Source organism: Adiantum capillus-veneris, chromosome 3, assembly GCF_014529385.1.
Source record: "Adiantum capillus-veneris isolate H3 chromosome 3, ASM1452938v2, whole genome shotgun sequence".
Taxonomy (NCBI): Eukaryota; Viridiplantae; Streptophyta; class Polypodiopsida; order Polypodiales; family Pteridaceae; genus Adiantum; species Adiantum capillus-veneris.
In genome coordinates this window covers 173,314,856-173,386,944 of record NC_140933.1, presented here as the reverse complement: position 1 = coordinate 173,386,944, position 72,089 = coordinate 173,314,856, and the positions used below count along the sequence as shown (strand labels likewise).

General features: G+C 41.7%; 2 protein-coding genes, 1 long non-coding RNA gene and 3 pseudogenes across 3 annotated transcripts; 1 reads left to right on the top strand and 5 right to left on the bottom strand.

The window, feature by feature from the left end:
- Positions 1-26,009: 26,009 nt before the first annotated feature.
- On the top strand, positions 26,010-29,215 carry LOC147462206 (receptor protein kinase-like protein ZAR1). The gene is made up of 2 exons (XM_086509611.1): positions 26,010-28,084; positions 28,291-29,215. The coding sequence occupies exons 1-2, from the start codon at positions 26,599-26,601 to the stop codon at positions 28,950-28,952; spliced, it is 2,148 nt and encodes a 715-aa protein (XP_086365737.1). The 5' UTR covers positions 26,010-26,598; the 3' UTR covers positions 28,953-29,215.
- An 8,842-nt stretch (positions 29,216-38,057) lies between these two features.
- On the bottom strand, positions 38,058-39,361 carry LOC147462205 (uncharacterized). The gene is made up of 2 exons (XR_015187686.1): positions 38,514-39,361; positions 38,058-38,446 (listed from the first exon to the last, which is right to left on the bottom strand). It is a non-coding gene; the product is annotated as an uncharacterized LOC147462205 (long non-coding RNA).
- A 2,514-nt stretch (positions 39,362-41,875) lies between these two features.
- On the bottom strand, positions 41,876-43,250 carry LOC147462204 (uncharacterized). Its single transcript, XM_086502950.1, has 4 exons — positions 42,708-43,250; positions 42,508-42,624; positions 42,353-42,427; positions 41,876-41,995 (listed from the first exon to the last, which is right to left on the bottom strand). The coding sequence occupies exons 1-4, from the start codon at positions 43,248-43,250 to the stop codon at positions 41,876-41,878; spliced, it is 855 nt and encodes a 284-aa protein (XP_086359076.1).
- A 654-nt stretch (positions 43,251-43,904) lies between these two features.
- Positions 43,905-45,045, bottom strand: LOC147462203 (uncharacterized; annotated as a pseudogene).
- Positions 45,046-46,457: 1,412 nt separating this feature from the next.
- Positions 46,458-47,815, bottom strand: LOC147462202 (uncharacterized; annotated as a pseudogene).
- Positions 47,816-52,168: 4,353 nt separating this feature from the next.
- LOC147462201 (uncharacterized) lies at positions 52,169-53,883 on the bottom strand (annotated as a pseudogene).
- Between the last annotated feature and the right edge of the window lie 18,206 nt (positions 53,884-72,089).

The window sequence follows — 72,089 nt, the reverse complement described above, 5'->3', positions numbered from 1 at the left end:
CACACGGGAAAGAACCAAGAAAATAGGGCCCTTCGGAAATTCTTGGGGGCCCTACTCGCTTGGTTCTGACTCAACTAACATCACCTCTTATGACATTAGCGCACTGGACAGAACCAAGCGAAAAGAGACATTGAGGGATACTCGAGGCTCAACATTCGCTTGGTTGTGACACCAAATGGTTTTGGCTTGATTTTTCTTTCAGTCATGGGGATCATAGTCCTAGAGACAGACGTGAGCGAGGATACTTGTGAAGAAAAACTATTCACATTCTTATATAACGCCCGTGCTCATCACCGTGCACCAGAACTATCAGGAATGTTCAATGCATAGTTTTCTATACAAAGGATTATAGATTGCTCATTTGAGTACCTACAAACCCATTTGCAACAATATGAGGCAGTCACTTGTGACAATTCCATGACAGTTGATGGCATGAGATATGTGCACCCAGCCGACCTTGACCTTGACAAGAGTGCTTCAAGGAGACTGAATCGCTGTCTAGAAAAGTGTCCCTCCAATGCACTGCTTGTACAAGACAGGTGTATGAAGCACTTCAAAAAGTGTCGCTTATTGGAATTCTACCATGGGTTTGTATGTTACTTATACTTGCAGATGGATAGTGAGTCAGAGACTTCGCAGTCAAAAACTTTCGGTAGTTGTCCATTAGCGTCGGAGGAAGAGGTAGAGGATGTGGAGTTGCAGTTCGACCCAGAAGAAGAGCGGGTAGAGGCACTAAAGGAAACATTTGATGCAAGCTTAACTCTTGTTTCTCTTGCGGATGCAGCAATAGGGTGCAAGCAAGAAAGTCCAAGTAAGGAAGTGACTTTGCCTCTGAATTGTGCTCCCAGCTTTGCTATGGCGGGCGACACCCACTATGTTCTGCTCACAGATATCATGTATGAGCTCAATATACGGGAGGACTATTGCCTAGTGGAAATTGCAATTTTTTGTGAGACAGGCATGGGGTTTGTGGACGATGATGGAGTGGACCAACATCTTATTGCCGACACAGCTGTCCGCGACTCACAGTTCACTTCAGGGTGGCAACTGATCAAAGATATGTTCAATGAAGCGAAGTCCGGAGAGGCCAATTTGCCAAAAGATGAGCAGTTTGAATCAACAACAAAACAACTCGGCTTGAAAAACATGGGTAGACACGTGGCACCCAAAGATCAGGTAATGAATAGTCAGTCTATTCACTTGTGGGGGAGGTCGATGCTGGAAATGGACGATAATCAGATGGTAACTTTTGTCATGCATTCAGATGGTACTAGAGATGGCCTAGTGATAAAATATCATGATCTTTTTTTTTTTGCTTCCAAGTGCTAGTGTATGATGATAGTTTCCTTAGAAGAGCGGGAGGCTCACGGCAAGGGCTTGTCACTGGAGTCCAAAGCAAGGATGCGGCGTTGTCTCACTACATCGGGGGTTTCAACCACAAAAAGGTTTGTAGAAACAATTCAAGTACTTGGCAATTGCACTCATCACACTTACGGCCCATAAATTCATTGCAATTTTGATGTAGATCATAATATACCACAAGGAATACTCCGATGACAATGCAAATTTCCCACTGTTTGCCATGAAAGTTATTACAAGATTGTGTGGTGGGTACCCCCTCCCACTAAACGCAGAAAGACTAATTCTGATTGAGAAACAGTTTTCTCTACGCGTGTTTGGCATTGGGTATGGGTGCCAAGCACACAGAGCCCCCTATTTCATGTCCTACATAGCTCACGCTCTTGCTGTAGGGGTTGAAGACCCGGAAAGCTTAGATCCATACAACAAGTGGGTGTTTCTGAGGGAAAGAAGACGCCTGATGCCCGTGGGGATGCTGCCATCAACAGAGGAACGAGCTCGTCTACAGAGCTTGCACATCAAAGAGGTACAAAGTGAGGAAGAAGGAGGTACATCGAAGATGATAAAAACGACGGGCTCAGGTCCATATGCGTTGCCACCTCGCATGGCGCTCCGCTGCATTTGAAGCTCCCCAAGCCATCTGTTTCTTCTCTTTGCAGATGTATTGTAAAGACCGTGTAATTTCTAAACTCTTAAGAAGTTCCTTCTGCCTTTCTCTATGAATTAGTAGTCTATAATTCCATTGGTGTAACTCTAATAGGCTATTGGCCTTTTCTTTTCCTCCCCCATGTCGAGTATGCTTAAAATAACCTGTTCTTGCCATGTAGTGGGTTTTTTCCATGCCTTGTGTGGACCATATTGATAGTGAGCCGTATGTCTTGGCAAAATATGGACCATGGTTGAACAGTATGTGTTGCATTGAAATAAAACAAAATGGTCAATAGAGTACAATTTAAAATTTTGTTTTGTATACGTAGAATGACAACCCACCATGTAATGTGTGATATGTTGCCCACCCCACCCTGTAAGGTAAGCCTTTTTCCAATCCAACAAGGCTGCCTTGAAATGATGTGAGATTACTTTGGTCCCAAGAATGCTGCTCAACGTAATGGAAAATTTTATCTAGTGGTTTCCACACGTTTTCCTTGTGATTCTGGATTGCCCCACCACCAACATTGTCTTTAACCACTTTATGTAACTGTTTTCATTTGTTGAATAGGTTTCTCCTTTCTTCTCTATCTGAATCTTTGAGGCTAAACCCAAGAAACCTTCTTGCCTTCACTCCGCCTATCGATGGTTTCATCGGTACCTTGTACCGACTTTGAGACATCTTAGGGTCCTCTTCGATTTTGACATTGCCTCCATGCAAACCAATGTCTGAGAGCACTCCCTCTAATGCTTTGATCACTCTTTTCGACTCACTCTCTGGCTTTAATGTCCATGCAAAACATATGTACAAATGAACCACCTTTTCAATTATTCGACAGAGTGCATGAAGTGTACAGACGTGAACTCTACTCAAAGGAATATCAAGCACTGGTTTAAAAGTTTTATCTTAAAGATGTCTGTTGGGAGCTCTAATCCATTGCACACTCTCAAGTGATTGTGCATCAGCCATGCAATATAAGCATGGATTTGCCACAGCTTCTCCATGTGTTATGTTGTACATACACTTAAGAGTCTTTAAGTCACCTGCCATGTGCCATTCCACTGTGTAGTCACCAAATCCTTCCACTGAAAGTACGGCTCCGTTTCTTTGTTCACTGATGATAGAAGGAATTTGGGTTTGACTAAAAACCCAATCGAGGATTTTAAAAATTTCCTTATCAACCTACAGTGAAAAATGAAAACACAAAATCAACAACCAAATAATCAATATTTTTGTTATCATAGAGTGAACAAAGTATACCTGAAATGATCCTAGAGTTAGAATGTTGTTTTCTGATTGCACGTTGAAGTATCGTGGATCCTCTTTCGTTATTGATGGATCCAGAGCTCTGTTCATGAGGGTAATGGTGACTCTCTCCAACCTCTTGTTCTTCAGGACCTCGTACTCGTCGAGCTTCAAAACAAACTTGAGAACCCCACCGCACTCGTCTCAACTGATATCAAAGAAGTGAACTGCATACCTTTGCAATGCTTCAAGATCAACGAAGAGGTTGTTGTGCTCGTTAAACTGTGCCTCTCTGCCGCCCTTGCCAAAGAACGTCGCTTCAATATGGAATGGTGACCCAAGTTTCTCAAACACCTCATCGTTTACGTGCCGGCGAGCAGCCTTTACATGTGATGGCTTTGGCAGCAATGATCCTCTCTGTAGTTTATTTTGAGACTTTTTAGCTAATGCTTTGAAGAGTGCCCTGTATCCCATTTGCGAGATGCCACTCTCATCAAGTATTGCTTGCACTTCCATTGGTTCCAGCTGATTCTCGTTCATGAAGGAGGTAAGTAGCCTCCCTTTCAACTTACGAAATTTTTTCCGAGTTATCATCTCTTCAACTACTTCTTTTGGAACTAGACGGTTGTAATGCACTCTGACATTAAAGCCTGCACCGTTTGAGTTTGGATGCAGTAAAGACCTGCCAAAAAAGCACAATGCGTTATGATCATGTATAGGAAAGTAAGTGTATCCATTTCTTAATGAAGCACATTGAAGAAACAAACTTCGAGTTAATTTAAAGCTCGTATTCGTTTTTTCAGGCCACCACTACCAACCTTCATGTTCTCAATGTTGCACAGATCTCGTTTTCTTTTTCGACTACCAAGCACCGTGTCTTTCTCTCGCAAACTTGTGATCTTCTTCTCAAGGCCTTGGATTGTCTCTCTGTTTGATGAAATCTTTTGAGAGCATGCTTCATTCAGTTTCTTCAGTTGCATGTTCTCCATCGCTAGGAAGTTTCTTTGCCTTTCCACATTCAATCCTCTCATTTCCAAATGTTCGGTGTATCCCAATAGCCCATCCTTGCCATCGCCTATGAAATGTAAGAGGTTAGTGATATTAGCAAAGGGAGGTGGCGCATTTGTCGTAGGATCCTTTGGATAAATAGACCCATCGGTCCACAAATCCAAATGATGTTCCTTGTTTGTCCTTCTAATTTCTTTCTCTCGTTGAGATAAGAAAGACTCCCTCCTACGTTTCTGCAACGGTGCGTACTCTTGCAATACATCAACATGAAGATGATGTGTGTTCTTTCTTTGGGTAAGTGTTAAAGATGAAGGGGCTGAGGATTGTAAGTTCAAATTAGTATTTTCATCAGGAAAAGATGCGTTCTCCATTCCTAGAGTTGATAGAGAAGAAGACGGAGAAATGTCTCAGGTTTTGGGAGGGAAAGCCATATTCTCAAGTTTAGAGTTGATAGAGTTCGTGTCGCTTATGTTTCTGGAGGGAACGCTTGTAAGTTGGCATTTCAAATCATTAGTCATACGGTTAGTTGGATTCCTGACAAGAGAACGAAGGATAAGAATGATAAAGATGGCGGCTACCTACCAAAGAATGTCATTTTGGCTTTTTGTTGCGTAGAAAAGTATCACATAAAATGCACAATTTAACATTTTCATTTTCTCTCTCTAAGCCAGCGTGGCACTTCTTACAGGGCCCAAAAGTGAGTCCAACTTTCTCATAATGCTTCCTAGGCAAAGGCAACAACCCAAAGAAGGGTTTGTTAATAGACGTATTTGGTGTGATAGTACAGACCATATAAGATGGGATTGTGATGATTTTAGTGATGCTTTGTCAAAAGATGTTGTCTTTTTTAAGGATGGTAAAATACACTTGAGAGAGACAAGTCTACCCTTGAGAACTAACTTTGGGAAGAGGGGAATGCAAACCTTAGTTGAAGATATGGCAACTAACCATGCCACCTCTTCAGTTGAGGCAACTACTTATGGAGTAAAAATTGAGCATCTTAGTGATGAAGAGGTGAGTGACCATCATGGTCAAATTTGGCCAAATGTCATGCAATTAGCTAAAAAGGAAAAGCTTACAAAAGAGATTCTACATGAAGCAGGTGATTGCGTACGTCTAGAAACAGGATGGAATGATCCAGTGGACTCATTATCAGTGCATGCCTACATTACAAAATACCAACAAAATGAGGCTATTGTAGAAGAGAAGCGCATACGTGAGAATGGTGATGAAGGACAATCAAAAAGATCTTCTAGAAGTGGGGGAAGAAGCAACTCAATGCCTTCTCAAACACCCTCGACAAAAGGAGCATCTCCACCTGAAGTACTCATGGAGGAGTCTACAACAGGAAAGAAGAAAGAACCAACAAAAGGTAAGACAAAAGGCCCAGCTTATAAACTACGATCTGATATTGAGGTTGCTACAGATTTAAAGAAAGTCTTGGAGGAAAGGATTTTTAATAGCAAGATTGAGTTCACTCTAGGAGAAGTCCTTGGCATTGCAAAGCGTGAATTCCACGAGGAGATCATTGACATCATCAAGAGAAAGAGGCAAACTCTTGCTGAGGTTGCTCGTCCACAGGTTGACAGAGAAACCTTGAAGACACAAGGGATGAAGTTGCGAAATAAGGAGGATGATGGAGTTGTGGTAGGATGCTACCAATCTAGTGGGAGAGTGAAGCAAGTGCATTTCTCAAATGATGATGAAGAAGTTGAAGCTATTCCTAGGAGCTACTATTCACGAAGTCACTAGGCAAGGGCTACTATAGAAACTTTGGTCAAGGTAGGTGACCTTGAAGAGCCATTTGTTGCCTTGATTGACCATGGTTCAGAAATAAACATAATGTCAAAGAGTCTCTACAACAAGTGCAAATGGCCGATGGACACAGATCATGGCTAGATGGTTAAAGTGGCGAACAATTCATCCGGTGAATTGTATGCAGCATGTCTAGGTGTGAAGGGGACAATAGTGATGTAAAGATTGACCAATACTTCTTTGTACAGGATACATCTTCATATCATCTCATCCTTGGACAACCCTACATTGTGGGAGTTCGAATGGAAACAAAGGTAATGGACAATGGTTCAACATATGCTAGGATACGCAACAAAGATGGTAAACGTGCTGTCCAATTTCTCATAGTTTGTGTGAACCATGAAAGAAATCGTGACAACCTCAGAGAACATCCTCTACCAAAGGTGAGAAAATAGTTTCATGACCAGAGAAAAATGATGGTTTTTGGCCAAGTACCATTGTTAAGCGGGATTGCAGTGGTACAGAAAGAAAAAGGGTCTTGCCTGATCCAAAAATAGGTGAAAATTTCTCAATGGGCTCCTTCCTAACAAGGAATGGATCAGTATGTTTCACAAAACTTGAAGATTTGAAGAGAGGTGAGAGGCAATATGTACATAATGTACAAATAGGCATAAAAAAGAGTGGGTTTCTAGAGCCTACTGAAAATGTTTTGGGTTTGTGTGAGCAAGTTTCTTTTGTAGATACTATGGGTGAGCTTGATGCTATAATGGGGTCTAATTTGCATCTTGAAAATGAAGTTGTGGAAGTTTGCTCTATGGAAATGTATCAAGTAATAGAAGCTTTTAAAGAAAACCAAACAATTGGCCCAAAAGTCCATGTTGAAACTAAATACAAGAGTGTAGCAAAGAAGGTGAAACCAGTAGCTTCACCCTTATCACCCAACAACAGGGAAAAGATTGAGCAAGCTTCTTTGCAACGAAGTTTAAGGAATCCTAAAAAGATCGGGCATACCTTCACAAAGGAGTCTTTTCAAGAGTTGTAGATTGGTTGCGAGGAGTTTCTAACATAGGAGGAGACAAAGTGCTTCAAATAAATGCTTTCAAAGCATGGTAAGGCTTTTGTATTCGAGCCACATGAGATAGAATGTGTTGATCCTTCTATTGTATCTCCTATGGTAATTTTCACAATACATCGTGTGCCTTGGAATCTGCGGCCTATTCCAGTTCCAAAGGCTCATTTGCCAAAGTTAGTTGAGCTACTGAATGAGAAGATCCAAATGGGAATTTTGGAGCCTTCTTGTGCTCCATACTCAAACAGGTGGTTCACAGTCCCAAAGAAGAATGATTCTCTACGCTTCATCCAAGATATGCAACCAGTGAACAAGGTGACAATTAGAAATGTAGGTACAGGTCCAATTGTGGATGAGTTTGCAGAGGCGTTTGCAGGGAGGAAAATCTACTCAATGGAGGATCTCTACTCAGGGTATGATCAATTTCAGCTTGCAATTGAAAGCAGAAACTTGACAACCATGGGGATACCTTTGGGTTTGGTAAGGATGTGTACCTTGCCACAGGGAGCAACCAACTCTGTTGCACATATGATGAATGGAATGAATAAGGTCTTACGTGACTTTATTCCTCAAATCACAATGCCTTTCATTGATGATTTTCCTATCAAAGGATGTGAAGAAAGTGACAAAGATGAAGCTTTGGATCTCAGGGGATGTCGCAGGTTTATGGTAAATCACATAAATGATTGTGATAAAATTTTGTCTAGGTTGAAAGAAGTGAATCTTACATTGTTAGGGAAAAAATCTGTTTGGTATCAATGAATGCTCATTGTGGGGCACATGTGCGGGCCATATGGTAGGAAACCTTGTCCAACAAAGGTAGATTCCATCCAAAGAATGAAAGAAGCATGCACTAGAATCACTGAGGTAGAAGGTTTCTTGGAGCGTGTGTCTTTTATGTTATTTGGATTCCACATTATGCACATATAGCTGATCCTCTTTATCAGTTGCTTAGAAAGAATCAAAAGTTTAAATGGACAGAAGCACATGTAAAAGCCATGAAAAATCTAAAGGAGTTGCTCCAGTTAGCACCAACTTTGAGAAAGGTAGACTATGAGTGTCAAAGGCCAGTAATTGTGACAGTAAACACCAATCCTACAGGGATTGGATGGGCAATAGGGCAAGATGACGAACAAGGACGCAGGTATGTGGTAATATTTGGAGCAAAGGTACTAAGTTCTTGCCAAAGAAACTATCCACAAATAAAGAGAGAGCTATGGGGTATGGTTACAGCCTTGAAAATGGGAAAGAGTACCATTGGTGCATGTGTGGTTGTAGAAATAGATTGTCTACCACTTCTTGGGATGATTACAAGATTCTCAACGCTAGACATTGCTATGTTGCCGTGGATTGCATACATTAAGTCCTTAAATCCTGAGTTTAAGCACATTGCAGGTAAAGACAATACAGTGGCAAATATGCTATCAAGGGGCAAGGTATGAAGATGAGTCACAAATGATTGACGAGGGAGATGATGTAGGCACAAAGTTCTATTCTATCTCTCATTTCAAAGGTAACAATGTCTGCATGAGTAATCCACTTGTATTGTTCTTGAAAGAGCTTTATGAAGGTGATTGGCTTCTTATTGGAGGCTACTTGAGTACTCTAGCAAAACAAGATGACCGGTCTGAACAAGAATTCAGGAGGATACACAGGAAAGCATATGGGTACTTTTTGAGGGATAGCTACTTGTGGAAGCATCCTAAACAAAAGGATGCTACACCACAACGGGTTATATGTAAAAAAGAGACTCAAGAAAAGCTCATGCAAGAGTTTCATAAGAGTATATGGGATGGACATAGGGGTGTGTGGGCAACCTTCTCCAAGTTGAAAGAAAAATATTGGTGGAAGGGTATGTATAAAGATGTATCTCAGTTTGTAGAGTCATGTGTAACTTGTCTAATGTATTCAAATGTTTGACATCGTGATGGATTTCACCCTATATATCCACTAGCCATACACTATAAATGGGTTGTGGATCTAGTCACAATGCCTCTAGGACTCTGGCAGATGATAAACTTGGTTCTTGCACGAGAGGACCTAACTAACCAGGTTGAAGGAAGAGCATTAAGAGCTAAAACCACAGAAGCTGTGTGCAAATTCCTTCTTGATGAGGTGATTTTCCGTTATGGTTGTGTGGGAAAGATCACTACAGACAGAGGTGAGCTGGATGCCGAGGAAGCAAGGGAGTTCTTTTCCAGATTAGGAATCAAGCTTTCTCTTACTACAGCTTACAACCCTGAAGGCAATGGAAAAAGTGAAAGAGGGCATCCTCCTATCATCAAAGCTTTGGTCAAGGCTTGCGAAGGAAGAGTTGGTGAGTGGCCAAAACTGTTACCATATGCTTTATGGGCTGATCATACAACACATAGCTCAATAACTGGCTATATGCCTGCAGATCTAATGTATGGTCAAAAGCCAGTGATGCCGATTGAAGATACAATTGCCATATTGAATGTACTACCTTGGCAAGAGGGGATTAGCAGGGAAGGTCTCCTTGCATTGCGCATAAGGCAACTAGAGAGAAGACCTAGAGAAATTGAGGCTGCAAAAGAACGACTCAAAAATGCAAGGCTTAAAAACAAGGACAACTTTGATAAGCAACATCGGCTTAGGAGCAAATCAATTAACAAAGGTGAATGGGTTTTAGTGTATGATAGTAGCCTTGATAACCAGCACACAGTCATGCATAAGTTCTCAAAAAGATGGTTTGAACCGTATGTTGTAAAACATGTGCATGAAGATGCTACTTACAACTTGTCTGAACTTGATGGTACATAAGTAAAGATTCCCATTGCAGGAAAAGGATCAAAATGTTTAAGAGAAGAGGTGACAATGATGCAGAAGATGGTGACAAGGAGGAAGAGAAAAACACAGGTGAAGATGGTGACAAGGAGGAAGAGAAGAGGTGACAATGATGCAGAAGATGGTGACAAGGAGGAAGAGAAAAACACAGGTGAAGATGAATCTTTGGAACATCCAGTGAAGAAGAAATCAAGGAATATGTACAAGAGGGCTGATCTTACAACAAAGAGAAAATGTGGCACATACCGAAGGATGTGCAGGTTTAGAGGGGGTGGATATCGTGTTGTGACACATACATAGTGGGAACGCATGCTACAAGATCTATTTTGCAACTTTTTAGATACATAATTTTATTTCCTACAATGTACATATGAATATCTAAGTATAATAATAATCTTTCTATCTCATCCTATTATTTATCTCAAGGATAACCTATTCTTACGTTACCGTCAGAAAATACTATGGGAAAAACGTCAATAGCTCCGCCTCTTTAACTTGGGGCAAAAAGCATTGGTTCTTTATTTCTACTATCTCATTATCATCTCACACCCTAGCTAGATCCTATGTCTAGGGTAAATTCCAATATATATATATTCTATGTATTTTTATTATATTTATTTTTAAATAGCTACTAGGAGGGAATCAAATCCTAGTGGGACACTAGGTGGCATGATTTTCAAAAATACACTTATTTTAATACATTATTGCAATCATGATTACAAAACTTTGTCAAGGATCAATGTCATGCTTTCATATTGCATGAGGTGTCCATTGGAATCAAATGAAAGTCTAGGCTAAGGGGACTACAAGAAGACTTTTGCTGCCAAAATTGTACCCTATTCTGATGATTTTTTTACACAAGGTTCCAATCCGAATTGGAAAAAGTATATAAAATGGGATTCATAGCTAATGAGCTTAATTTCCTGCCCATATTTTTACTCTTTAATTTGGAGCCACAGTTGAGGAGATATTATCAAAATACTGGACCTCGGTCTGCCCACATCATGCAGGGACAACTCATTTCCAACTTTTCCAATTTTTGTTCACATTGGCTCTTCTCTTCTTGTGTAAACCCTTGGGAGTTACCTTCACCTACAAAAGGGGACCTCTTCTTCCTTGAAAACCATTCAAGCAATTCATGAGATGATCCATGAGTGAGTGAGAGGATTGTTGCCTAATTGTACTTAGCCATTAACAGAAGCTTAAGCCTACACTTTCTCCTAGAGAAAGACTAGCCATCCTTGTAAGCTATCCTTTGAAGATCAACTCTAATCAAAGAAGGTCTTGGACTTGGTGTATCAATCAAAGTTGAATTCTTCCTTCTTCTTCTCTCTCCATCAAAAATGGTGCCGAAGGGTTTGTCAAGTAAGATGTGTTCTACATTGATGTTTTGTTGATTTCTTCTTGTTTTCTTTTCATCTCTAATCCAACATATATATATCAAATCTCATCTACTTAACCAAACCTATCTCTCTCACTCTTAGAAATTCATTCTCTCTACAAATTCTAGGTTCTCCTTGCTATAGGTACATCTCTCCCCGCAGTATCCTTATTGCCTACGGGCAAGAATAGGGCATGGGAGGGAAACTTTTCATCTCTTCACTTCTCTCATATCTACATTTTGCACATACTAGAGTTATCCTAGATGAATAATCCACATGATGAGAATTTCTATCGCTTCCACTCTGTGCGGTCTATTAGAATTAACGTATGGATTAGCCATAAAATACACTTTCAACAACGTGTAGTGTTTCTCTTTGGCCCAGAAAGGCTCAATGAGATACTTCTTTCACCAGATCCCATCATACTACCTCTTATAGACTATAACTTTTCTTTTCATGTAAGTGTAGTTATCTTGCTATGAACCAATAGGATTTGTACACACAATTAATCACAATCTCTAAACAGAACATATATATTATGGTGAGCACAAAACTACAATTTCAAAGAACAATTCGTAGCCTGTTTGGTCGGCAAAGATTGAACGCAATTAACTCATCTATTAACCCTTTCATATTACCCATGATATGATATGACCATAGCATTGATTTTTTCATCTTTGTGTTGTTTTGATATTCTCTTTTGTGTTCTTTCTTTGTATGTGTGAGTACAAGAGAGAGAAAATGAAGCTTCTTTGATTGCACTTCCTTCCAAACCCTATACTTCATGGCACCTATGGTTTAACTCCTTCATATAGTTTTTGGAGTTCTCTCACAAACTCTCACAGCCAAAAGCCCGGTGCTTTCCTAGCAAGACCGCAAATTTCTCGACAACGCAGCAAAGCAATTTTAGCCTCGTTGTGGCTTGCATAAAGACATGCTAGAATATCCCAAGCGTGTTTTGCAGATTTCGTTGAACAAATGTGAGGAGTAATGGTGTGCTTCACAGACAACGCAATCAACACATGAGCCTGTGCATCCTTTACATCCTAAGAAGCTTGTTCTGTCGTAGGTAAAACAACTCTAATAGAAGCAATCCTTGCAGCAAGGCCTACCACATCCTCAACATTGCCTACATCCTCAGAACCAGGACATACATCAATGCCCTGCACAATATTCCAGACGCCCTTTGACATAAGAACTTGTTGCATCATGTAAGCCCACATAGGGTAATTGTCCCCATCCAATTTGTCCTCAGCAACAAACATCTTGAACACATCTGTGTTGTTGTCAACCATGGAAAATGCTTGCACCTAATGTGAAAACTTCCCGAAATGAGGAGAGACTGAGTGAGACCAACACGTGCTATATAGCACAACCCGCAGTAGACTGTATGGGACCTATTATGCAGTATATGGCATTGAAACAAATTCTGCACAAAATGACAAAATTGCTTACGCAGACCTGCTGTAGTGGAAACGGAAGCCGAAATGAGCCCGAATCAGAAATCTGAGCAGACTAAGCTCTATGAGCTTGCTCAAAATTTTTGTCGACCTACAAATGTCAGGACATCGGCAAGGCCGGACAAGGCGGGCTAGGCGGTGTGGAACAGGGAGTCCAACTAGGGCAAAGGCCCAGGGGCATGCCTATATAAAGGGTGGTTGGGTGGTGGACTCTCTGGCTCTAGTCACCCCTGTCTTACATTGGTATCAGAGCATGGTCTATTTTGGGCAAGAAGGCGTGGAGCCAGTGAGGGCTTTTTGCATGTCATCTCCTTGAGCGCGTGAAGAGCCGCCTACTAAGGGGGAAGCCGAAATCCCGTAGCATGTACAGAGCCGCTTGGCCGGGGAGGGAGAGACTCTCGACCTCCGTCATATGGTGTGTGGCCTAGCTTGGCGGACTCGCGTTGCGAAGGGGAGGAGGTTTCGTCATTGTAGTGACGCCCGACAAGCAACGAGCGAGTATCTCTCTCTCTCCCTCGCTCTCGCGGCACTGTGTTGGTCGCCATAGTCGACGGCAAAGCTTATTTTCACACTCAAAGCGCCCTAAGGCCTTTGGCCTTGGGCAAATTCCTCAAAAAAAAAAAATCAAGCAAGGGTGCATGCCCACCCGGGCACACACCCCGTACACGGAATTGGAGACCGATTGTCGGTAAGGAGCCACGAACTTCTTCGGTAAGCCGTCACCTCTTGGCAAACTGTCAAAAGCTCAGAAATTGCAAAAATTGGTTAAAATTTGACGAAGTTGAAATTTTCGAACAAGTATCTATTGCACCTTCTTCCTTCGGGAGGATTAAGTCGTCTACGACGATTCAAAGTGAACAATTACGTTTCAAGTAGTACAAATTTTTGTCGACATCTTCAAGCAGCACGTTGGCACACAAGGGCAAGGCCCAACTACTGATACATTGCATACTCTCACTGCCAAAGAGGTGGATGACTTGTTAAAGAACTTTAAACCACCAGTCTTTAAGGGAGAAGACCGAGACCGCAATAAGGATACAGTGAATATCTTTCTCAGCAAGTGGGATGGAATTCACGCCTTACGGCATACTCCGGATGCAGTCAGATCTTTGCATACAATCTTAACTCTAGAAGGAAAGGCCTACAAATGGTGGATGTCTCTCAAGGAGAAGAACATCATATCATGGAGTTGTGCAGCCATTGAAGCAATATTCAGCAAGGAATTTTTTCCTACAAACGAGGCCGATCGGAATTGGACGGCTTGGGACACATGTTCCATACGCCAATACCCATCACTCCTTGAATATATCTCTCACTATCGGGACGTTATTCTCAAGTTGGAAGGTTTGGATACCTTTCAACAAGTACAAGGGTTCATACGAGGTCTGATCCCGCGCTTAAGAAGTATGTCAAGACCCAAGACCCTAAAACACTTGAGGAAGCCATAGTGAAAGCACATATTCATGATGACCCTGATGAGAAGAAAACACATAATAGTAACGTGCCTACTAGTATACATAATAATACACACACTCAATACGAGCACAATAAAAGAAAATTTCTAGTTGCTAATTCAGATGCATCTAAAAAACCCAAGGGGTCTAGGGGTCTCTCTCTCCCGAGGATTTTGATAAAGCCAACAAAGAAAAGTTATGTTTTCAATGTTTAGGAAGAGGTCATGGCAAAAAGGATTGTCCCAAGGGGAAATCTGCTGCTCAGGGGAAGGAGAAAGCAGTGCACATGGTGCGACTACTGCCTTTTGAGTCTTCCTCAAAATTCTCCACAATGGAAGTAACACACACAATGCTGTCTCACAGCCTCCATGTGACAACAAACCTTTGGACCACATGAGTTAGTACGTATGCACGGATATCTGCAAGGGCACAAGGTGCGTATCTTGGTAGATGACGATGCTACTCACAATTTCATCAATTACGGATTGGTGAAAAAGCTCAAACTGCCTCAAACTCCGAGTATCCACCGCTACAAGGTAGCAATGATGAATGGACATGATACTGAAATATGGGATACTCAATGTCGAGCTGTTCCATTGGAAGTACAAGGGTACTCTCCTTGTTTGGATTTTCAGGTTACAAAGGCTGCTGAGGTGGAACGTTAGCTTGCTGACTACCTTAGCAGAGGTTTTATACAACCCAGTTCTTCACCATGGGCTTCGCCTATCCTTTTAGTGAATAAAAAGGACAGTAGTATGCACATGTGCGTAGACTACCGGGGCTTAAATGCGGTTACATTTAAGAACAAATACCCATTGCCAAGGGTAGATGAGTTATTTGATAAGCTAACTCATGCTCGCATTTTCACAGAAATCGACTTGCGGTCAGGATATCACCAAGTCCGTATTCGGCTTGCCGATATACCTAAGACTGCATTCCGAACACGGTTTGGACACTACGAGTTTTTGGTGATGCCTTTTGGGTTAACCGATGCATCCGCAACATTCATGACAGCTATGGATAGTGTCTTGAAGCCATATTTGGGCAAAGTTGTCATTGTTTTCATCAATGACATCCTAGTTTATGGTGCTTCTGAAGAAGACACTTACAACATCTCAGGCAGGTGTTTGAGTTGACGTACAAACAAGTTATATGCCAAGGAATCTAAATGTGAATTTCTAAAAGATGAAATTCATTATTTAGGGCATGTTATTTCAGCTCGCAGCCTATACATGGATCAATCCAAAGTGGATACCATCAGGAAATGGACTCCTCCTAAAAATCTCGAAGAATTACATATATTTTTAGGGTGTGCAGGTTTTTACCGAAGGTTCGTTAGAAACTATGCTCAAATTGCTGTTCCTACGACGGATCAACTAAAAGGCAAAGGAAAAGCTTTTCAGTGGGGATCCGCTCAACAACACAGTTTCGATACACTCAAGGATACATTAGCAACAGCTCCTATACTGGCTATTGTAGATCCTTTGAAACCATTCGTTTTGGAAACAGATGCCAGTGATCGTGCTACTGGAGCAGTCCTGTTACAAGACGGACGGCCGATTGCATTTGAAAGTAAGAAGCTTGATGCAGCTCAACAGAACTATTCTGCTTAGGAACGCAAACTCTATGCAATAGTGTCTGCCTTAAAAACATGGCGGCATTATCTATATGGTGCTCAGTTTGAGATTGTGTTTGACCATGAAAGCATCAAATAGTTTACACAACAAACAGTTTTAAAGGGTCGAAAAGCCAGGTGGGCCGAGATCCTTCAGGAATATGACGCCAAGATAAGGTATCGCAAAGGCCGATCACAATGTAGTGGCAGACACTCTAAGTCGAATGCCAAAGATCAATTCGCTCTTCTTCACGGAACTTCGTAGTGACTTTTTAGATTCTCTCAAGGGCAAATAGCATATTCCAAAGTGTGGAGCCATGTTCAAAAGAGGGATCCTTCTCACTCCAATGACGGTAGTGTATAGTTAACCTCCACACCTAGTTCTCCTTTATCAAGTGATGAACTACAACGATGGAAGCATTTTACCATCGACAATGGGTACCTACTTCACAAGGGGAGAGTTTGTGTACCGACAGACACGGACATTTGGTGCCAAATTCTTTATGAATGTCATGATAGTCCAAGTGCAAGGCACCTGGGGATTAGAAAAACTTATGCTTTCGTACGACGACAGTTTTACTAGCCAGGTATACATGGCTTTGTTCAAGCTTATGTCTTGCACTGCCAAAAATGTCAAGTTAACAAGGCAGAACGCCTGAAAGCAGGAGGACTCTTACATCCTTTGGAGATTCCCAATGGAAAATGGGAAAGTATCTCTATGGATTTTATTGTAGGTTTACCGACCACTATATGAGGTCATGACTCAGTATGGGTGGTCGTAGACAGGTTGACTAAACTATGTAAGTTTATTCCAACCAAATCAACGGTTAAGACGCCAGCCCTAGCCAAGTTATTTGTAGACAATCTATACAAATTGTATGGGTTGCCAAGTAACATTGTTAGTGACCGTGATCCCAAGTTTAACAGTTACTTTTGGAGAGTTGTATTTAAATGATTGGGTACACAACTAAACCTCAGTACAGTTGATCATCCAGAAACGGATGGTCAAACGGAACGGATTAACTAGGTGCTAGAGAATATTCTAAGAGCATACGTCAGCAAAAAAAAGTCAGACTGGGAAGAATACTTACCTATTCTCGAGTTTGCCTACAACAGTGCTAAGCATGTCATAACAGGTTTTAGTCCTTTCATGCTCATGTACGGGTTTCAACCTAGGTCACCAGTTACGGTGGGGTTGGCAACCAAAAAACTCCAACAGGTTAAGGATTTTCTCCAAGACCACATGGATATGCTGAAACTTGCTCGTCAGAATGTCCGGCAAGCACAGGATCGGTATAAGAAAGACGCTGATGAGAAACGTCTGCAAGTTACCTTCGAAGAAGGGGAGGAAGTATTTTTCCGTGTGCCAGAACATTCAGAAAGTCTGAAAACTGGACCGAATCCTAAATTATCTCCCCGATATTGTGGGCCTTTAAACATACTCAAGCGAGTAGGTGATCGTGCCTACAAACTATTACTACCTTCACATTTTCGCATTCATCCGATGTTTCATGTAAGCCGTCTACGAAAGCGGTTACATGGGGATGACAATGTCATTGACCAACAGGTGTTGGTTGATTACATTGAACCTCCTACCTTACCGCACGAACCTGAACGTGTTCTTGATTATCATGATTTGCGTACACATCATCATGTACGACAACAAGCCTTAAGCAAGTGGAAGACCAATTTGAAGAAGGTGCCACTTGGGAAAACATTAGTGTTCTTAAGAAGAAGTTTCCCACTTTTGTTTTCGAGGACGAAAACTCTTCTTAAGGGGGGAGTAATGTCAGGACACCGGCAAGGCCGGACTAGACAAGGCAGGGCCGGGCTAGGCGGTGTGGAACGGGGAGTCCAACTAGGGCAAAGGGCCAAGGGCATGCCTATATAAAGGGTGGTGGGTGGTGGACTCTAAAGCTCTAGTCACCCCTGTCTTACAATGAACGCTTTCCAAAGCTCACAAAAATTAAAAAAAAAGTGAGCATGCGTGTGCTAGAGCTGCTGGCGACTAAGCTCGGGAGGATGCAACCTGCTCTAATACCAACTGTTGAAATTAGGGTTGCAGAGAACCACACAGAGCTTGGAGAAGATGAAGGAAGCTCAAGGCACACAATAGAGAGTGTGTTACTTAGTGTGGAAACATAGATGCCCTAGAGTGATGGGCGTACGGGGGAAAAAAACCTCCTAAAGAGGGAAAAAATGCCTCGGTGGTCCTAGTGTGTTCACACACATCACTACCACATGTATATGGTAATAGGCATAGCCTTGAGGCTTAATTTACTCTCCCCTTGGCAATTTTGTGATTTTTGCTATGGAATTTGGGATGACTTCTACGGTGATCTTCTCTCCGTCATCCTTTGTAAGGGTTGTCGTCATCCTTCCTTCATCCACCTTCTGTAGAGTGGTGATCAACTCATGGGCTCTTCTATAATCGGCTCATACAATTGGTTCAAAGAGGAAATCTTAAATTCCTAGCCTTGATATAGCTTTGTCGGCATTTTGAGGTGTGTACGCAATGGTGTTAAAGTCTTTGGGCATCTGTGGTGCCTCCCACTTCTTTTCTTGTTCATCCTTCCATACAAAATGAAAACCCTAAGGCCATGCTGAGTTTGAATGGCCTCGTTGACATAACAAGCTCTGGACCCCATGATGTGGTCCATGTCGACTTGGTAGCTATCCTTTTCTTCGAGCTTGTAGACGCTTCAGTTTTGCATTTTCTTGGGAGTATCTAAACCTGTGGAAAACAAATGACAAAAATCCAATTTTTTTAGTTGGTTAATCATCAAATGTCAGCATTTGTGCAGTTAATGCTCTTGAAAGTTAGTTTGGTCAATATCTTGAGCTCAAAGTGTCCAATTTTGACATGTGAGGTGTCATTAGAATCCCATTGAGATGTACTTCATCATGGTCAACCCCCAATCCCAAATTTTGACCAGTGGCAGATATCGTTGTATATGTCATATGTGCCAAATATGTCATTTCTTCTCATATTTTGTATGTTCACCTTTCCCTGATCCTATCCATGCTATGCATGATCAGTTTGGACACGTAAAACTTCAAATTAGACCCAAAAAGTTTCTGGACCCCTTCTGACTTGGTCCTTCCAGGGTTGAGTTGGAATTTTTGACTTTTTGACATGCTTTATGAGCTCATTTTTGCATTCTACTCTTCAATTGGGTTCTCTAGACTAGCAACATGCTATAGTTTGTCAACATACCTAGCTCAAGTGCAATTTCCTAGTCATCTGGCAGCAATCGTGGTACCTATCGGGAATCTAGTTTGTTAAGCAAGCCCTAGTTATGGTTTGGCAGTTGGGTTCAACCCTTCCATGTAGCCTCCTATGGTCATTTATGTGTTTCTTGAGGGCTTGGTTGATTTATGTTCCTATGGTCATTTATGTGTTTCTTGAGGGCTTGGTTGTAAACTTTGTCCAAAATTTTTATTTAAAAAAACGCATTGAAATTGCACTTTCTGTGATAACTTGAATTTCAGCCAATTTTTTCCCCAATTCCATTTGGTAATTTGTTTTTTATGGTTAGATTGAGCCTATGGTCCAAAAAATCGAGGCTTTTACACAAGTTTGACCTACTTTTGCTTTTTTTTTTTCTTCTCAGACTCTGAAACCTATAATTCTTTGAGTGGGAATTCCTTATTGGTCCAAATTGAGCAAATGAGGTATCATTGGAACCCTCTTGGCCTGTGGAAACTTTTGATGCCAAATTTTGCCTGCTCTGATTTTTGTGGAATAAACCATGATAGCTGTCAATGGGGGCAAAATTGCACAAGTTTGGTATGGCTAGGTTCCCCATGCCAAGGAAGTCTTGTTTTGGCCATGCATCTATAATTTGGTCACGTTCTCTGTGTGATGGCAGTTTCTGAGATCCTGGGAACTTTTCTTGTTTGTTTTAGGTTTTATATATCCAAATAAGGTGATCATGGCCTCACTAGAACCCTCTCATGATGTACAACCTTTGGGTATGAAGTGTTCCTGTTTTAGTGCCAGGTGGCAACTACCACGGTACAAGTACTAAAAAATGGTAAAAGTTCTCAAAATTGAGCTAAATTAACCCAAAATCAATCCAAAAATTACTCAAAATTAGATAAATTTATTTTTGAATTTAAGAAAATAAGCTTCTTGCTATATACAACGTATGTTAAGACATCCTTGGTTTATTTTTGTGCTTTTCTCTCAATTTTGACCAAGGTTGACCAGTTTGTTAGACACAAAGCGCGAAAAACTTTTGTAAGGAGTATATACAACAGTATGGGGTTAATTTGGCCTTTACTGGTCTTGATCCCCCTCCCATCCTCCTTTACTTACTTTTTAGGCATTACTTAGAATCTTCTAGAAAAATTCAGCTACAATAAAGCACAACAAGGTTTAAGCCGATTGTAAAGCGTGGTAATATATGTGAACTTTGTCTATGCTTTGCCATGTCTTTTGACATGTCTCCCCATTCCTATGTCGGTCCTCCTATATGAATTGGAAGTTATGGGTTCAAGGTGGGTGGAGTGATGGTTCTTGTTGTGTGACTCTCCTCATTTGAGAGCACGGAAAAAACTTCAGCTCACAGAACCCTCGTTGACGCCGATCTTCTTTCTCCAAAGCTCACCTGAGCTTGAGCAAAATACTCCTCCAAAGGCTTCTTCTTGGCCTCCGTCTTCTCTCCAAGGAAGCCCCCCTTTTGCCTTGAGAGCTCCTCCTCTTCTTCTCTAGCCCCTTTCCAAAAAAACTCTTCCCCCTCATGCAAAAAATTGGCCCCTTGGGAGTGGGCACAAACCCCTTCTATTTTTGACCATTCTTTGCTTTTTTTTACCACCACTTTGAATGTGAGGGCCCGCCACATTCGTCCTTGCCTTCGACACTAAGATTCCACATGAGCACACCCTTAAGAGCCCAGGGAACACTTGCGGCGCCAATATTGCCCCCTTGGGAACCCCTCAATCAAACGTTTTTGCGCCGTTTTAGGCACTCAAGAACACCCAACATGCGGAGTTCCACATCATCTTATGCAACAGCGAGGGCGCGCCACCCATGGCAGCCAGTGGACGCCAACAAACGCCCCCGCAGTGCCACCTAGAGTGGTTGCCATAGCCCATGGAGCTCCAATAGCTCGCCTCAAGTGATACCCCATGTGGTGCGCCCCTCTTGCCCTTATACCCTCCACCTCTACCATGTGATACCTCATGTGGGTTCACTTGCATGCCACGTGGTGGCTCCTTGTGAGCTTGACACCAAGGCCCCCCATTAACCCTTAGGAAATATTTAAAAGAAAATCGACTTTTCTTCCCTGTTTTAGTGCTCCACCATTTACTGCCTAGTGCTCAAGTTCTCAAGGCGCAAAATCTCCATGAAAGCCTTGCTAGCCGGCCTCAGACTGTTCCGATCCCACCGCATTGTTCAAGCTTCGAAAAACCTATGATGGCACACTTCCCAAAGCGGGTAAACTGGCACAAACCCGGCCCGTGGTAAAACTTCAACTGCTAATATCTTGACATCCGGGACTCAGATCGCCGATCTGAAAAGACCAAAAGGCTCCATAAATCAAGCACTACACGACCATAGCTCCAACCTAGCTTGGACTACTTGGCATCACCTACCCTTCCTATCTTAGATCTGCAAACACCTCTAACTTCAAAGCTCAGTATCTTGGACATTTGGCTCCGTTTGACGAGCCGTTTGGACCAGTTGACTCAGCACTTCAAGCTCTACATATCCAGGCCAAAAACCAGCACCTTGATCCTCCTTCACCAGCCACCCTGTCTAGACCAACATGGAACCCTTTTGGTCTTAAAAACCACATAAAGCATACATCTCCGTTGTCACTTGCTTGCCCATGCTCTTCCCATCTGCTCTAGCCCTCTATTATGCATCTATAGACATACATATCACTGTTTGTGCCCTTTGCTAGGATCGACCCACTTTGGCTGCACCAACATAATTTCATAGGTAGCTGGAAAAAGTCGTCAAGCCCAGCCATGTTGGCGAATTGCTTGGATTGCATTGGTCACCATACTTGTTGTTTCTACAATTTCTTTGGCTGCTTGGTGAGGTGATGTTTGCGTTGTGTTTTTTTCACTGGTATCTAGATCCAAAGCTGATGTTTTTGTGCTTGATATACTTCTTTGTCTCTCTAGACTTGTTTTGTTGACGTGGTTGGTCTTTGATTGTCCAAGCGGTGCTTTGTTGGTTTGTTTGGTCGTATAATGGGATTCAGGTTGTTGCGCTTTGGAATCCAAATAAACTCCCATGATTTTTGAGCTTGAATCAACCTCTTTGGCACCCAAATTCATGTGATTTTATCAGGGGTTTGCCATATGGCTATCTTAGATGTTACTGAAATCTTTGCCGTTTTTTGAGTATTGAAGGATATTTTGCTGTGTACTTCATCTTTTCTAACCTAAATTTGCTTTGTTTTGAGTTGTGACTTTGAACATCCCTCAAAAACATCACAAGAGCCAGTCAAGTCTCTCAGCCTATGAAGGGCAGTGAACCCAACACCTATTGCGCAAAGGTGTTTTGGACTATCAATCTAAGCTAGTCGGCCAAATGCCCTCGCTACTCTTATGTGTGCATCAAATAGTAAGAAAAAATGTGGCCATGCCTTTACCCCCTGGCCTTCTATGCCCAATGACACCTGGCATGCTAGCCATTGTCGGATCGTGCAGTTCTCCAGGGTTGAGCACCAGGCCTCTAGCTGTAGACAGGAGCTTAGCAGGCGCTCAAACTAGGATAACAGAGTGCATATAGATGTAATTCATAGTTTAATACACATAATAATGACAATTCAAGAGATTTTGAGAGAGAAGACTGCAAATAAAAACAATATTTATTGATACGATGAAGAAACAAGGCTTTCAAACTCAAGAGATGCTGACAGCAGATACATTGTAAGATTTCTGATTGCTCTTTTACAATCCTATTGCATACGCCCGCTTGATATGCCTTTCGAATTGCAACCCTCGCCTCAGAATTCTTCTCCAAGCCGTCCCACCACCCAATTTCCTTGTGCTCTGGACGCTCCTCCTCGCCTTTCCCTTGTCTTCTCCAATTGCTCTCAAGCAGAAGAACTCCCCCACCACTCTAGCCAGTTTCCCAAAAACCCTCCCAAGAATGCTCGAAAATTGACTCTCCCCAAAGAAAGGAAACCCCAAAAAGAAACTAAGGAAAAAAAAGGCCCAAAAAATTCACGCTTCATCCTTTTATAGGGGTGGCCTAAGTCCAAAAAAAGAAAAAAATGTGAGTTCTCTTGCTCGTGCAGTTCACCTGAGACCTTTTTTGAAATTTCCTTGCAGTGCTTGCACTTGGCACATTTCATTTTTGGCAACCCTTGCATGATGCACCCCTTTGTCCACCCAACTCAGCCGCCCGGCTTGGTCCTTGCATTATCCTTTGGGAGTGCCCTCTTGGCCTTCTGTGAAGCGCTTCCTCTCTCTCTCTCTCTCTCTCTCTCTCTCTCTCTCTCTCTCTCTCTCTCTCTCTCTCTCTCTCTATCCACTGACGGGCTATGTCCCTTGAATGGTCTCTGAAATGGCCCTTTGAATTGACCCTTTAGGCCTTTGAACACCTCTCGGACTGGCTCTCTCTCACACACCTGCTGCCTGCCGCCGCGGGACTCCTCCCCTAGCGAGCATTAGCGTAATCGCTAGTGGGGGGGGGGGCACCCTTGCCTTCAAAAAATGTTGGCCCCAACGGGCGCGGGCGGGAACAGCCCCCTAACGGGTGTGCCACGTCATCACTACGAACCACTGCAATGTCGCCGGCCGTTGCCGCCCCTGCGCCGCCTTAACTAGCCAAAATTGCCGCCATGCATCGTCAGGCCCACGCGCGCAGTGCCCGACCATGCCCGCCATCGCCACGGGGTGAGGGAGCTCCCCTCTCTCCCCCTTTGTGTCCTTCAAAGGCTCACGCCCCTGCTGAAATACCCCAGCAGCCCGCCATCGTTCAACGCATGTGGGAGGACTCGTGCGCCACGTGGCACGCCCTCATGGCTCCACTGTTTGAACACCTTTGAATCCCCCATACAATAAACACAAAAAAACCTCCCTTTTCAAGCAAGTATAACTTGTTGCTCCAAGATCTAATACCCGAGCCGTAAGATCCGGCAGAAATTTCATTTTGTCGACTTGAAACCCTCCAGCTCTAGCCGCACATCGAGATTCCTCGAGCCCCCGAACTGAGGCCGCAAAAAACATGAAAATCACCTGTAACCAATTCCAAGCAAATGCACCCGATTTTCCGACTGCTATATCTTTCCGCTTCGGTCTCCATTTGACGCGCAATCAACTCCTGCTAGTTCCACACATCGCATAGCACCTTCTCGAACTCTGTTGCAACCCAAAAGACACCAGATGGCACGACTCCCCATGTGGTCGGGTGGGCACCAACCTAGCCCCTGGGAAACTTCACTTGGCCATAAACTGCAATCCATAGCTTTGGTCTGCAATCTGAAAAGACGGGTAGGCTCCGTAAATCGAGCACTATGCGCCTATACACTAACATCCACTTGGACCACATGTCCACAGCTGCCCTATCCGGTAAGAATCTGTAACGCACTGAACCTTCAAACTCCAATAACTTGGGCTCCGTAGCTCTGTTTGTTGAGCCATCTGGACCTGCTCCTTCAACACTTCAAGCTCTACATTTTTAAGTTGAAAATTATCCTTTCTTTCCTTCTTCACCTGCTAGCCCAATTAGTCCACTTTGAAGAACTTTTGGTCTATAAAAACCACATAATGCATACATTCCAATCATCTCCCGAGACCATGGCAGAATCTGGCATAAATCGTCAGTTTGGCAAAACCTTGAAAATGTAGGTAGATCCTCGACTTTCACCCTGTGCCCGCAAAGCGGCACAACACCGTGCTAGCCTACTCTATTACTTTGGCCAGCTATTTCCATTTGGCAGTCATCCCCTTTGCTTGCCTTTTCTTTTCCTTGCTCCTCGTCATTGCTTGCCCTCCCTTCCCGTTTGCTAGCACATGGTCCCATTTCTTTGCATGTCAGTTGGCGTCTGCCTGCTCACAAGTTGCCTATGATTACTCACCCTATCCACCTGCCCTTTTGCACGTGAGCAACTCTTCAGTTTGACTTCCCTTCCCCCATTTCGCTTTGTTTTCCACGGAGCATCTCATGAGATACTATCTAATGAACCTACTCGATGTTGGAAAAATATAACCCCATTGGCAAATTCCCACTCACATATACAGACCAATGTTCGAAAAAAGCTTTTTTTTCCAAAAACTTACATATAAGAAATTCTGGAGGTAAGTCGACTATATTTGAAGGTTTTTAAATCAAATTACACTCTAAATTTTGTAGGTTTGTCACCTCCAAATTTAAAATTTAAAAGTAAATCTCAAAATTTGTAGGTGGGATTACAGATCATTACACTAGTGACTAAACCAAGGTTTTTTTATCGAGCACTTACATAATAATACAAACTCACCTGGCTTCTGCCTTTTGTCTGTCTGTTGGACTTTTCAAAGGAGTGAAGGTGCTGTGCAGTTGAGGACCTGAGGTTGTGTGCGGCTACTCATGAGTCATGTGACTCCGATGAGCCATAACTAGCCTTGCTGGCTGATTCCTGAATGACAAGGAAAAGGAGCCTATTTATCCAGGCGTACAAAAGACAGGGCAGTGCGGCCCGTTGAGGTACGGCAGGCAAGGCTGTATTTGGCAGCTTGGCAACTTGCAACCAAGCGTGTGGAGAGGCGGGCGTGTAACGATTAGAGTTCGAACCCAGTCGGCCTTTCTGAAGTTCTCACGGCGTTGAGCTTATCCGATCAGCCTACCGTCTAGAGTTCGAACCCGGTCACGGCCGTCGGCCTTTCTGAAGTTCTCCCGGCATCGAGAGTCGGGCTTATCCGATCGATCCACCGTGGCCGTGGGATGAAAATTAAAATGAAAATTATTCTTGCCAGGGAAAAAGACAGGTTTGTCGATCGTGTACGTCGGTTTCGAAAGCAGCTTCAAGCTTGCTTTTGGCTGCTTTTTCCCCGTCTTGGGAAATGCGGCGAAATGTGAAGTGAAAATGAATTTTCCTTCGCGGCCGGTTGGCACGACCCTCCACATTCCTTCAACGCCAAGCGGTAGAGCAAAGGTCAAAATGACCGACTTGCTCCTTAGAGTGCGGGCCAATCCTGATCCTTGCAATCTTCTTCATCCAACGGTGCAGGGCCGGCCAATTGGAGGAAGGTTTTATGGGCACAATTCGTCAAGGACCCCATGATCCTATTGGCTTCAAACTTCCGCACCTGTGTGTACTCCTGTCTTCTGTGTGAGCTGGGCTTCTCGAAACTCTACGCAACGTGTGTGTACTCTCTCTCTCTCTCTCTCTCTCTCTCTCTCTGCTTGCTTTTACAGGAGGGTGTTGATGAATATGGCTTGACGAGGTGACCACAGTACCGGTGCCCTAATGGAAAGCTCTAGAGAGAGAGCCGCATTTCCTATGTTGGGTCGTGCGAATTCTGCATGGTTTTCTTAATTGTGTGTGTGCGCGCATCATGCCGAGATGCGCCAGCGAAGCTGATGCCCTGCTGCATGAAGAAAGCGGGGGGCAGAAGAGCAGTACCCCCCACCTCCTCATCAAGAAGTAGAGAAGACGCCCTGATGAAGAAATCAGAAGAGTAAGTAGCAGGAGCGTGCCACCTCGCGTCTTCATTCATGGCAGCGGGAGCTGTTGCGCAACGGGAAGGCCCCTCTTCATTCAGCTCGTAAGTACTGCTCAAAGGCCCAATTCCGCTTCCTACATTGAACTGTGCATGCCATAGCTTTTGTAGCATCTTGTCAATGACATGCCGCACAGAGAATTACCCCCCTCCATCATGCAAAGATCAATCCTCCTCATCTGGCCTGCCTTGCTCTTCATCCTTGCCGTCGCAGATTGCGCTTGTGCCCTCACCCTGGAAGGCCAACTCCTCCTGCGCTTCAAATCACTCATCCTTGTGGATCCCCTCGGCATCCTCAACAACTGGAATTCCTTCGATGCTGACCCTTGTCGCTGGAATGGTGTCGGCTGTGACAATGCCTCTACCCCTGCCGTTGTAACCCTTAGCCTGCCGCGCGCCCAGCTTCAAGGCTCCCTTGCTGCCGATCTGGGTGGCCTCACGCATCTCCGCCACCTCAACCTCCACCATAACCATCTCTCGGGCCCCATCCCTGCCGCTATCTTCAATGCCACCCAGCTCCAGAGCCTCTTCCTTTTCTCCAACAACCTCTCTGGGTCCCTCCCCTCTCTCCTCAACCGGCTCTCCGCCCTCCAAAGCCTTGATCTCTCCCACAACTCCTTCTCAGGAATGATCCCGGCATCCCCCCTCGCGAATTGCACTCGACTCTTCTCCCTCTCGCTGTCTCACAACTCGTTCTCTGGCCCTGCCCCCGCTGCCATTGGCTCCTCCTTGCTGTCTCTCAGAAGATTAGATCTCTCTTACAATTCTCTGACAGGGACCATCCCAGAAAGTTTTGGAGACCTCCCTTCTCTAGTGGACACTTTGGACCTCTCACATAACCGGCTCTCCGGTGCAATTCCGGCAAGCTTGGCCTCCCTGCCAGCTAATGTCACCTTGGACCTATCCTTCAACAATCTCACTGGCCCTATTCCCCAGGAAGGCACGCTGGCAAAGCAAGGCATATCCGCTTTCTTGGGAAATCCAGGCTTGTGTGGAACTCCTTTATCTGCATTGTGCTTGGTGCCCCCCTCTCCTTTTATGGCTGCAGCGCAAAGCAGAAACAGGGGTTTGAGTAAAGGGGCAATTGCTGCCATAGTTGTTGGCGATGTTGCAGGGGTTGCCCTTGTGTGCCTCATTTTCCTCTACTGCTACTGGCGCGCCTTCTCGCAGAAAAAAACGAGTGGCAAGGGGGTCAGCTCTAGCACTCCAAGCTCAGTTGGTCTGGGTGGGCAGCGCCCTAGCTGGCTCTGCACAAAAACGGCCACTATGGATATGTTGCCAGAGGCATTCGATCAGGGGGATCTTGTTGCACTGGATGGCGAAGTCACATTTGACCTGGACGAATTACTTAAGGCATCGGCTTATGTTTTGGGAAAAAGCGGAGTCGGAATAGTGTACAAGGTAATTCTGTCCGATGAGCTTACTGTTGCGGTGCGAAGATTAGGAGACTCCGGTGCACACAGGTTCAGAGAATTTCAGGCAGAGGTGGAAGCAATTGGGCGCGTCAGGCATCCCAACATTGTCAGATTGAGGGCTTACTACTGGGCTGTGGATGAAAAGCTTCTAGTGTATAATTACATTCCCAATGGCAGTTTAGCCTCGGTGCTTAATGGTAAGCTCAACCCTGTCATGTCCGGCAACCCTTCCGATTAAGAAGGGCATAAATACACTGCATGTTAATGAAGAGCTTGGATAGACATTGAATGTGTGCCAAATGCTGCATGATCTTCTTCAATGCAAGTTGTTTCACATTTGAGAGTTATTCATTTCAACAATGCTACCTCTTAAATGCAGTTACTCTGCTTTACTTGCTTGCAGGCCAATCTTCGGAGCCGCTCCGATGGGCCGCAAGGCTAAAGATTGTTAAAGGTGCAGCAAGAGGGCTTGCCTTTCTCCATGAACAGGGCCCTTCGAGAAAATTTTGCCATGGGGACATAAAGCCAAGTAACATTCTTCTGGATTGTCAGATGGAGCCCTACATAGCGGATTACGGACTCAACAGGCTGCTAAGCATTGTGGGAAGTGGCGTGCCTACAAGCGCTCAAGTGGGAAAAGTGAGCGTGTCGTCGAGGTCATCCACCGGCAGCGGACTGAGCTTCGGTGCTGGGGTGAGCCCTGAAGACGTGCACTATCAGGCCCCAGAGACAGCATTGTCAAAGAGTATCAAGCCCACACAGAAAGGGGATGTGTTCTCTTTAGGCATGGTAATGCTTCAGCTACTAACAGGCAAGCTGCAAGTGCTTTCCCCCGCGGAGGAGGTGGAGCTATCGCAATGGATAGAGGCAGCATTGCAGGGGAAGGAGCCACTGCTTCGCATCTTAGACCCTGTGCTTGTCGAAGAGATGCATCATGCTGATGACATGCTGACATTTTTGAAGATAGCCCTGGCATGTGTTGCGCCGCAGCCCGAACAGCGCCCCTCCATGCGTCTCCTCCATGAGTCCGTCACACGCATTGGCACGCCCCTGTCTTCGTCTTGATTCAAAGAGCATGGGATTTCCCTTTGTTCCATTGCACATTGGGGGCCCCCTCTGAATGGTGGGTGGCTTTGACAGATTCCTCAGCAATTCATAATTCAAATACAGATTTTAAAAAGATTAGCAGTTGAGCAGGATACAGACTTTAGCTGCAGAGGCATTTGTTTAATGGTAGGCATAGCCCTGCTAAATATAGAGGACAGACATTGTAAAATGTTTATTTAACACCCCAATTATGGATTGTAAAAAAACCACTTTGACAGTGACTACTAGTTTTCCTACACATACATAGAGAGGAGAATGAATTGGGGATGGCCCACAGATGTTTTTATGCATTTGTTTACACGAGTGGATAGATCATGGGTGCCTTGCCGTCCTTTAAGGACCACGTGTGCTCTTCAATTTTTGTTTGATTGTTTTAGTATTTAGAACGAACAAATGCTTTTGTGCTCTTTTTGTTAGGGCTCTCCCATAGACCCACTAGTAAGGCCGGCCACCTTCGGTGGCCTCTCTCTTATCGCGTGCACAGCAACTTCTCACTTTTGGAATTTAGCTTTCATCTCACAGACTGACATGTGTAAAGGAGATTCCCTCTGCCGTTATAGAATACATATAGATACTATATCGGCACTTGTCAACAACCCTCCTCCCCTCAGGAGTAAGAGGGATCCCCCATAGACCATCTAAAGGTGCTATTAGGGGGGCCTTGAAAAAAATAATTGGTGCTTCATAGGCCTCCACAAGGGCCCTTCAACTAAAATGTCTCAGTGAAATGTAAGGGGTCCTTTAACCACCCTTAGCACTAAAGGGCACGGGAAATTTTTGAAGTTCAAGCGGTGGGATCCACGGCAGCGAAGTCAAGACACGGCGATCGAGACGTGCGCAACCGTAGGATGCCGAGGTAAACTAGGACACGGAAAGGTAAACTCGGACAAGCAGGGGGGGTTGTCCGAGTTTATTTATCATTATTTGGTTTGCCCATATGTCAACTTCCCCGTCGCGGGTGTAGCGGTTAGAGCATTGGCCTCTCATGGTGGTGGTGCGGGTTCGAGTCTTTGAGCCTGTGATCGGCGCCCATTTTTTCCGCCATCCATCCGCCTCGAGATTGCCCCTTTGGACCCCCACCGCGGATCCCATCTCTTTTCTCCCGTGCCCTTTAGTGCTGAGGCTTAACCACCCCCTACACCCGAGAAACTCTTTTATGACTTGGTATAGAAGGTCAACAAGTCAAATAAAGAAAGTTTACTTGGTGCAAACGATTGGAAACTTGTTGAAGGGCTTATGGGCACACAAAGGAATTTTTATAGGGGCCTTCACATTTGAAAGGGCCTTTTCGTAAAGTTGGATTTAGTGGGTTTATGGGGGAGCACTCTAAGGGTGCACCCGCACCGGCGGAGGTGGAACTATGTCGTTTGTCAGCTATTTTGTTCATACGTGTTAACTGCAACACACTTGAAAGCGAGTACAATTTCAACGAACGGGGATAGAAGACTGGAAATCTAACTCTGTCGATTTCGGCAAAGTTGAGACCACCCGATAGCATTCGCTTATGCAAGCTGGCGGGGGCTTAGCCTTGCTTGTGTGAATTTGCTCTAAAGAACATGGGGTCTACAAGCTATAGTTTGTGGAGCGAGAGAGCTAGGTTAGCGATGGAGAGCTAGAGCTAGGTTAGCAATGCAGTAAACCAGGTCATGTCACACCAAAGAGGCACTCCCTCTGGTACAGCGCGTTGCCTTCCCTTGATTGCATCTCATGACAATATGTGGCACCCATCCAATCCTCTTTCCCACCGGTCACTTCTCCCCCCCTTTCACGATTGAGCCTTCCATGACCCTCGAACTACATTATCTACAAAATCCCCCCCACGACATTGCTTTACAGCTACAGGAAGCTTTAAAGCAAAAAGGCAACTACCATGTCTGCCCAAAGGTCCCTTCCCCTCGAGCACCAAGCCCAAATCAGGGCCCTCCTCAAGAAGGCGCCTTGTGGAGCTCTCGAACTCTACACCATACCTTTTCGATTGCAACCACCAAGGCATGGATGGAGATTGCTAGCGAGGAGACGGTGGAGGTAAACCTCTGGTGATTCTTCGTGCTGCTCAAATTAAAAAAATAAAAAAGACCTATAATCTAGAGCTCAGATAGGCCTAATAGCTGGCCCTTGGTCCCCCAGTGGAAGTTCTCAGGTCCTAGGTTACGAATTAGGGGGAAATAGGGGCTGTGAGGTGGAGTCTATTCAAGCTCTCCCCACAAACCATTTCCTGTTCATGTTTAAAACATACCAAAATGGCGTTCGAAATCGCAAGCACTGGCCACCACTGGGTCCCCAGAGCCTCCCCCCTCTGTCTGTTCAAGTGGTCCAAGAGCTTCAACCCAGATAAGTCTGCCATGGAAAACTACCCTATGTGGGTTTCCACCACCACCTACGGCTCATAGGTGAGCACTAGGGAAAGTCCTCGGAGGGAAACCTCAAAGGGATTTCAACCCTTCGTGGCATCCTCAAATGTTAATAGAAATGGATCTTTCCAAACCTTTACCATCCTCCATAATTATTGCCACAAATGAGGGCGACTCAAGCCCATCACTTACAAGTATTTACCCAATGCGTCCTTTTACTGTGGAACAATTGGGACACTTTGTAAGAGATTGCCCTATAAAATCCCCCCCCCCCCCCCCCCCCCGCCCCTCGTTACTACTTCGAATGTTCCCTCCACAACCAATCAATCTAACAACCATAAGGGAAAAAGCCAAACACCTCCTTCTGCGCCCCCCCCACCCCTGACCCCCGCCCCCTCTCAAACTCTAACAAGAAAGGAAGAACTAACCCTAGAAGGGAACATAACAAAACGTGACCCACAAAACCAAAACAGGTTCTCCTTCTGGCGGACGTACAACTGGATTGATTTAGTCAGCTCTGAACATGACGCCTTGGAATCAGAGGGAGAAGAGGTAGCCACAACTCCAGTGGAGAAACTCAGTAAGGAAGCTAATGCTGACAACAACTTGCAACTTTCAGTTAGAGAGAAACTCGGTAAGGAAGCTGACACTGACAACAACTTGCAACTTTAAATTAGAGAAAAACGCTGGATCTCAACCAGGTCTCTTAGCTTCCATTGCAAGAATTATGGCCCTTGAGCCCATGGACATCCACAAACACAACAAGAAGTCACACTCAGCTATTGCTAGAACTCCCTCTAAAGGTCATTAGGATAAAGGGAATAACAAAGTCAATGGATGAAGATTTTATCTTGGAATGTTAAGACCCCACCAAAACGAAAAAAGCCAGGTAGTGGTGGATCTACCAAAATGGATTGATTTAGTCATCTTTGAACATAACGCCTTAGAATCAGAGGGAGAAGAGGTAGCTACAACTCTAGTGGAGAAACTCGGTGAGGAAGCTGTGCTGACAATATTTGCAACTTTCAGTTAGAGAGAAACTCGGTAAGGAAGCTGACACTGACAACAACTTGCAACTTTAAATTAGAGAAAAAATGTTGTATCTCAACCAGGTCTCTTAGCTTCCACTGCAAGAATTAAACTCTAATATGGCCCTTGAGCCCATGGACATCCACAAACACAAGAAGAAGTCACACTCAGCTATTGCTAGAACTTCCTCTAAAAGTCATTAGGATAAAGGGAATAAGAAAGTCAATAGATGAAGATTCTATCTTGGAATGTTAAGGGGATATCAGACCCCATCAAAACGAAAAAACCCAGGCAGTGGTGGACCTACCAAAATGGATTTGATTCAGTTAGCTTTGAACATGACACCTTAGAATCAAAGGGAAAAGAGGTATCTACAACTCCAGTGGAGAAACTCAGTAAGGAAGCTGATGCTAACAACAACTTACAACTTTCAGTTAGAGAGAAACTCGATAAGGAAGCTGACACTGACAACAACTTGCAACTTTAAATTAGAGAAAAAATGTTGGATCTCAACCAAGTCTCTTAGCTTCCACTCCAAGAATTAAACTCTAATATGGCCCTTGAGCCCATGGACATCCACAAACACAACAAGAAGTCACACTCAGCTATTGCTAGAACTCCCTCTAAAAGTCATTAGGATAAAGGGAATAAGAAAGTCAATAGATGAAGATTCTATCTTGGAATTGTCAAGGGGATATCAGACCCCACCAAAACGAAAAAAGCCAGGCAGTGGCAATGAAGACTCCGCCATGGGATCCACGGCAAGGAGCTACGCACGTGAAATGCAAGGTAGACTCAGTCGTTTGATTTTAAATGGACGTGTTTGATTTTACCTTTTTTGTCCTGGTTTACTTTGCCTTGCATGCATTTACTTTATAATATTTTGTTTGGCCTTAGTGGACAAGCAAACGTACATGCTTGCATGGTTAGCTCGTTGGACTGCCACGACCTAAGTGACTGGTTTGTCTATTTGCGGGGGGACATTGACCGCTGACTTTTTGCTAAACGTACGTCATCCTCAAGATGTGTGCATGGCCATTGTAGACAGGGATTTCATTGACGTAATCATGATCGTGTGATTACGTTAATAACTCAAGTATTTGCACAAGAAAATCACGTGATCATGTTAATTGTTAACATGATCTTGATGGTGACCTGCAGAAACCAATAGAGCCGGTAGGCCCGCTGGGCTTTCCCATTTTCCCGACGGCCCCCTCCGGGCTATAGGGTTTTCCCGGCACGCCCAACTGTATATAGTAAACCTCTTCTTACTTTGGCATTTTAACTAGGCAAATCCCTGGGGAGTATATCCGAGCACCGGGTATAGTCATCTCTTTGTGAATTGACTTAAGGTCCTTTTTTTGGGTCGAACGTGATTCTTAATTTGGTAACCCCTTCTAAAGATATTTAAACCCTTCACCGAACATAAAAGTACTAAACCAAAACAATTGAGAATTTGGAGAGTCATGCTCATTGTGACGAAGCCATTGGTCCATAAAAAGGCTGTAGTTGGTTTTAGAAGATGAACATATTTAAATAACGAGTTGATAGTCAAGGGTCGGATGCCCTATACTAATGTACTGGGTATATAAAGATCCTTGAAGTCTTGCATTTTTCACCATCATAGATTTGAATTGATATACATTTACACTGCAAAATATGAGAGCTATAATCCTTAATTGGATGAAATTAGCTTTTATATATTGAATTGGATGCATAAGGGGGCTACAATCCTTGATTGGGTACAAGTAGTCCTCAATTGTGTAATTGTATTGAAGATTTCATTGCCTTGTTTATGCATCGGTTTATATAGGGAGTGAATTATGTATTATAATTAGAAGATTGTTAGTGTATGGAGATGGTTAATCATCGACATTATTTCTTTCATGTGTGTTTTGCAAAGAATTATCATCATTTCAATGTAAATGTTGATGATTCTTTATAGCATGTGAAAATAGTTGTCTCATTGTTTTCAGATCGCAGAAGATATATAACTAATCATTATATTTATAATTGCATTGACAATTTCATATTATTTTTGAATCCATAATGCCATGTAGAGAGCACATTGCAATGTGTATATTCTCTTAGAACATATATGGTCGATATGTGGAATTGACTAGAGTGCATTGCAAATCTCATATTGTGTAGATTTGATTGCTTTCTTAGTGATTGTTTTTCTAATATATATATATTGAAATTTTATTTATTTATTTTAATTGAACATTTAGTTCTTATGACTGCAATATTAAATTGAAAGCAATGGAGAAAAATGTCGGCACAAGTGATACGAAGAAGGCAAAGAATTAAAAAGCCCCTAACAAACATGGGTTTTGAATTTCAAATCAAAAAGATTGTAGAAGTTGTTTTTGAGAATGAGAAATACTCAAAATTGCCAGATTTACTGAAGCAAATGATGGATGGAAGTAAAGTGATCATATTTATGGAAACAAAAAGAGGTTGTGATCAAGTTACTAGACAACTTCCAATGAATGAATTTGCAGCTTTATCTATCCATGATGATAAGAGTCAAGCTGAACGAGATTGGCTTCTTTTTGAATTTAGATCTAGCAATAGCCCTATAATGACAACACATATGTTGCAACTCGGGGTTTGGATGTGAAGAACATAAATCACAAGAAAGCAAAACAACAACAAAGACCACACCGACATTTGACAATGAGGTCATGTCAGGGAGGACAAGAATTCGGAGGGGGGGAGTGTTGACCCATGGGTCAACAACACGATAACTCAATTTCCATACCAAAGTCTTATTTTTTGATAGTTATGACAAGATGCGGATTATGGTTAAAAACATCATTTATAATGAATAGTTATTCTAGTTGTAGAAGCCGAGGTGCAATGGCACTTCCAGATTGTAAATACAAATCCATTTGACCCCTTGAACTCTATTTTGATTTAACCTATGGTAGCTTTAGTATATAAGGTACCTAGGTCATTTTGTAAAGATAACTTTATCATAATCAAAGTTTTAGGCTATCATTGACCGTCTGTGAGAGAGAAAGAGAGAGAGTGTGAGCTTCATTCTAACGCTACTTCTTGCCTCCTCATCACATTGGAGATTCAACTGCACCATCACAATTGGCTCGGAGAGAGCTACACAACAATGCCAAGCATTCCTTGCAAACCGGAGCATGTGTGCTAACGCATCTACGAACTATTTGTGGTTGTAAGTGTATCAAATGACGTCTGTTTTTGCATGCAAGTAATCATTGTAATTGTGGCGACAATAGATAGCTCCACAACAAAGATAGTCATTGATCTCTCTCTCTCTCTCTCTCTCTCTCTCTCTCTCTCTCTCTCTCTCTCTCTCGCTATATATATATATATATATATATATATATATATATATATATATATATATATATATATATATGTATGTATATATATATGTATATATATATATATGTATGTATATATATATGTGTGTGTGTGTGTGGCTCAACAAAAAATATCCAACGTGCCCAATTAGGGCCCTCTATGATATTAAGCTGCAACCCGTCGGGCTTTAGGGTTTTCCTGACGAGCCCGTAGGGAAAATGCAAAAGCCCGACGGGGCCCATAGGGAAAATGCATAAACCCGACGGGGCTCGACGGTTTTTTTGTGGGTTTTCAGGTTTCTCTGAACCGGTTTGTTTGTGATCATGTTAACTGCGATTATATAAATATGTCAACAAGATCTTGTGATCACACAAATATTTTGATAATTACGTAAATATTAAATCCCTGAAATTTGTAGATCTCATGACGGATTCTTCATTGAAGACCTCGTGTTCTTTAGTCTGATGGAGCCTCCTTGCTTTAGCTTGCATCCCTTATATGTTCACTAGGCTCACATCCATGATTGGCAATTAGCATCACAATTTTCACCGAGGGCTTCGTTGAAGAGACAACCCCCCCTCCCCACCCCACCCCACCCCACCCCACCCCACCCCCCTGTGCGCTCAAAAGGGAAAAAAAAACCCATTAGCGAAACACCCTCCAAGCAAACTACAAGCGGTTGATTCAAGGCATGCGTCCAATGAAAAGGGTAGCTCCCTGGCTTTGGCTTTAGAATGTATAGGGGAGGGCTCTAAAATATAGAAAGTGAGATGGACATTTGAATATTTAAACCTTTCTTCATAAAAGCACAGAAGAAAGTATTAAAGCAAGGTGAAAGTTCACTTGGCTTACATAAGGCTTTGGAGAGGGCTTTAATAATTATAAGAGAGATCTTTGTGAGAGAAAATGAGAAAGTAACAATAGCATTTAGAAACATTTTTTTACCTTTATCACAACAATGTTAAATTATTAAAAAAAAAGGGTGAAAATTCACTCTCCTTACATAAAGCTATTGAGAAGAATTTCATAATAAAAGGTTTCTTTGTGAGAGAAAAATAGAAAGTGAGTATTTTAAAGTATGTTATACCATAATAAAATATTATGTTCTTTGAAAAAAATAGAACAATGATTTATTTATATTACAATATAGAAAAAATTACCAAAACACTTCTCTAATTTATGGAAAATTTCCAAAATACCCCTCAAATTAAAAAAATTCCCCCAATAGTCATATAAAGTCCCAAAAATTCTCCTCAAATTTTCCAACATTCCCAAACTACCGTGAGATCAAATTTCTCCAACGATAAATTTTTTTGTAGCTTTTCATAAGAAGACTGATTGTCTATCAATACAAGATGCTAAAACTAGAATTTGAGTTGGTTACGTAGGCTTTGGAGATTAATTGTTTCATTATTTATAGGAATAGTTGCCTTTCTTTTTGGAGATAATTTGTGACAAATTACATGCTAAGCACTCAAAAACGGATCTCAATTGTCAAAAAGGAATATAGATAAAACAAGGAAAAACGTGATAAAATCACGAGGCCTCCTAGTAATAATGATTCAAATTAATGCTTTACAAAAATGAGGTGCATGCAAGATATATATATAGAGAGAGAGAGAGAGGAGAAGGAACAAGTTTTTATGTTGCAAGAAATAATCCTTGAGAGAGCAACTTGGTGTCCTGTCCACCCTTGGTGAACCTTGATTCCCACAAAATTGAACCTGGCTTGGGGCTCGTGACGATCGAGACAAATATAGACGATAGAGCGAGCGGGTACATAAAAATACATAAATACAGTAGGTTGGCTAGCCTATGATATGACATGTATATGCCTCGCCTGGGTCACCCCACCGTAAAAAAAAAATAGAGTAAATGTAAATGGTGGGGATACGGTCTCGACACTACGGCCGTCTACAAAGGGACCATCAACCGTAAAACAAATTACAAAAGATACCTGCAACCGCACGCCAAAAAGAGCAATGCAATACTAATTAATCAAAATTTATGTCAAAAGCTTTGCCAAAAGCCATATACAACATTTGGGTGAGAGGATCAACAAAAGCCATATACAACACTAAACTAGACATGCTCTCTCTCTCTCTCTCTCTCTCTCTCTCTCTCACACACACACACACACACACACACACAATGTGAGTGTGTGTTGTGACTGTCGAGTCTAGAATTGCATTCACACTAGGTCAGTAAGGAGATCTACTTGCAAGTTGCAAACACGGCATGTTTGGGAAGGTACCAAAATGCTGAGATTGAAGGGATTTGGGAGGGTTTACAGGCAACCATGGATCTACGAGCACTGCGAGTCACAACAAAACGAGAAGGATGCTGCGCGTCTCTCTCTCTCTCTCTCTCTCTCTCTCTCTCTCTCTCTCTCTCTCTGCCTTCGCTCTCAGACGAGCAAGCCTTTCCTCTCCTTTGCTTGCCCTGCACCAAAACCAAAGCTGGCCATGGCGATGGTGGCTTCCAGCTGCTGCTTGTTGTGTGCCATGCCTTGCTTCATTGCTACCCACCCCCTTCGCGTCCAGTATAATGGCAGAAGCCGCAAGCTTTGCCTGGCGAGTATCGCCCTCCCCATTTCCAACGACTGCGCGGATATTTCAACCCGGAAAAAGTCAATTGCAGTTTGTAGTTGCGCCAGAGAATCTGCAGGCTCAGCCCTTGCGTGAATCGTCAGCAGCCATGCTCGCAGAGTATAAGATCGAGGTCAGCTGCCTGCACAACATTAAAGAAGTGAGTCTGATGCAGCTAGAAATGCAGGGTACTACTACGGCTGCTGCACCTAGTATCGATAGCAAGTGGTTCGGCTTCTCTCATGCTGATAAATTTAACAATCATTTCAGTACGCCTTCAGCTATGGATCATTCCTGCTCGGACCCCCTCGCGGACCATTTACCGCCACATTGTCTAGTGCTCCTACATGCACAGCTCCATTTGCAACGTCTGTAGAGCTCATCCTCTCTCCTTCTCTCACCTAACAGGCGATTAAAGATAAATGATGGAGGGGGGCAGCAGTTAGTCCCGAGGAGGGGGGCAGACTATTTCCCACTCGAAAGATAAAGGGCGGCAGCAGTACGTGAGCAGGTTCAATGGAGCGCGAAGAAGCTCTATCTTCTTGTGATATGCGTGAGCAGGTTCAATGGAGCGCGAAGAGAGAGAGAGAGAGAGAGAGAGGGGTGAAGGAGGGCAAGCGATGGTGGGTTGAAGCAGGCAATTGAGGGAGAAAGGTGCAGCTCAGGAGGGACGAGGGCAGGAGATGGTGGAAGGGGTGGGGAAGATATGCAGACAAAGCAGGAAGGAGAAAGGCAGAATGGGAGGGCGTGACATAGCTTCCCTTTTGCTTTGGAAAAGAGTGAACGATAGTGGGAAAGTTTACCTGACATAGCTTCCCTTTTGCTTTGGAAAAGAGTGAACGATAGTGGGAAAGTTTACCTGGTGATTCAACCGATGCCAATATATTTGGGTGTCCTTGCAATGACTATCTTTTTCTTATATCATCCAATAAAAAAATTATTTTTTTAAAAAATAATCTTTTCTTTTTCTGTAAGAAGAAAGGGAAACCACCACTATGGCCTTAGCCCTTTGGGTATGCCAAAAATCTTGAACAATCTAACCAAAATAAATACAAGGGTATTTTGAAATTTGAAGAGTATTTTGGAAATTTCCACAAATTAGAGGGCTATTTTGGTAATTTTCCCTGCAATATATTGTAAAAGCATAAGAAATAACGTTTGACACAAATTCACACAATACTCAATGCCCCTCTTTAAGAGGGGCGAATAAACAATTTTTGAAAAAACTATCATTAGCTTGCCATGTGGCTCTAATCACCAAGCTATCTAGATGCATCCAAAATCCATTCCTTTACTAAGGACAAGTGTTTACAAAAATTGTGCCTCACCTTAGCCTTGAGCCCATTGATATTAAATCAAAACAGCCAATTGAGCTGAGGTAAAAAAAGAAAGAATTCGCTTGGAAATTTCATGAAACTAATATTGATTACCCAAAAAACGAGTTATTTTGCAAGATTTCCAATCTATATATCGATATATTCTTTATATTATCTATACTATACTACTCTATTAAGGAGAAGAAGATTCAGGGTGGCCACGCGGGCAAAGAAAAAAGAACGGAGTTGGAGGACGTTGGGAGGGTGCCCGCGCCCGGGGTTGTTGTTTAGGAAGGCGAACAGGCGGCAATGGCTTAGAGGAAGTGGAGACCTCTGGGGAGAGAGAGAGAGAGAGAGAGAGAGAGAGAGAGGTTCTTGCTAAGACGCTCTGTAGCTCAGTGCATAGCCCATGCTCGCGAGCTGTTGATCAAACTAGAGCTCGTGGGACTCGCTCGAGCTGCTGTTAAGTCGAGTTGTCTGTTGACATACAGTTTTGCCAAATTTCCAGGCATTTAACACCCCCCGCCCCCCCTCTCCTCCTTCTCTCTCTTTGAAAATGGGCTCTTGGAGACGTTTTTTTGGGCGTGCATGAGGGAATTTTGCTTGAAGGGAGAGTATGTATGCATAGTTGCTCACGGCGACGTATGTTTACAGCATATAGTGAGGGTCTATGCTAATTCTATGCTACGAGATAGAATGACGTCTTCTCCTTATGATGTTTATTATTGTTGTTGCTGCTGTTGTGTTTTCCACTTTTGCTTTGGAAGGAACACTGCTCACAGAGCTTTCTGAGCTTTGGATATGTCTGAGTCCTTGTTGCCATCACAAGGGGCTTTGGACAGATTACGATATAGTAAAAAATATATGATTGCTAGATGATTCACTAGTTTCAATACACACATCTAGTAAGAGTGCAAACTAGTAAAAAAGAGACAACTCCTGGATGCTACATATAGTAATTTTGTTACTATATGGAGAGTTGAATAGCCATATGGCAATTCAAGTTTCAATATGGTAAAAATATCACTAGTTCAATGTAGGAGTTGACTCAATTACTAGTTTGACCTTACATATCGGTGTTTTCAAACCAGTAAGTCAACTAGCAATTTTTGTTTACGACCTAGCAAGTCATCTAGTAATATATAAGGACGGTTGCTTGCAAACTAGTAATTCATCTAGTAACTTTTCTATAAACAACCTAGTAGTTCACCTAATAATTTATTAAGGAACATGTAGACACAAAATAGTAATTAATCTAAAAATTTTCCCACGAGCAAACAATTTAGGAGAGATTACTTCAACATTAGGAGACTAAAGTAGGCTTAATTCATAAAGATAGCTATGAGTATAACAAGTGAAAGCTTACATAACGTGTCACTTACATGCTACAGTTCTTAAATCATGTGGTTGGATTATAAAACTACTTGTCATTTGTTACAATGATATCCTTCATGGATAAAGAGCCAACTTTATCAAAATAAAAAATTATCAGGCCTTCTAACAAAAGCCATATAACCAAATCTTCACACATAGTGGATTTATTAGTATCCTCATTTGCTCTCTTCTTGAGGAAACTATTCGATTTCTGCATAGCAAAATACGTTGGCTTGATCAAGTGGTACAAGTCTTGTACTTTTTTGAGATTTAGCCACTTCATTAATATAGTTTCTTTGTCATCCCTGGACAAATTTCGTGCCTACATAATTGTCATAACAAAATAACATGGTTTAAAAAGTGACGTATTATTTTTGTGAACATAAGTAAGGCAATGTTTTTAGCTTTTATTGTATACCTGAAATTCCAACACACATTGATTTTGATTCATTGAACATTCTCCATCAGATTTCTGCTCCTAAAACAATTAAAGTCCACTCTTTTATTTTGTAGCCACATGCAAAAATCTTTAAAGAATCTTATTCTTGTGAAGAAAAAAACCTTTTTCTTTTTAAGCTTCAAAAACTTTGAAGCTTGATCTTTCTCCTTTAGTAGCTCTTCAATCTTAGAAGTAGCCTATAGAAGTGGGAAAACATGGCTTTTTTATAACATTAAAATTAAGTAGGGTAAGTATTTCATTAAATAAATATTCCATGTGAAGCATCTGTAAATAGTACCTTGCGCTTTCGTGTGCTTTTTCTTTTCTGTTCTTGGTTTATACCACTTATAATTTGTGTCCTTCCATTGATTTTTTCCTTCACAAATTATTCAAGAAAAGAGTGCAATCAACAAAAAGTTTTAGAGTGAAAAAAATACATGAATTAGAATTGTACCAGTTTTGTGATATGGTCTTCACACTCATCTAATTCATTGTTTACTTCCATATCCTTTTCTTGATAGCATTGGACAAACTCTTCATCTTGCATGTAGTTTCTATATGCCTGCGCATTAAGCAATTGAATTTAGATATCTCACACACACATACACACATGCACACAAAACTAGCTAAATTTACCTCAATTATTTCAATTGATATCTTTGTGTGTGTGTGTGTGTGTGTGTGTGTGTGTGTGTGTGTGTGTGTGTGTGTGTGTGAGAGAGAGAGAGAGAGAGAGAGAGAGAGAGAGAGAGAGAGAGGAGTAAACCACACATATATACCTCATAAGCATCACTTTGTAAATCATGATTTTTCCATGGCATCTTAGGAATGTATGCTTCCGTCTCTCTCTAAACACATAATAACAAATTTTATCATGATAGGTCATACATTATTGTTATTTTGAGATAGAAGTGCTTACATGAGTAGCTTGTGGTTGCTCCTCTTCTTCTTCAATAGATATACAAGTGGTTTCTTGTGCACAAGCATCCTTTAGCTATTCAATAACAACAAAAGCATTACTTTCTTCATCATTAGTTTTCATATAAATTTCCAATACCATAGAGGATTACTCACAAGTTTTGTGAGTGAACCATATTCTCCTAGCTCACTTTCTCCTTGTAGTTCACTTTCTCCTCCATCATTCTCATGAAATTCTTGGTTATCATTATCATCATCTTTTTCTTTTTCTATCTAATCTCATGAAAACATTTTGATTATACTTTGACATAATAGAAGTTCATTACTTAGAGAAAATCCTACAAAATGACTCATACCATTGGGGTGCTAGAAGATAATTCGTTGTTTGGTTTCTTTTTTCTCCATTTTTGTTTTGCCGCAAGAGACTTGATGGCCCATGTATAAACGTCCTCTTCTTTCCAATGATAATTTTGTCCAGCTACTATTACAGGCTTAAGCTCACCTTTATTTTTTCTTATTACATCCAACACGGTATTCTTTCTCTCCATATTATTTCTAAGGTCTCCAAATGGCTTGTGTTTGGCAAACCATCCTCTAACAAACCCATAGTTTGAATAAAGAACTCTATGTTGGTTATTACCCTCTTCTAAGAGGAAATCCCTACCATAGAGTTTATTGGGTTCTCTAAGCTTAGGAGGTGGAGGCCTAAACACCTGCTCATATATGATTGGGTCATATTTCTCGTTGTTAGTAGTGTCAACACCTATAGAGATGCTAGATGGAGAAGAAACAACTCTCTTATTTCCAAGATGATTGGCCCTCCAAGAATCTAAAAATTTGAGGGCCTCTTCATTAGAGAAAGACAGTAGTTGCTCCACAAAGGACTGTGGATAACTCATATCTGAAAAGACAAAGCATTGAACACACACATGAGTAGCAAGACATTTAAGTAACAAAATTTATCTCAAAAATTATACACACACTTGACATTACTTTATGAGTAATGTTTTAGAAAGACATGTAAAGAAAACTGTGACAATGAATACAACAATTGTCATGTATAAAATAATATGCATTTTAAACTACTTCTACAAGTATACTAGCCATGCTTGTATACTAACAATTAGTACAATAATCTCCATCCATAAAGCAAGTCTCCCAGAAGTTCTAGCATACTCTATGATGAGGTTCTAAGAAAGATATGCAAAGAACATCGTAACAATGAAGTTAGCAATTGTCATCCATAAAGCAATAGTCATTCTAAACTACTTCCATAGGTATACTACTTGCATAACAATGAATACAAAAATTGTCATCCATGAAATTATAGTCATTCTAAACTACTTCCAGAAGTATACTAGCATTCTAAACTACTTCCACAAATGTACTAGCCATGCTTGCATACCATATGAGTGAAGTTATACAAAAGATATGTAAAGAACACCATAACAATGAATACAACAATTTTCATCCATGAAGCAATAGTCTTTCTAAAATATTTCCACAAGATTACTAGCAGTGATTGAATAAAAGGGGCTACCACAATTATATGTCTATGGAGAATGCCAAACAATAGGTATCCATCTAGCCGCCTGTCCAGGCTTTATAACCTTTTTTTTGTTTTGTGACTGTCCAATCTTTAATTTGAATGGAACATGTATCCCAACTTCTCCATTGATGCTCCTCTCTGCAAACTTTATAAGTGTTTTGTTGATATGCATCATGCTCCAATAAAACAAGCTTTGCCCTTTTCCTTTCGTAATCAGTCTCTCTAACAACAGCATGTTGAATCTGTATTGCATTCTCGCTATTCAAGCACACTTGAACTATATCATGGACCTCCACCCATAATGGAACATTTCCACAACCTCCGTCCATTAACAAGCTATCACGCTGCCTCAAATCCTTCACCTCATAAGCAATGAGCCTCTGCCTCCTTGGTATTGGCAATGGAATAAATTTGTGAAGTATAGAGTAGATGGGCCGAGCACAATCCCATGTGAAAGGAAAAGGGGCCTTCTCAAGCACACTCATTTGAGTAATTGGATCCATTAACAATTGTTCCGAGTCCTCGTTTCCCACAATGCATTGCTTGTAATACCGTCCACCAAAGAAAAGCATACACTTTCCATCAAACTGTGTTGAGAACAAGGATGTTATACAAGCCTTCCAGTGACCTCTGTGTTCCACCGTTGCATCATCGGTATCCACCTTCACTATGACATTGGCGCCCACATTAAATATATCCCCTTTAAAGAGGACCTTTTGGTATGTCTTTACTTCCAAACATTGGAAGTATTGCTCTGCAATGTTCCAAAACTTCTTTAGATAAGTTTTCTCTTCACTAGTAGGATCTCTATAAGTGCATCTCTTCTTTGATATTGCAATCCCCTTGAGAAGAAGATTTCTAGTGCATGGTGAATTGCTTCCATATTTTAATAGATCACTCCACATAGATTTAGCCTTTTCAATTGAAGACACAACCAATAGCCCATCCATATGTGACAGAGATCAATCATGTGATGGAGCATCTGCTAATAGCGAGCTGCTTTGAGAAAGAATCAATGCACAATGTAGGTCCTTCAAAAACCTTTCAGAAGGTAAGAGATTGTCACTATCACCACGGATAGCCTGAAAAGCTCTTGTGAAGAACCTTCTCAAATAGAACTTTGCAAATGAAGCTTAATCCTCCATGTTATTTGTTTTGATGGAGTTGTATGCCTTTACAAGACGCTCAAATATGTAACACCAAAAGCGATCATGCAACCCATGGCGCAAGACATCATCAAGCATCTCACCATTACCTATAAACAAGTTATCAAGAGATTATTCTCCTGAACAAATATATCAAACTTACTGTTAACTAATCAAGATGTACATACCAGCTACATGTTCTAGAGGTGATGAGTTCGCACCAAAGATTTCTTCATTTCAAACTCTCCATGATTGTAGCAATGTCTTCACAACTTCTATGTCTTTCACAGACCATCCATGATCTCTACTATGGTTGTAGAAGCTGTGTGCAATGTCAATCAGCAAAAATCCCAAAACATGCATTTCAGGAGGAATGCCACTAACAACTCTCAAAACATATGGTAGACACCACTGGATGAACTTTTAGTTCTCATCTTGAAGCTTGCAAAGTAGATGCTTGGGGAGTTAGGCCAACGTCCATATCGAATGGAGGTAGGTGCTGTCTTTTTAACAACACACACATCAACATTGCATTACGAAGAGAATGGGGTCTAGGACAGCCTCTTTATTTGGCAATTTAAGGAAGTCAAACCTTTAGTATTAAGAAAGTAATCAAAGGACAGCTTTTGAATTTAAACAGGCAAAACGGCTAGTTTATTTGAATTCAAAGTTTCCCCCCAAAATGGAATTTAAAATCTAGCAGGTAAAACCATATCATGTAGCATATCTTTGGAAAGAGCTCGACGTGTAGATTCCAGATCTATAATCTCCGCTCAAATCGGAGATCATATGTGGGAGTTATGGAAGGACGAAAATCATAAAATTTTCCACCTCCTTTTTGGGGGGGAAAAGTGAATCCTTTGACTACTCTAACACATCTCTTGCACACCCACCATTCTTGCACACATGGCATACACCTATTCGTCAAAATGTTAATCACCTCCATAAGCTCGAGGCCCTCCTACACCCCATCCTCTTCCTAATGATTTCTTTCTTCAAAGGAGCCTCAACACTTTCAAATAAATGTGAGATATATTTCTTGAATACATTCAATGATAAGATATGCATTGGGTCGTAGACTAAATCTAGAGAGAGATCAAATCCATATAGATCATATAATCTCCAGAGTATGAACTCTCCTGAGAGACCAGCTTCTTTCCATGATGCTTCCTTTTCTTTGTCTGTGCAACATCGTTTAGCCTCATCAAGAGCTTTTTTCATCTCCTCAATGGTCCTCTTTGAAGGTGGATATCTAGCTTGTCGGTGATTTTCATTATAGACGTATCGCCCCTCTTTTGATCCTATCCCAGGTCGTACTAGAGTTGCTTGAGGTTTATCACACCTGCAAAACTCTTGTCTTCCATTCTTGAAGAGGCCTATTTTGCATTGTTCCGGATGGTCGCCTGTAACCATCATGACCATAGTGCGTAGCGTACATAGCTTTGAAGACCTTGTTGATTAGCACCAAAGATCTTCTCTATGGGATAGTCATACAACACCTCCACACCATTTAGATATAGGCTTTCCAGCTCATCTAGCAAAGGTTCCAAAAATGCCCCAAAAACTTCACCAGAAACCTTCATAATTTTCTTGCAACTTTGAGGGATAAACAAAACTGGCAAGATATCAATGGAAGACTTGATTCCTGGATTCAACACCATGACCTCTACTACCCCACAACTCTTTTGGGTTGTTTGTGATGTCTGAAATCCATCCCAATGTAGCAACAATGCTACATTTCGAGGATCACCCTATTCACATGGCAACCCAAAAAATAAGTTTGGTTTGAAATCATGAGATCTTAAAAAAAAAAAAACAATGTGATGCTTCTATGTACCTTTTGTAGGCTCCTTTTACACACAATGTCCTCTTTACACTCGATGCAAACAAAGTTGTACTCTTCTCCCACAACATTTTGAAGAGCTTTATAACGTCTACTGGTAGGAAAAGTAGTGTAAGACTTCTTGTAAAGAGGATGTTGATGGATCCCAAAAGTCCATGACTTCTTGGAATTTTTGTCCATCCCAAAAATCAACAATGCTTCTTTGGTTGCTAATTGCATCTCCATTGAGCCATTTTTCTTTGTGCCTCCATAAACATAGTAGCTCGTGGGAATAAGTGCTACTCTTTGTCAATAGCTTTAGTTGAGGCCCGATGGGAATGTAGTCAAAGGAAAGCATTGATTTCCTTGCTTTGGCACAAACTAAACACTTCTCGCAGCATTCCAAGCAATCACGTTTAAGCCTCGATGATAATGATCCACCTTCACATGTGCACTTAAGAACCTCTCCTATAAAGTTGTCCTCATTGATTGGTTGAAGAAGCTTGGGTGGATACTTGGCTACATCACTACCTGTGCAGATGCGATAGCGCAAGGAAGAAACCATGCCAAGACCTTTAAGCATGGTTTGCAATTGATCCCAACAAGCTGGAATTTGAATCCTCCAAGGTCACCTTCCCATGTAGGAGGAAGTTGAACTAATAGCCTAGCCATGCTTCTCTTGGAAGCATTTTTAATCACTCTAGCCCCCCCCAAGTCTCCAAATAGGATGCGAAGCATTCTATCGTGCACACCTATTGGTAGTTTATGTTCATCCCATAAATTTTGGAGCTCTAGTATCCTCTCAACTAGCTCCAAGTATAGAGGAGAAGATTGATTTTCTTCATTCTCACTAATAGACATTGGCTCATCAATGATGTCATTGCCATCACCATCACCATCACCATCAAACTCAGAGACTTGAGCCTGATGTTCATCATTCTCTTCCATGTTTCCTTCTGAATTTAGTGGAGAAGATAAACCAAAACTATTTTTGAAGCTTTCAAAGTTATGTGCCAAAGCTTGGTGGCGATAATAGGTTGATGCATGAACTTGTCTATCACCTGCACAGTACATGTTACATGTGCACCATGTATTTCTTTGAGAACTGTTGGGCTTCTTGCCTTGTCCCATGGCTCGGGTAGGTGTTGCATTATAGGGTCCATCAATGTGTTTGGCTAGATGGTTAATTGCTCTACTATCACTCAGGTCATTAGCAAGATCTAGTCTTTGTTCTGAATCCATTTTTTGTTTTTTGCTAATGGAAGGATGGAGATTTTCTAGAACATCTTGTTGTTTGTGGTGATAAAAGGTATGCTTGGTTACAAGGCACCGTCCATTGTTGGAATGCTTGCAAAGATAATTGCAATCACACTTCCAAAAGTGTGTTCTCTCCATAACTGTCAAAGAAAAATAACTAGCCATGTTTGTAATATTCATTAAGCTACAACACAACATGCTCTAAGAGAAATAAACTATGGCTTTCCAAGAGGTACTAGCCCATTCCTCAAACACAAATTCTCTCTCCATTACAAAGTTAAGCACTTCAATGCTATGAGAAATAAACAAACATGAAAATACATAAAGTACTTTAACTTCACAAGAAGTCAATGATCTCATAAAAGCATTCTTCTATGTAACTTATTTTGAATCTACCAAGGCTTTTCATAAGTACAAAGTCGTTTTGCCGGAATGAGACGGATTATCATACTCATTCTATAGTGCATCAATGACAAAGGCATGTTTCCATCTCCATAGTAGGTCACTTTGTAATATTTGATTAGGCCTAACTTTTCTTTTGCCAACACTAAGTTTAAATTTCCATCCCAATCAACCAAATCGTCAAGAAAAATCTTTTGTATATTCCAAACTTTTTTCCCGTTAGAAAATAAGTTATATCTTATTTCTGGCCATAACACTTTTATCTCTGAGCGTTGCAAAAGATCTTGGCAATATTGTGATGCTAGATCTTCTCGTAGCTCATGAGAAAATGTTCGTAAAAAGAAAGCTCGTTCTCCATCATTTTGAAGCCCAGTGGACAAGTGATTTTGAAGAGACATTTTGAACTAGCAACCAAAGAACAATGAAAAGAATAGTGCGGATTTAGAATATTAGTATCTTTACAAATCAAAACATTAGCATCTTTAACACAAAGCTATTAACATCTTTAACATATTTGATATGTCCCGACATGGGGAAGGAATTGTTCGTTTATGCGGACCAAAGTTTCTCTCTCTCTCTCTCTCACACACACACACACACACACACACACACACCAAAGTTTCTCTCTCTCTTCTCTCTCTCTCTCTCTCTCTCTCTCTCTCTCTCTCTCACACACACACACACACACACACACACACACACACACACACACACACACACACACACACACACACACACACACACACACACACACACATCAGCTTCTCAAAACCGAGTTTGAGTCATGTATGCCAAAGTGTAGGCCCTCATGTTATGTGCTAGAGTCAAAAGAATATCCCTAGAAATGGATAGATTATTGACAAAGCTTCAAATTTTGACCTAAAAACCATGAGAATTTGAAGTTTCCCCTTATTTTGTTCGGCTAGGAAAAATGTATTTTTCTAGCCCCCCCCCTCGCTCCGGAAATGTACCGCTATTGGGCACTTTTCAGCTCCATTCGCAGACATGAAGGCTCAAGCTATGGTCGCCACTTGCTAGCCACCATTGTGCAATGCGTCCTCCCAAATGTACACTCTTTTGAATGATGAAAGTTATGGTTTTTGCTCTACACAAGGTATGCTAGGCGCAGTAAAAGAATTAAAGATTTATTAAAAGAAGAGAATTTGGGGGGGGCGGGGGTTTAAAAGAATTAAAGAAAAGAATTTGGGGAGTGGAGGGCAAGAAGGAAAAAATTCCGTTTAAAATACATGGAAATAATATCGGCTAGTATTGTAAAATTTCCGGTTCATATTTGTCTTGGAGGGATTTTTAAATGTTTGTGAAAATCACTTTTCCCGAACTTATGCTCGAAAAAAACCTAAGTTTAGTGTAATCCCACCTACAAATTTTGAAATTTACCTCTAAATTTTATATTTGAAGACGAGAAAACCTACTAATCTCTCTCTACCTCTCTCTCTCTCTCTCACACACACACATGTGAACAATGATCATACACCATTCATTGCTCTCTCTCATGTATGTGACAATACTCATTATACATTGAAATCTATAGCCACAACATTAAGTTGCATAATTTAATTCAAACTTTGCAAATTGTGTGGGCTTTTAAGGGTGCATGACACATAAGCATGGTGAGTGCCACTTAATGGTGAAGAACGATCAACATGTAAGTCCCATCGTAGGATATTTTCATGAATAGAAAAAGTTAACCTGGGCATCATAAGCTTTTGACGTATTGATTTCTTTTGATATACTTCATGCATCAGGTCCTAGAATTGAGCTTTTAAGTGTGAAACAATTGAAGAGAGGAGATGGAATTTGAAGAAGTGAAAGAGTTAAAAAATAGCAACCAACAATCAAAATACAATAAACTTACATAAGGATATATTCTCATTTTGGCCAAGATGTATGCAAATAGGTGATTTTGTTGCATAAGATCGGTGTAATTTCCTACCCTCAAAATGCACATATGTAAGTATACGGTGTGAGGAATCAGGACATCAACCACACTTAGCTAGATATGTGGTGTGTCTTCTAGAAGCTCACTATGTTGTGGTAAATTCATTATGCATGACATGCCAAGGAATTTTGTTGAAAGCTTCTATAAGAGAGAACATGCTATTGGAGATCGAGGTAGTTGATTGGAATAGCTAGAATATTTGGTTCAAGAAAAGCTACATCATTGAGCTCTAGCTTGTGTGGAAAGAGTACTATGGTGGAGTTTGTAATATAGTGAAGCATTGAAATAGGTAACAAAGCTAGTCCATCAAAAGAAGCTTGCAAGGACAATTGCTAGAAATTTGAAAATAGGGTAAAACTTGAAACCAAAAGGGTTTTTTTGTTGACAATCACTCATACTATTACTTAGGCTTGGATGAAGTTTATGCAAGACTCAAAGAAGAAGTTGGCCTTGAGCTCGTTATTATACTTGCCAAACTTTGGCAAGTAGCTTCAACCAAGCGGTGTTGCTCAAAGAGTGCTAATATTTCTTGTAGCATAATATGGCACATGCGATTATGTTGAGGGTGATGGCATGTAGAGCTAAGGAAGGCATGACAAGTTGTTATATTTTATTCTAGAGCTCAATCCCTCTATCAACACCTTGGTCCTGCAAAGGCAATACAGTGTAACACAAATAAACACAAAAGAAGATAAAAGCTGATGTCAAAAGTTGAATTAACTCTACAAAAATAAAGCAGTTAGAATTGCTTGTATTAGAGCCTAGTCCAAAATTAGTTAAAAATGCTTGCAATATCATGAACGATTTCGACTATATGACAAGTGTAATATAAATTATGGCTTGCAAGCAACCTTGCATCACAACACATGCAAATGGATGCCTTAAAGCTTCATAACCCGCTCATTGCACTTGACTTGCTTTCTTCAGTACATTAAACCAGTGTTTCAAGACATGGAGCCGTACACTATCAAGCCACATTTGAGTTGCCTTTGCCTGAAGGGCCTATCTTTCCCCTTTTTGCAACTTCACCTAACTAGATATTTGTGCATGTTCACTAGAATCTCATGATGTTAAGCACTCTATCAAATACAATGAGAAAGAATATAATTTTCTACATGATAAAATGTACAAAATGTTGTGCTTTTGTTAACAAACAGACTATCATAAGAAATGTATAGGAAACCAATTCTAATCTTAGTTTTTCATTGTAAATGCTTATCAGTAGATAGTTACCATGTTCTAAGTGTGAACTTGTATACTTGCTATTCAGTAATTGTGTTGGACCTAGGATTTGCTGGCTCTAACTAGTAACCACATAGCTACTATAACAAAACTCTAGAGGCACCTTGAGATTGCTTGTCCCATCGAGCAATTCTTAACTTACCATATAGAAACTCAGAATTTTGCTCTTTGTAGCTAGCAACTCTACAAACTTACTATATACGAAACCCAACGGAGCTTATAAATTGCTAGTTTCATCTAACAATTACTAACTTACCATATAAAAAAATTGGAATTTCCTACTTGGATCTAGCAACTCCACATACTTACCATTTAGAAAATCTAGAGGCACTTTGAATTTTCTAGTTCCATGTAGAAAACTACAACTCACCATATGGGAAATTCTGTAAAATAATAATTTTGCTAGATCCATCTAGAAAACAGCTCTAAAGTTTCTAGTTCTATCTAGGAAGTACACAAAACGCATTGGGTGTTGCTATATGGTAACATGTCCAAAGTTCCTTGTGCATAGCAAACGAGCCATGCTTAACAGATAACAGCCTATGAAGGATCAGATTTCTAGCTTTTGACTGTTTCAATGCAAAAACCTCTTGATGTCTCATGTTGCCCTTTGCGCTCTCTGCATGCACTACCATTCCATTTACACTGGTCACATTTATACCCATTGTTTACTGAGTCTCACTCTTCTTCTTGTGTGCGTCCATTGTTTTGTGCAGCAATGACATCCTCATTGTGTTCCTCAGAGGAGCTCTTAGCTTGTAGCAGGAGTGCTATTACATTCTTAGGGAGATCACTGATCAAAATACCACCCGCCATTGCTATCCTTACTTGCTCAAAGAAAAGCACTTGCACAAAACTCTTAAAGGTAACCTTTCAAGATCGTCAGCTGGATAGAGATGCGGCCAGTTGTGTAAAAAGAAGGGGCCGTGAACAACCTGGCCGGCTACAGGGGAGAAGGGAGCCACAATGGGAGGCCTTGACGAGGAGGGAGAAGGAGCGTTGTAGATAAGAGGAGTGCCGCGGTGGAGAAGGGAGTGTGGCCTCCGGGTAGTGTAGCTAGGCAAGTCCACAAGCGACAGAGAGCAGCAAGAGAAAATTAGAAAAAGGGGCTCTGGCCTCACGTAGGGAGTAGGGACCAGAGGTGCCAGGTGCAGAAGACAGAGGCGCAAGGCCTCGGGGGTTGGGAGGCGAGCTTCCTTGCTACAGAAGGCAGTGCATCAGAGGGTCAGAGCCGTGTTCAAGAAAAATCATTTTTCCAAACATACAAATTCCTTTCCTGGTTTTTGTCAGGACGAAATTTTAGAAAATTAGTTTACTTTTTCGAGATTTTATACTATATTTCTCTGTTTTGGAGCGGAATTTCTCCTTTTTCCCTTGCCCTCAATCGGCAGTTTTGAAATTAAAAATGGCAATATATTACACTGAAGGACACATTTTTCTCAAACACTCAGAGGGCTAAGAAGGGAGAGAGCGTTGCAGTTAAAAGGGCCATGAATTGCATGGACAAGGGGAGGAGCTCCTTGGGAGGAAACACCTACAGAGAATTTGTGAGAGCATAGTAGTCTGATCTATAACGATGAACCTACGCTGAGTTGAGGAATCAAATTGGGGTTTTATAACCACAAGCTGGAGTTGTCAAAATCACAAACAGTGCTAGAAAAATACATTTACCCTAACCGGTGAAAATAAGGGCAAACTTGAAATTCTCTCGGTTTTTTTTTAAGGCAAGCCCAAAATCTAACTGGGATGTTACAATTTCAGTCTGTTAAAATGCACTTGACCCCGGTTTGATGACATGGCACACTATTTCCATGCACGTACTAACCTCGCCTTATATGTCTACGTTAGTCGAGAGAAAATGTGAACCCAGTTTCACGTCTTTGATTTGTTGCATAGAAGCATCATCTCACCGTTCTCTCCCTCTCTCTCTCTCTCTACCTATCTCTATCTCTATCTCCTTCAAGATATATACATGCACCATCATGATTACATACACACACCACCATGATAAAGCCCTTTGCGTCAATCCAACAAGCACCAATTGAGCAACATGTGTAGCTTCCTCATTGGCATTCATTTCCATGCCAACCATCGCCTTCTTGGCAAGCAAAGAGAGGTGGAAGGAGATTGTAAAGGTGTCACATGCATGGGGCATCTCGGTTTTCACCAACTACATCCTTGATCTCTGAGGCGGATTTGGGTTTGTTGATTCCCAAGGGGATTTGGGTTTGTTGCCTATCGGGCATTGATGTATTCATGCCGTAAAACTCAACCTCACTCACCCAGAAGGCTTGACCTCTGGGAGAGAGACACTCTTCTCGCAATCGATCACACACATTATATATATAATGAATACACTATCGAATGGTTAAAGATGATTTTTATAGAACAGATCATATGGAGGATGAGAGAGAGAGAAAATAAAACAATGGGAATTTGGAGAGGTTGTGGTGTGTCAAGAAGTTTATGGTAAGTTTATTAGCTAATAGCATGTCACTTTATCATTTTGAAGAATATAACTTCGTTTTTAAGAGAGCTTCAATATCTGAATTTATTTATCTTTTCTTGGTTAGAGATGGCCTACCACTCTACAATACGTGACATGGATGCATATGCAGCTACCAACATTTTTCTATGGTAATTAACTATTTTATCTATGATAATTAACTACACAATTGTGATATAGATCCATGGTTTTGGAAGGGGCCTTTACATGCTAATGATGTTGTTCCCATCATTGAAGACTTTGAAGTTGTCCAATACGGCAAAACAAGATTTATTGAAAATGGTTTATATTTTTGCGTCATGTAATGTAATTCATGATTTAACAATGAGTATGTTTTTGTAAACATGAACCATTATTATCGGCGGTATATTTTGCTGGGTGTTAATTACCATTATATCAATGGCTTGCAAATATATTATCACATTAAAGTTTATATTGACCATGATAATGGCCATGCTGTGAGTGTTGAGAGGTGGGGGACCAACTCCCACTTAATACACTATATTCATATGGTGACATTTATCCTCCAATTGTTCCGGCTGGAGGATAGAGATGTATGTGTTGTATCACTCTACTCGATGCCTTGGGAAAAGTGTGTGTGGCATTCGACTTTGATAATGCGGACACCAAGTGATGGTTCCGGGACCTTATTTTATTGATGGTGATGGTCATTTATGTCCCTTGATATACATCGGGTGTTGGAATTTATGTATCTTGACACACATCTTAGAATGTAGTCCTCTCTCACTCTCGCTCTCTAGAGACAAACTCCTTGCCTGATTTTAATTATGGTTTGAGAAAAAAACTATTAATTATGGTTTAGGTTGATGATGATTTTTAGTGAAAGCTGTTGTAGAGTATATGAATTACTTGAAGTTGACTTTATTGAGTTCTATTTTCGAGCAAGTGAAACTTGGTATACTCTTGATTTACCATGTCCTTGCTAGATAGATAGATAGAGAGAGAGAGAGAGAGAGAGAGAGAGAGAGAGAGAGAGAGAGAGAGAGAGAGGGGTTTTCGGATGGCTCAAACGTAACTCTCCCTCATACACACCACCACTCTAAATGATAGCAACAAGGTTTCATTACTTTGATCTTCCATAGTCTCTCTCTCTCTCTCTCTCTCTCTCTCTCTCTCTCTCTCTCTCTGCCAGAGAGAGAGAGAGAGAGAGAGAGAGAGAGAGAGAGAGAGAGAGAGAGAGAGAGGTGGTGTGGTGAGGGATGCCTACAAGGGAGAGATAGAAATAATGTGATGTGTGTCATGGGGAGATATGTAAGGATAGACACACAAATTCTCTCTCTCTCTCTCTCTCACACACACACACACACACACACTCATATATTTATATACACACTTAGGTACACACACACATACTCGTATATTTGAGCTTTAAAATATGTATAGGATTGGCCTGTTAATAAAAGCAAGTGAAATCCATCGGACACACACACATATATTGCGTGCGCGCGTGCACACACACACACACACTCTTAAGAGCGTACACACATACTCATGTGAGTGAGCTTGAAAACTATATAGGAATGATCCCTTTGTAAGAGCGAACGAGACCCGCCGGAGGCGGGTCGCGTGAGCTCATTATTATATTAAAAAGACAGAAGGGAGCTCCACGTGGCTGCAAATGCTTGCATCCATGGGCCTCCCCTTGCCTTCTTGGCTCCCCCTTGCCTTTCTTGGAGCATCATAGCACCTGCCTGCAAGGGTCTTCAACTGGGGGTCGATTGTGGATGCCTTGACCAACGGTAGCATAAGTAGAGTTAGCGCAAGCACCGTCCCAACCCTAAGTGCACTGCCTCGAATAGCGGGAGCGTTGCATTGATTTGCGGGGATGCACTCATGCCTCCACTGTGTCCTTAGCTGCTCTGTCGATACTCTCGAGGTGCCGCAGTTGTCTGCAAGCTTGGTGGTTGAGGTGCCACAGGTGTCGAGGTGCTGCAACTACCCTAGCAAAGCTATTTCTGCTCTCCTCTCCCATCGCCCTGCTATAACTCTGGCTCCAGACCCCTCTCGCTGATCCTGGTCTACCCACACGTTCCTACTTTTGCTTTGGCTAGCCCTGATCTTGCTCGCACCATGTCTTTTCTTGCTTTTAGGATACTGCATGGTCGCCTCTCAAATAGTTTTCCGCAGTAGGACCAAGACGTGCACCTGCCGATGGAATAGCTCGGTGTGCCCAGAACTTTCATCACCGCAGCCAATGGCCAATACTGCCTTGCAGCGTGATGGAAGAATGGAGGAAACCAGGGTTTAGGAGTGATGGAGTTGCAATTTGGCCATCATGCTCTGCACTCACTTCATGCATGTCAATTCCGTTGCGCTCATCAGAAGTGGGAGTCACGGCTTTTGGTAGAGAGAGGTGATGGTACTGGCCGTGGTGTATATGGTAGAGAGAGTTCTAATTACCTATGGGTTCTGATCATTGTAGAAGTAGGAGTTTTATCTTCACAGACGGTGAGTTAAGGTGGCTGGATCCCACCATGGAAACTTTAGTGGAGGTGAGGGGAGCTTCCAGAGGAGGTCGACTTGCTCACTGTCTTGACAGGTAGTTTTGCGAAGAGGGGTTGATGATTTCACAAGAGAGAGAGAGAGAGAAGAGAGAGAAGAGGATGACGATTTCAAAGTGGTCGCAGACGCTACTGCAGCTCGACAGAATCACAACATCACCGCCACCTTTGATCACCTGCATTATGTTCTTGCCAGGACAGGTCGTACAGGACGAGAGGATGGTGAAGAAAAGACGTGCCTATTTAAGCAAAGATGCAAGCTTACAAGTGCAAGATTTTAGCTCGCAGGTGCAAGCTTTTAGCTCATAGGTGAGAATTGCAGTTGCCTAATTGAGAGATCCAAATGCCTATTATTGGTGTGTTACTGACGCGAGCCGGCGGTGTGAGACTGTAGGTGAGGATCTCTCTCTCTCTCTCTCTCTCTCTCTCTCTCTCTCCTTCCTTCCTTCCTTCCTTCCTCAGCATGTCATCCGACATCTCTCCAACTTCTTCCCTTCTATTTTCTCTCTCTCTATCTCTCTCTCTCTCTCTCTCATCCTCATCGCATTTTTTTCTACGAGAGGATGCAAGGTGAACCCTTTTGCCTCAAAACCCTTATCTTCTCTCTCTCTCTCTCTCTCTCTCTCTCTCTCTCTCCACACCCCAACTGGCCATTCATCACCGTAAATCTTCTTTTGGAAGAAGACTAGGGTGATTAATCTGGGGTGAAGCATGTTACAAAGGGGAATGGGTGCAGTGTCCATATACCATATCCCTGCAATGGTCTCCCATGAATAAAATAAGAGACAAAAGAGCACCAGAAACTCCACAAAGTTGAGGTGAGTTCTGAGCATGACCTCACCAAGTTTGCAAGGATCCCCGGCCATGGCACCATGTTGAAAATTGCAACAATATCTCTTTCTCCCTTTTCTTCGGCCTTGATAGATCAAAAGATAATGAAGCTGTTGTTTGAAATTGCACTCCTCTTCTTTTTGCTGTGTATAGGAGGTGTTTTTTGTGAAGCAAAGAAGGATGCTAATAATTTCTTTAGAGTTCATTGCATATGAAGTCTTTTAAAGTTTGTTTTTAATTTGTGATGTTTTACCTTTTGAATCTGTACTGAGTCCCTATGCATCATTTGAAAATAACGTTAAGTAATCGTATGAAGTATCTTAACCTCAATTGAGATGCAAAACCAATCTAGATGCCCTATGTAAATGCAAAAAAAATTGCTCTTTCATGTCTTAGAGTCCAACCTTAAACTAATGTACATTCCAACACCTTTATCTAGGTGAGAACGTATTTTACATAACTACGTAATTCCATTGCATTTGTAGTCTATTGCATAGATTGGATGACCGCCCCGTGTATACTTTATCTCCAAGGTTAATGTGGCTTCTCTACTTGCTGCTCAACTCTTAACACTCCAAGAGATCTTCCTTTCTAGACCAATTTCCCTTCTAGGATGGGTAGTATGCATGTCAAGTGTGGTGCACTTCTTAGAGCACGACATAGAGCAACATAAAAAAGAAGTAATATCTGCTACACAAGCAAACATGGAGGGGAAGAGAATAAATCTTTCTTTTGTGAGCTCACTTAAAGGCTATGCTGAGAAGAAGGATTTGTACCAAGTCAGTCAAATACATGATGATATTTGTGATAGTGGGTTATTTGAAAAGAACACATACAAGACTTCTAAGCTATGATGTGGTTTCTTGGACTATAGTAGAGATGACTATGTATGTATGCTTTTTCACCTTCAATTAAAAGTTATCGAGGTGGGATTACTCTAAGCCTATGGGGAGAGAGAGAGAGAGAGAGAGAGAGAGAGAGAGAGAGAGAGAATTCATTTTTCTTGATTTGCTTTTATGAAATTTATCAAGAGTGATGGGTTTGAAGGTAAGAGGGGCTATGCCGCCACCGAAGGCGGTGCCGTTTTACTAGTATTTACTAAAGAGGAAATTTTCTAGGTTAGTGAGAAAGATTTTTTTGAACGCTGTGAAGGACTACTTATGTGATCCAAAAAGTAACAATGAACTATTAAGATTACAATATATTCCAAAAGATAAAAAAATGATGGATGAAAAAACATTTGGAAAGATTGTAAGAAATTGAGAAAATGACAAAGTGAAATTGGATGGAAAAGATTATGTGTGACGTGAAATCCAATGCCCATTTTTAAAGAGGGAGGTAAACAAATGTCAACACCCTCTCACAAGGACCTATAAAAAACAGTAAAACTGTCAACGAGTGCTAGCTCACGTAGAAGAGCCTTAACCTATGAGCTCAAACGTGGTGGGTTCAACATCCCTGGACTACTCAAAGACATTTTCTACCCTTTAGGGGCATTTCCCATGTGGTTTGGCCAACCTTATCCGATCGCGAAGACTCACCTTAAGAGTCAAGTTGCCTCTACCTACTACGGGGGTTGGGTTTGTGTGTTGTGATTTGAAATTTGTAGGTTAAAAACAAAAGTTTGTCATCATTAGCTTCCCATGTGGCACTTATCGGCAAGCTTTATCCAATTCTTTACTATAGACTACTTATGTAGTTCAAAAAGAAGTTTTCACAAGAAATGGCCAAAGAGCCTTGGATACAAAAAGAGTAGTGGTCCCAACCGGTTAGTCTGACTTCTATCGTCGGCTTCGGCAACGGATATACAAAATTGCACCTCCCTCTATCCCCCCAACAAACACATTCACATCTACATTTTTCCAGACCCACTTTATTGTAGATGTAGAAAGAAAAGGGAAATTTTGGTTATAGCGTTCAAGAGGAAAAACAAGTGGAGTCACCCTCCCTTAAGAGGATGCATGGATGCCTTGAAGTCTCATAATTTTTTCAAGTTCCATCTATACTATACTAGTCTCATCACTATATCACACATGCATGGTCAAATGGGATCAATAATGGAGGAGGAAAAGGTGACGCGCGTCAATTATGGACCGTCAGATCTGAGGTTTGCTCCGAATTTACCAGTTTGCCCGAATTTACAAATTTGCCCCGAATTTACTAATCGGCCCACATTTACAATATGACATCCTCAAATACTCTATATTTCAATGTACGCATGAGGGCGTAGTGGTTAGTGCACATGGATCGTGGTGGGGAGGTCGAGGGTTCGAGACATGGGGTGCCGATCGACCTGAATTTACAAGCCTGCCAAAATTTACTTTTCTTCCTGAATTTACTAGACGCCCCGAATTTACCAAATGCACATCTGACGGCCAGATCACCTCAGCCGTCGATCCCATTTGAGCATGCCCGTGTGAGATGCTATACTGGTGTGTGACCCGCGCATTGTTGTGGCCAAGAAAAGCATGGTCATTGGGTCAGTGCATGTACGCACACATACATGCAAGCATGAACAAATGAGGAGGGTGGACTATAGTCTCTTTAATCACTCTAGGTGTAAGGTGTGAGCTTTGTCCTAGAGTCTTAGAGTCCTAGAGTATGAGTCAAGGAGAGAAAAGGAGGAATTATCCCACATGTATTGGTGCAAGGTTGTAGAGATACTTAAAGCTCATTTCACTCATGAATAAGCAAACTCAATTTCATTTTGCATTACATCTCTCTTGTTTATGATGAGCTTGTGATGGCTTAATGACTACTCAAGATCGTGTTTATGAGTCCAAGTTAATTCATCTTCAAACCTAATTCTCTTGAGTGATAATCCAACCTACACACACTCACTTGTGTGCATAATGTAATGGGAATGGTCTATGAACTTTGAGAATAGCGGAATTAGGAGAATTAGAGTGAGAATTTTTGTGAAACTACTTTGAGAACATAGAGGGTGAACTTAATTAGCGGTAGCAACATAACCATAATACTTAATCAACTTGGCATGAACAATACTTTTTCAAGAGAGAGAGTTTAGAGAACTTGACAACAGTTGAGGACTAGATTTATGTGGAGCTGCGGTCTCCCCTCCAATAGGCTTTTGTATTATAGATTCTCCCATCAAGAGAGACTTGGTACAATACAATCTTTGTGTTCCTTGTGACGTAGGTGATGCAATGAAGATGAAAAGCTTCATGCATCATCACGAGCATAACATAGACCTTTTAGAAAGAATTAACCATCCCATGCCTCAGTCCCAAGGCCTCAAAAACCTTCAAAGGTGGAGAGAGCTAGTGGGGAATGAGGGTAGGGAAGAAGAAGAAGAAACATTCATAGGAGAAAGAAATAGTTCCTCACTTATCATCACTCTTCTTGCTTAGCATACATAATAGCATAGTAATGAAGATGGAGAAGATGGAAAGCTTAAGCATTGGAGCATGGCTTTTGGTTGGATTTGAATTCCATACCCAAGAGTGTTGGTTAGGCTCGCAACTTCTCCACAAGCTTAGAGAAGGAGATGGAGGAGGACTTGATAAATGCATAACCAATTAATTTAATTAACTAAATTATCATTGGACCCCTTGGGAGGCCAACCAATAGGCTTTAGGCCCACCATGAGGACAACATGAAGAGGAGCTTGACAAGTGTCCTAGTAGCTTTCTTTATACCAATCTGCGGCCTTGTGTGAGGGTGTGTGTTCTCTCTCTAGCTCCTACAATGAGGGCTCGCCCCCTCATGAGTAGGGATGTGCTTTGAATTTTTGAGCACCTTAACCCCTCAAGCACCTTAGTCATGGAGCACCTTAGCACCTTAGTCATTAAGCACATGAAGCACCTTAGTTAACAAGCATGGCAAGCACCTCAAGCCCCTTAGTCAGCAAGCACAACAAGCACCTCAAGCCCCTTAGTCAACACGCATGGCAAGCACCTCAAGCTTGTGCCGGGTTCCCACCTCAAGCACAACCCTAGCTTGCCTAAGGTCAAAGGACTTTTCACCATAGGGAAATTTTAAAATTCACTTCAAGGGGAGGGAAAATTGGCAACACCATCATTAGCATCCGCATTGGCAGTTCTTTTACATCAGTATTTTTGCATTGCATTTGTTTTTCCAATAGAGCCTGATTGCACAACAAAAGGGGGGAAGAAGCACTTGTTTGAGGGGAGGATACGAAGACAAAGACCATGAAGCAATTGAAGATAAAGCATTAAGGAAGACGAAGGTGCTCTTGGATTATAGCGAAGCAGACATTTTCCAAGATTTTGCTCTTGGATTAGAGTGTTGTTTTTGCTTTTCAATCGGAGTGTGGCTCTAGGATTGGAGCGTTATGCTATTTTTCTCCTAGATTGGAGATGTATGTTGTCTGTGCTCCTGGATTAGAGTGTTGTCTTTCTTCATCAAGTTGTAGCCCAAAGTTCAAGGGGAGGATTCCTCTTGTATTGACATCCTTAGTGGATACCATGTGTCATCCTTAGTGGATAAAGAACCTTCATTCTATCTTCCTAGTCCAAACCTCAAGGGGAGGATTGTAAGGTGTGAGATTTTTTCTAGAGTCTTAGAGTATGAGTCAAGGAGAGAAAAGGTGGAATTATCCCACATGTATTGGTGCAAGGATCTAGAGCTACTTAAAGTTCATTTCATGAATAAGAGAACTCAATTCCATTTTGCATTACATCTATTTTGTTTATGGTGAGCTTGTGATGGCTTAGCGACTACCCAAGATCGTGTTTATGAGTCCAAGTTAATTCATCTTAGAATCTAATCCACTTGAGTGATAATCTAGCCTACACACACTCCTTGTGTGCACGATGTTTCTCTTTCATCCACCCTAGCTATCACGATCCCATTTCCATCACCAGGAAGATGCACATTTTCTCTCTCACAACAACCAGGTTTTGTTATACAGCAGAGGACTTGCATGAGGAGTATGGCCTTATTCTAGAAGGAAAACTCCCTAAGGACCTGACTGATGAGGACTTGCCATCCGATCAGTGGTTATCAATTTTCAAGGACAAGTTCCAAAAGACCATCAAAATTTATTTAAATCATTTGCAGCCACATCTGGTGGATGACTGCAGATTTCTATTCTCCAAAGTTTATCAGGGACCCCCTTCATGCGGTGAACTGACCACCAAATTTTCTAAGGGTTATGCGTTCGAGGAATGTGATGTAGCGAGAAAAGACCCAACAGGGCATAGAATAGCATGGGCCCGGTTTGGGGAAGGAGTGTTGCAGATGATATCATTTAGGACTGGCGGTCTTGACCGTAAAGTTGAGACATGGAGGAAGCAAAATGCTTCCTCCCCTGGAACTGTCCCGCATTCAGTTAAGAAGGCCCGCATGACTCAAAGTGGCAGCAACATCTGCACAGAACCAGAGCAAGGTGTCAGAGGGGCAGTGGCGGACTACCTACTTGACTTAGAGGCATTGCTCCAAAGACTCCAAAAGCAGGTGTCACATCCAGGGTCATCAAAACTAACAGACCTGAAGGCCTCTATTCAAGCAAACAAGGACCAACTACTGGTATATGAGGGTAAAGAGGGCATGGTGAAAGTTTGATGGAGGATATTGATACCTTGGAGGCGTGCATCGGTGTGCTATTGCAGCAAATACCTATCCCTGGTGGAGAGATCAGAGAGGTGGAGGCTGAGCTGGGAGCAAGTCGGCGCTTGTTACGACGACACGAGGTTTCCGAAAATATCAAGAAGCTCCAAGCTGAGGTTGAACAACAGGAGGTATTGTATTTATGGCTTATTGCATTGTGTACGATTGTTGAAAGTTTTTATTCTGCACAAGGTTTGGTGATTTGTCATGTTTCACTTCTTGACTGGTTTATTTGCTGGCATTTTTATGGGTTTTAGTACTATCTTGGACTGGTTTGGTACTCTCTCTAACTGTTTTGGTACTATATTTAACACTAAGGGCAGTGCTGGAACTTTCCTTAGTACTTTATGTTGCTTATTCATTTCATTTGGTACTCATTTGAACTACTTGGTACTATATTGGTACTTCTTTGTTTCTAATTTTTGAGTCTTACAATGTACTATTTGTTTTGTTTTGGATTCTATAATGGCACAATCCATGGTACTTTTGGTGCTTTTCTGATCATTTGGTCTTTTTCAATTCTATTTTGGGACTGCTATGGTACATGCTGCTTAGTGCTTTGGTATCTTCTTTAAATGTCTTGGTACTTTCCAGTTTTCTTTTGAAAGTGGTTTGCTTATTTTTGGACTGTTTTGGTACTTTTTAAATTGATTTGGGTATTTAATCGAACACTAATTGCTATGTTCTTACTTCCCTTGTAACCTTTTGGTGCTTAGTTATTTTAATTGGTTCTCTCTTTGATCATTCTGGTATTTCTTGAGAATTTTTGGTACTCATATAGTTTACAGATATTGTCTTGGGTGCTATGTGGCACAATCTTTGGTACTTTGGGTGCTTTTCTAGTCATTGGGTACTCTTATTACTTATTTTGGAACTTTCTAGTTACAATCTTATACTGTAATGTTGAGTTTGACTTGGGTACTTTTGGTGCTTGATACTGCTTTGGTACTCTTGAAACATTTGGTACTTCAACCTATTTTGGTACTTTTGGTACTTCCCTTGTAACCTTTTGTGATTCTTTATTTTATTTGGTTCTCTCTTTGACCATTTTGGTACTACCTTGAGAATTTTTGGTACTCATATAGTCTACAGATTTGCCTTGGGTGCTATGTGGCACAATCTTTGGTACTCTGGGTGCTTATCTATTCATTGGGTAGTCTGATTACTTATTTTGGTACTTTCTAGTTACAGTCTTATACTGTAATGGTGAGTATGACTTGGGTACTTTTGGTGCTTGATACTGATTTGGTATTGTTGAAACATTTGGTACTTCAACCTATTTTGGTACTTTTGGTACTTTCCTTGTAACCTTTTGTGCTTATTTATTTTATTTGGTTCTGTCTTTGACCATTTTGGCACTGCCTTGAGAATTTTGGTACTCATATAGTTTACAGATTTTCCTTGGGTGCTATGTGGCACAATCCTTGGTACTCTGGGTATTTATCTACTCTTTGGGTAGTCTGATTACTTATTTTGGTACTTTCTAGTTACTGTCTTATACTGTAATGTTGAGTATGACTTGGGTACTTTTGGTGCTTGAAACTGCTCTGGTACTGTTGAAACTTTTGGTACTTTTGGTAATTTTGGTATTTCTAATACCTTGATACTACATTGGTATTTTCTTCTAATAATGTTTTCTTTGCTAATTGTTTTATTTGGTACTGTCTTGGTTCTATTTTGTAACTATTGCAATAATATTTTGGTACTGCATGTGTTATTCCTTGCTAGCAGTCAATTTTGGTTCCTGTTGGGTACTGTTTTGTTCTATTTTGGTACTCTTTCAATAATTTTTTGCTATTGCATGTGTTCTTCCATGCATCTTGTTTATTTTCGTAAGTAAATTACGAGAGCATTTTGTTTTGTGTAGAGAGTATGCCAGGCTCTACAACGAGTCCCTGGAAACCCAAGACCAGTACGAATTTGTAAGCAAGCTCTCTGCTGATGTGAAGAGAGGGATGACTCACATGTTGACTCCAAGGCCTCATGTTGTGGACCCTGAAAACACAATACATGTGTTTGGTTCTTGTGTTGCCTGTGGGAAGGCTTTGGAGGATTCTTACGTGGTTGGTACCTTCATGCTTCCCTGCAGGCATTAGTACCATCCACTGTGTTTTGCAGGTGTATTGAGAATGGAAGATACGTGCGTAAAGGCACTTTGCAACACTGCAATCCCTTCGAAGGCAAAGGCGTGGATTTCAGGGAGGTCATTATTGAAGAGTAAGTGGGGTGTTTGTGTTGGACACTGCATGCTTATAATATCAGTTGAATTTATGATCTAATCTTCTCTTTCATCTTTGTGTATATGTAGGGAGAGGATCTTTCAGTGAGGACACCCATGACCAACACCAACACCCCTGTGCTTCGAAAGGATCTTCCTGGATATGGCAAGTCATATGCAAGTCACATGTTCCAGGAAGATCCTTATAAGTCAATGCATGTAGTACTGCATGACATTGGTGCCAACACGATGGAAGGCAAAAAGGGTGAGCCTTCTCTAGACTCCAGTTGGAGGAAGATAACACTAAAGCCGAAGCGCAGGAAAGCCAGCAAGGCCCTAATGCCAGCACAATGGAAGGGAAAGGGTCTGAGGCTGATGTGGGCTCTGGTATGGCAGAAGCTAAACTGAAAAATGAAGTGCAGGAGAAGGATAAACAGGAAAGCAAATTGATTGAGGAAGTTGATGACATAGAGATAGAGCTAGGCAAGAAGAACAACGCAGAAATTCAGGCTGATGAGGAGGTGGCAGTGGAAGTTCCCTCTGCGGCCAAGTGTTTGGATGCAACTCCAAAGTATGTAGAGGAGAAGGTAGGCAGAAAGACAAGGCAGGAGGCAAAGAGTGAGGCAGAACTTGCTGACAGTGTGAAGGAGGCAAAACCTGACGAGGGTGCGAAGGAGGGTGCGAAAGAGTATGGCACGGAGGAGGCAGCTTATTTTTTGGAGGAGACGAAAGCCATGGAGGAGGCTGAAGGTGCGGGGCAGGCGACAGCCTTAGAAACAGGTTATAGCATTGACTGTGCCACACTCTCCGAACTCTTCCTTATGAAATGTAAAAAGCGCCCCAAAGGTCGTGGTCTCAAGCCGCGAAACTCCAAGAATTAGCTATTTAACAACATTTTGTACTTGCTTCTGGCTTATCATGAAATACGATCCCATTTTGTGTTTGTCAATAATGTGTCCGTTCCATGTTATGTCATGCTGTCAACAATTGGTAACCTTTAATGGTGCTAAATGTCCACACTTTCTATTGCAAAAAGGCTGGGTGTTCCTTTACTCATTTTGCTTCATGGTACTTCAGTGAGGGACAGGTGGTGGCTGAATGAAAAGAGAATGGATACATCAATGCCGCTAGACATAAAGGCGAGTACTAAGCGCCTTGTCATTCTGGATGTGAATGGAGTTCTGTTGAAGGATTGTCATGAAGAACCTGAAGATTTGTGGTGTATCCCATTTCCAAAGGGATGTAGGCCCCGATGCGTGCAAGTCTCTCGGCACAAATACTGCATGGTCAAACCTGATGCGGAGGATTTCATCCTTAGCGTGAGGAGGCAATGCTACGTGATTCTTTGGTCCTGCAGCCAAAGACACAATCGGATGACCATCCTGCATGCTTGCTTCCCTAAGTTGATGAAGATGCAAAGTCTCTTTTTAGGTATGAATCCCTTAACTTCCAAACTGGTTTGGCTGATTTTGGTACTATATCTACCTTTGCTACTGATTTGTACATATTTTGGTACTATTGGTTCTTTTTGTACTATTTGGTACTATCGTGTATAGGATTTGCTACTGTTTGTACAAATTGATACTGTCCACACAATTTTGGTAATGTTAGCACAATTTGGTATTGTTTGCACAATTGGGTACTATTTGTTTCTTTTGGTTCTTTTTGGTTATTTTTATTCATTTTGGTCCTTTGGTACATTTGGTACTTTTGGTACTGTTTGCACAACTTGATACTGTCCATACAACTTGGTACTATTTGCACAGCTTACTTTGGTACTTTGGTACTGTTATGTACAGAACTTGCTGTTTTTCAGTCTGTGGTGGTGATTTAAATCCTTTGGTACTTTGGTAATTTGGTACTTTGGTACTGATATGTTCAAAACTTGCTGTTTTTCTTTTTTTCATGATTTAAGTCCTTTGGTACTTTGGTACTGTTATGTATAGAACTTACTGTTTTTCGTACTTTGGTGATTAAGTCCTTTGGTACTTTTGGTACTTTGGTACTTTGGTGCTTTGGTACTGTTATGTACAGAACTTGTTGTTGTTTTTCAGACTTTGGTACTCTGAACTGTATACCTGCTCTAACAACTTAGTTTACTTGACATAGATATTTTTGACCAGTCCCATTGTGAAAAATGGGCTTCCTCTATGAAGGATGTGGCAGGCCTTTTGGGGCAGTTCGACGACAAGCCCATTTTCCTGAAGCTCCTGCGAACAGTTTGGCGTAAGCATCCTCAATTTAATGAAGCCAGCACGCTCCTTGTGGACGACACAAGATACAAATCATTGAAGAACGATTATGAGTCATGCTGCTACATTCAGACATATGAGCCAAACTATTACGATCCGAACAAGCCAAAGTATCTCATGGATGTCATTCTGCCATGGATCACATGATGGCTAGATGAGAAGTTCCCCACCACTTATAGCCAGCGCACACCCCTGTTTGATGTAGAGGACGACATCTCCCTATATGCTGCTAACTACTTTGTATCTTATGAAGGGTACTCGTACCGGTTTGACCCCCCTGATGTGTAAAAGATTCTGTAAAAGACTGGCATTTTTGTGTGATAAGAAATTATTCATGGGCATGAACCTTCGTCTGCAAAAGTTTTACACATGCACTTAATTTTTCTGCACATGATCTTTTTCTTGCCACTTCTTTGGTAATTTTTCTGTTGCTATTTGCATGTGAAGCCTGAATCAGCAGAAATGTCAAATAACCTACGAGCATTGATTACTCCTTCCCACTTTAATTTCTGTCCCACTGATAACTAAACTCGGATTCTTGCACCTGCCTAAGATATTTTTAACCATATTAAAGTATCCTGCTCTATCAAACAAGGATTAGGCAGTATGGCTATCAAATTTGGTACTACAAGAGTCATCTGAAAACAAAATAGCAAGTACACACTACTGATCAAAAGTAAGATTCTATTCAAGAGAATTACAATTGTTGCTGCCAGTGGCTAGACTTGTAGTTGGGGTTTACGTTGTATGGCTCCCCTCGTGGTCACTCCCTTCGTCATATGGCATACAGTTATAGATATTTTCATATATCTCTGAGGATAGTTTAAAATGGTTATGTAGGCCCGGTTTGACCTCCATGGGGAACCGTATGGCTCTAACAAGACTGGAGTACATGACTGGTGGTTTCTCATTCAATAGGGTATAAGTATCAACTTTGCCCTCAACTAGGGCATAGTACAAACCCTCAACCAAAATTCCACCCTTTACGATCTTGTTATGCCAAAGGTCCTTCAGTACTCTTGGTGCCTGGTACATGGTTTTGGTGCACTTTAGAAGGTAGAAGTCCTCTTTCTCCTCGCCTGCTTTCACTGCAAAGTTATCCCCAATGGACAATAATTGGCTCAGCACCTTAGGGTCTCCTTCATACATAGGCATGGTTAAATCCACACTCACTTGGGAGGAAAGCAGATCATTGTAGTTGTCCTCATCATCCTCGTCCTCATCACTACCTACTTGTACAAACTCTGTCAATGGCTCAATGGAGAGATATTTCCATTCTTAGTGCACTATTTATTATTGCATCTCCTCCATTGCCCATGCACACAAGGATCACAAAAGCAAGACAGCGTCCGAAAACGCACATCACATGGATTGTGTGTTGAGTAGCCGTCAACACAATGGAATGAGCGAGACCCTGCAATTGGTTTGCAGTCCCATAGTGGAGAACGCAACACATCATTCAATGAAACCAACCAGAAGACCCTTCTTGTGCTGGCACCCCCACCTTCCCTCCCTGTGTTAAACCTCGCGTTTAGAAAATTGACCACATCAGCCACACACTTCATGGGCCAACCATTGGGCGTTAGCTCCTCATGCGTCAAGATTCTCTTGATAACAGCACCTACAACATCATGATCTCCTTTTCCATCTCCTGAAGCGGAGAAGTTGTGCATCATATGCAATCCTATCAACAACTGATAATACCTGGCTACAAAATGGTATGGTCGTCGTGCCTTGAACTATGAAGCGGCACCATCTGACCAAACCCAATGATAACGGAAACATCGTCCTTGTTGTTTCATCCAACTGTCATGCAAGAGAAAACAATGTTGAACAAAGAGCATGTCATGGAGCTTATCGTCTGATATGTAAAAATGCAGAGTCTTCTCAATGGCTCCTATTGAATTTCTGATATAGCACATGTGCACCAGTATTGTGACCTGTGTTGACCACCAATGCATGGACTGAATCTCATTCAACACTTTAAAGTTGTAATTATCTGCAAAATCAACAACAGAAACCACAATGTCGCTTGGAAACTTTATCAAGCAGTCTCTAAATTGTTGGGCCTGCCACCTAAAAACAAAGTTGTGCTTGACAAAGCTTTTCAGATGATCTGAAAAAAGATGAATGAAAGTTGCACTTTTCATCCTTTCCACGACTAACTCCTTTCTCTTCTTCTCGTTTCCTTCAGCATTAACCTATCCAATACCCACATCCTTAAATATCTTAACAATCACCTCCCTGCTATCTGCTGCAATCTCGTCTAGGCAGAATGACAACTTCCTTACACCACATCTAGGGCACTCTCCCAGCAAGCATCTTTGTGCATGATATTCATGATCCTTAGGGCGAGGGCACAATATGAAATCCAGCAAGATACTTATGTGCTGAAAAACTGCCTTGTTTGCAGAACACTCACCTACTTCACACTGTGTACCACAAATGGAGCATGTACATGGATGTTCCTTTGCGTGATGCCCAAACTTTCTCTGGCGCATTTGATTGAAAGCATCCCTAAGTATACCATCTGGATATGGTAAATACAACAGCAAGTATAGCGCTCCTTTAATTTTTGGACAAAGAATGGTTGGAGTGTCTCAAAGGACCTAAGTGACAACTCCACCACAGGATACGTGTTTTTGAATCTTCTGTAGAGCTCCACCTATATACAAAATTTGATCCACATTAGAGCTCAGAATATTACTATAAAACAGCAAAGCACCAAAGTAGTTTACAGTACCAAAATTAACAATGTAAACCACCAACTCATTCTAAAATACTAAATTTGGCACTGTATTGCCAGATTTCAGGCTATAGTACCAAATTAAGTGCAGAAAAGCACCAAATTGGATTGATAGTACCAAACTGGATTCATAGTACCAAAGTGGGAACATTTTTGTACATTGCATAGAACCAGCCTGTATTCATAGGACCAAGCAGGGGCCATAGTACCAAATTATGTACATTTCATAGTACCAACCGAATCCATAGTACAAAACAGGGTCCCTACTACCAAATTCTGTACATTGCATGGTACCAGCCTAAATTCAGAGTACCAAATAGGATCCCTAGTACCAAGTTTCGTACATTGCATGGTACTAGCCTGAGTTCATAGTACCAAGCAGGATCTCTAGTACCAAATTCTGTACGTTGCATGGTACCAACCTGAATTCATAGTACCAAACCTAGTACCAAACAGGATCCCTAATACCAAATTCTGTACATTGCATGGTACCAGCCTGAATTCATAGTACCAAACATGATCCCCAATACCAAATTCTCTACATTGCATGGTACCAGCCTAAATTCATAGTACCCAAAAGGATCATTAGTACCAAATACTGTACATTGCATAGTACTAGCTTGAATTCATAGTACCAAAAAGGATACCTAGTACCAAATCTTGTACATTGCATAGTACTAGCTTGAATTCATAGTACCAAAAAGGATCCCTAGTACCAAATCCTGTACATTGCATATTATTAGCTTAAATTCATAGTATCAAAAAGGATCCCTAGTACCAAATCTTGTACATTGCATAGTACCAGCTTGAATTCATAGTATCAAACAGTATCCCTAGTACCAAATTCTGTACATTGCATAGTACCAGCCTAAATTCACAGTATCAAAGAGGATCCCTAGTGCCAAAGTGGGTACCTGTCTGTACCTTGCATAGTACCAATTTGGAAACCTAGTACCAATTTGGGTACTTTTTTGTATACTGCAAAGCTACAAAAATGGATCCATAGTTCCAAAATAACAACTTTCCAGATACAAAAAAGTACCTAATTGGGACTGTGCATCTTTACTTTGAAGCATTTCTACCAAACAATGGTACTATGCATCTGTTTGGTACTATTCAGAATCTAGAGAAGCTTCAAATTGGGTACTACTGAGGTAGGAATTGGTACCACAATGATACCAGGTTTGGCATGCTAGGAATTGGTCAAATTTTGGCATGCTGGAAATGGTACTATGGAGCTGAGTATTCGTACAATGATTCTTGGCTAACAAGTTGTGGTATTCTGTGTTAATTCAAGAGTAAAATGGCTAGCAAGGATTACAGTGTGGGCAACACATATTACTTGAGAATCATCTAGAAGATGTCTGGGATGTTTGATGACACATTTTGCCTCGATCCTGTGCTTACAGATATCCTTTTTGTTAGGAGAGACTCTTGTCTCGGATTTCCAGAAAGCGACCACCAAATATCTAGTTTCGATTGTGATACTTGCATGCAGAGGCAACTGTCTGTGACAAGCACTAAGTGGCAACACTTCATCCTCATCTTTCATTCCCAGTCAACTGCTTGCTGCCGCTATATTACGTCAATGAAGGCAGCAACAATTTTGGACTGATTCACAGTGGTTATGCTCTGATCACCATTGTTCAGTATCATCGTCAAAGAGGTTCTCTTCACAAAAAGCTCAGTTGAAG

Excerpts from the sequence above, each read along its gene's own strand:
- LOC147462206 (XM_086509611.1), top strand. The coding sequence starts at position 26,599 with ATGCCGCACAGAGAATTACCCCCCTCCATCATGCAAAGATCAATCCTC. Across the intron at positions 28,085-28,290 it reads TTTAGCCTCGGTGCTTAATG|GCCAATCTTCGGAGCCGCTC; the intron begins GTAAGCTCAACC and ends ACTTGCTTGCAG.
- LOC147462204 (XM_086502950.1), bottom strand. The coding sequence starts at position 43,250 with ATGAGTTATCCACAGTCCTTTGTGGAGCAACTACTGTCTTTCTCTAAT. Across the intron at positions 42,428-42,507 it reads ATGGTTCACTCACAAAACTT|CTAAAGGATGCTTGTGCACA; the intron begins GTGAGTAATCCT and ends GTTATTGAATAG. Across the intron at positions 41,996-42,352 it reads AGCAACCACAAGCTACTCAT|GCATATAGAAACTACATGCA; the intron begins GTAAGCACTTCT and ends CTTAATGCGCAG.